Source organism: Watersipora subatra, chromosome 8 (assembly GCF_963576615.1).
Source record: "Watersipora subatra chromosome 8, tzWatSuba1.1, whole genome shotgun sequence".
Classification (NCBI taxonomy): Eukaryota; Metazoa; Bryozoa; class Gymnolaemata; order Cheilostomatida; family Watersiporidae; genus Watersipora; species Watersipora subatra.
In genome coordinates this window covers 34084110-34156198 of record NC_088715.1, presented here as the reverse complement: position 1 = coordinate 34156198, position 72089 = coordinate 34084110, and the positions used below count along the sequence as shown (strand labels likewise).

Sequence of the window (72089 nt, the reverse complement as noted above, 5' to 3'; positions counted from 1 at the left end):
AAAATAAAACAGTATTAGCAACAGGAAATAATATAAATATATATTTTGTTTTGTATGTCATATAATGTATAATGATTAATAAAACAGGAATAAATTGCTTGGGTTAAAGCAAAAGGAGATCAGAAGGGGACGGAGAAGTTACTTCTGTTCAAGAAGTAACAACAAAAATTGCAGGTCAAAGCCATGCAAAAAACCAAAAAATGTAAAATTTCTTAGTTGTGTAAAGAAACCTTTTTTCAAGATAGAAAAAACAGCGATTCAGATTACAATATTGAAAGAAACACAACATCGTATCAGGCAAACAAGAGATAGTAATGCACAATGTAGCCTAGGAGTGTTCATCTACATATTAGGAAGGATAGGGTGGTCATTGGGCAGTCTCAAAGAAAGTCTTGAGATTGTCCATGTTGTAATTGTCTAAGATTTCCAATAGCTGTGGTACGCGACTTTTTACGTTCACTCCTTTAAACTTGAATTTGTCTATGAACAAGTCTGTGATCATACCTGCAATCATTACGTCAATAGACATTGAAAAAATGGATATCTTTATGACTTTTAACTTCCTTAAAGGTTGACTTCCTACAAAATTCACATTACAGCTATTTGGTATCAAAAGATTCACCATGTCTTGCTCTGCTGTGTTTTAGGTGCAAAATATGTGTAAATGTGATTACAAGCTATTAAAAGCTCAGAAACGAACAATTAATCACAGCCATCACGAAACTGCCATAGATTAGACAAAACAATAACTAAATCGTTTGACCATGTCAGAGAAATAAATTGACTCCAATCTACAGCGGTTTTGTGATGGCTGCGATTAACTGTACGTTTTTGAGCTATTAAGAGCTTGTAATCACATTTCCACATATTTTGCACCTACAACGCAGCAGAGTAAGACATAGTGAATCTTTTGATACCAAATAACTTTAATGTGAATTTAGTTGCAAGTCAACATTTGAGGGTGTCGTGTATTGTTTCTAACTATCACCCGTCATAACGGTATTATACCGAATACACTGAATACACATTTTACATTAAACACACCCCTTAAACCATGCTGCAACCCACACCTGAGCCACAACTTGAACACAAAGATGATCACTATATAGCATGTGTCAATATGTGGCCTGACAAAGACCACCGACTGCAGTATCTCTCACACACATCCAACAGAGACCACCCACCGTAGAGCCTTTCAAGGTGACATGGCTGCTTTTTATATTCAGCTTGTAGCTTCTCAGCGTCCTCTAGTATTTGCCTGTATTCAGGAGAGAGAAACTCGACAGAGCTTTCATTCGCCTCCAGCTCCTAAAGGTATGAAATCACAAAATATATATAAGGGTGCGGCTATTCTGTGTTTTTTTCTTTCATCGCTAGGGCGCATCAACCGGAATCTCTGGTTAGTGCGCCTCTAGCAGTGAAAGAAAGAATGAAACAGTGCCTAACGGTAGTGTTCCGTTAGGCGCTGGGTTAAAAAAGCGTCGATTAATACGAAACTGGGTCATTAGGCACTGTTCCGTTTTAACTAGCAAAGTTGCTGCCGTGTTAAAAATCAACGTCCTGAGTTCTGCGGCCTATACAAAGTTGCGGCCTATGTATTTTTTTATTATCGTTTTTTTGAAAATAAAGCAGATGCGGCTTATATATGGGTGCAGTTAATAGTCCGAAAAATACGGTAAACACAATCAAATTTTGAGACTAAACCATGAGATGTTAGAAAGAATACAAATTGAGAAATAAAGCTTATTCCCACTTGGGTAGAATCATATAAGCAAATATAGCTTCAAGGTTTTTCTTACTCATCTAAGTATGCATTTAACTCTCAGTCTTTGTTTTAGTTCAAGTCTGAATGAGAAATGGTTAAATTACTACAGAGTAGTATATATAGATTGTCATTGAGTATTTAAACTTTGGTATTATGGTTATATTGATATTATTATCTAGATATTATAGATTATATCGTATTGATATATTATGATTCCAAGAGGGTAGAATAACTACTAACTAGCTTGTCACAGCATTGCATTAGCTTATAAGTCTATCATGATACATGTAGATTGTCATTCGTCCTCTCTTTTGTATCATTCCGCTGTTTTACAAAGGAACGACATCTTTCATATACAACCAATATAGACAAAAGAGAAATGGAATCCAAAATGGCTAAACTCTGTGTAAGAATCATCCTAGTAATTTACTAACCTACATGTATATAGCCTATTATCAAATAAGTAACAGAGCTACCACAGGAATTAGTGCCAATCATAAATTACTTTCATTTTTATGCTGCAAATAAATGAACTTTTTTGGGGTAGGTGATTGCCAGTTCACAAAGTTCACTAAGACTGCAGTGAATATCTACATAGGTTGCAATTGGTTGACCTCACATCAAACAATCTCCTACCTTGAGTGCTTCGATAAGTTGAACCTTCTTTGCTAGCAGCAGTTGGTACTCTAACTTGGGGTGGATGAGTCGTAGTGTGTGCTCGATTGAGTCATCATTCAAGTCACAGCTTACATCAAGTTTTATCTTCTTCTTGGTAGCCTCTTTGCTGAGGACATCTTTGAGTATAGAGATGGTCGATATGTTGTCTGAGAGGAACACCGCCTCCCCTTTTCTGAGACATAAACCCAGGCCAATGACCGAGTAGGTATGGTCTAGAGCAGCATTTCCAGAAGGCAACAATTTGGGCATTGTTTAAGTAAATGTTTTCTATCAATTTTCAGGATGCCATCACAATACTATAACACATTTAAGCATTTAAATTAATTGTTTGCTTTTGATAGAAGGATAAAAAGTAATCCGAACATTTCGCCTCACAGTTTTACAAGTCCATTTCACTATAGAACCTTCTAGAAAGTGAGTGCAGGGTCTAAAAAGAACCATTCTGACAGATAATATTTCAATATTAAAAATTTGCTTGTCTAGAAAGCAAAACAAACCTGGGCTATGCCACCTTTGCTACCGATTGAAATAACCACGCTTAGACAAACATAGCAAATATGTCAAATGTTGATCAGACCATGCAGTAGAGAGACTTACCTGTAAGTACAATTGAGCTGCGTGTCAAGAAAGGTTGAAGTGAAAATAAAGTTCACACTGTCTCCTGCAGGAACGCGCTCTGGCAGCTCTGGAAGGCAAAAAGTCACCCAACTGTGAACTTCCGCTGCAGAAAACTTTCCTGTCAACGTAAGTTTGTTGCAAGGTCTAAAATCAGCCAAAAGATAAAATAAAATTCAAGAGAAACAAATAATAATAATAATAACAGTGTTAATAAGAAAACAAAATAGCACAAAAAAAACGAAATAAAAACAAGAGCAGCTAAAGACAGCAGTGTTACTGTAACAAAATGGAGAAAGGTCAGAACTTACAGGAACTATAACCTTTATGACGAGGAGATTATTCCAAGCACGGCAAGGTTTACGTAACGGGAAATGCATAATCTACATATTTATAGAATAGTTGTACTTTAATTGTTTGGCAACCAGTTTTAAGAGTACTATGTAGATGCTGGAATTGCTGAACATTTGAACATGTTTATTTAAAAAGCATCAGTAAGCAGAAAAATCAATGTTAACAGCAAATTTGCTAAAAAATTGATAAACTGCATGATATGAACAGAAACGTTATAATTAAGGTTTACCGTTATAATTTATGTGCATGGTTTACTGTTACAATTAACAATACATTTGTTTGTTGTAGCTATTCCATTTTAGCAATGATATAAACCCCTCGCAAGGATAAGCGACGGCTATCATATGGAGGGGTTTAATGATCGAGCTCTATTTGGATGAACCCGAACATAGCACCAGAACAAAGAAATATGCTGAATAAAGCCCCTTGTAAATTTACAAATATTATGAACAATGGTAGTTATTTTACTGATCTGTTGATTTCAATTTGTTGTAAATAAATATAGTTGCTCAATATTTTCACCGTTAAGATCAGCCAGTTGCCATTCACAAGCATTCTTATATCAATAGTCGCCATTGTGAAATGGCCCCAATTAGGTTTTATATTTAGATTTTGACTACAAAAACTACACTGCACAACTTTGCCTGCTGTCCCATCTTATTGGCCAGGTAAAACATTGAGACAACAATGGAAGACTTTGTCATTTTACATTAGGGGTAGCAGAATATTAATCAAAAACTAAGGAAAAGAGGACGTTGTTCGGGTGACTTCGGGTAAAGTTATATTTAACTTTAGGCATACATTACGACTTCTACCATTCTCAAAATTGGTAAAAATAGGTAATTTGAAATGTTTTATTTTCCATAGATCCATTTTTTGGTCAAGTATTACCCCTACACTGTAGATATTCAAGGTTTGCTATTGTAAACCGCAGAGATCTACTGACTGAACGAGCTAATGAGACGATAACAGCGAGTCGTGTTTTCCAAACCTAACAGGCAACGCGACCCCCTCGAGAGAGTTGTGTTTGTCCAAAACCCAGGCTAACACAATCCTAACAGAGCTCCATCATTAAACCCCGCCTATATGATAGCCGTCGGCTATCTTTGTGGGGGTTTTTTATATTAATAAATTCAGCCTCAATTGGCTCACAAGATACTTTAATAAAAATATACAGCAGCCCTCGTCATAAAAACACTACACTGTAGATAAATCTTAACTATGATAAGATATATTCATGGTCGTCTGCACAAAGCTATGCCTAAAAGTTAGAAAAAAATTGCTTTCAATGGGATTATAAGTCACAACTTTCGGCTTCATAAACCAACTCAACAACTGCCCTAATCAACTATCCACCACATTTGTGGAATAATTGTACATATAGTTATTACATCTGACACGCATGGCACACTAGACTGCCATTGTACTAGTAATGATAAATAATGTTCATAAAGGTTGACTTGCAACAAAATTTGCATTACAGTTATTTGATATCAAAAGATTCCCCATGTCTTACTCTGTTGTGTTGTAGGTGTCAAATATGCAATTAACTGTTCGTTTTTAGCTTTTAAGAGCTTGTAATCACATACCAACATATTTGGCACCTACAATACAACATAGTAAGACATGGTGAATCTTTTGATATCAAATAACTGTAATGTGAATTTTGTTGCAAGTCAACCTTTAATTAGCCAGTCTTAGTTCAAAAGAAGAATGACCTTGTGTCATCGAAGGAGTGAGTCCGCTGGTGGAGAGACAGAGGTTTGATGCAGTATGTAGTTAGCAGACACGTCTTTGGCTGGATCCTCGGTGTGAGATATGCTCTCAGTTTTCCATATTGACCTTCTATAGTCCGGATCTTTACTTCAAGTCGGGTCGTGTTTGCCTGACATCTATAGGTTGCCAGGAGAAAGTTACCTTGCTATCAATAAAAAGACAAGACAAAAATATAAAACCGCAATGATTTATTAAATAACTACGCCCAAACTTGATGTCTAATAATTGCTTTGTAAGTCAAAACCATCGTATCTTGAAGCAAATATTATTATAAGTATACATTGTACTTCATTTAATTCATTCTACAGTAAAGTAAAAAACTTAATGATAAATACTGGAAGCAATTACGTGTAGCCTTCAAAGAATTGCACAAAACAAAATTACATCTACATGTAAAAACCAAATCATGTGCAAAAAACTATGTAAATCAAAAATAACTATCAATTTGATTATTAAAAATTTTTTTTTAATAGCCTTCGAGTTGAACATGGCCTAATTAAAGTGTAGCCTTGGTTTTCAAGGAAAGGTGGTTATAGCGATCGAAAGCCTATTTAACTTTAAAGAAAACAGGATGCTTTAGAAAAAGGCAACCAGTTCATTTGAGTAAAATCCGATTCTTTAGCATGCTCTTTAGCATGTATTCATGAGTCATTGGTTACAGTTTGGAATAACCCGATTGGCTAGGATATAATAGATCAACCAATAGGCACAACTGGTAACCAATAAATGAGTCAAACCAAGCAAGTCAAGACAAGCGCTTGTGAAAAATAAATGACTTTGTTTGAAAGGCTATCAGGGTTGACTCTAATTTAAGTCTTAAACCGCTGCAGTTGTTGAAAAAAACATGTGACACATTTTAAGTTCAAGGATGATACTCTGGTGAAAATGCTCTAACTCGTACAATGCAATTACTGCAAGCTATTGACACAAACAAACAGAATGCATGTGATGGTAGGCAAGTAGGTAAGTAAAAAAGGTAAGTATGTAGGTAGACAAGTAGGATTATAGGTATATCGGTAGGGAGGTAAGTAGGTAGGTATGCAGGTAGGGTAGTAAGAAAATATACACCAAGAGCCACAATACTGCAGATGATGTTTATTTATAGTGCTGTGGCCAACAATTACATCGGAGACCTGATTTGAATATAATATCTGACAACATGCATTATACTTGGTAACAACAAAATCATTCCAACACTTTTGACCAACCCTAGCTCATCACAAACCCATTCAACAGTAAGCACAACGCACATTAGCTCACTGTCTATGATAATGCATGGAGTACATCTATGGAACAACACATACCTCTGGCTCACACGAGCTGAAGCTTATGACAGCTGAGTTCTTGTCGATGTCTAGTAGGTCCACAGGCACATCACTCTAAAATAGGAAAAAATAATATCACTGAAGCACATAGAGCTCACACATAAAAACTGTAAAATAAACACTTTAAAATCACCAAAGACTCTCAGGAGGGTTGCTTCTGTTTCTTCGTATTGACAGCTTTGTTATTATGTTACACAGAGCCTTGCAAGTTCACTAGTGTCATGTATTCTCAATTAAACTGTTTTCAGGAAAACGTATATGTGAGAATACTGAAAACTCGCTAAAAGGCATTTGATCAAATAACAAACATAGTCTAAACTGGTTGGTTAGCCCCAAATCACGATAAGGCGCTATTATAGATGAATTCGCGCAAAATTTTAGTAGATTTTCTCTGAAAGTATCATTGTTTTTCTATCGTTCGTGATTGTTTTTGATGTATGAGGTGATCTGACTGCCAGGATGTCTCAAGATTAAAATCGATATAACTTGATCATGATTAAGACGCTCAGATCAATCGAAAAAGTGATTAGGATGTCTATAATTAAAAAGAGATAATAATAATAAAAAGAGAGAATAAAGACATATAACACTGCAACTTGAACACAATAGCCGATAACAACTAGTGATGCCATTTCCCACACATTTTTCTTGATTTTTTATTTTAACCATGATCAAGCTTTGTTGATTTTAATTTTGATACATCCTGGCAGTTAGATCACCTCAAACATAAAATATTATATAAACATAAATATATTTTCATAAATATATCAAATAATGATACTATCCGATGCAGTGTCCTAAAGTTTTGTGTAAGTTCTCTTCAAAGATGAGATTTTTACAGAGTGACCTTGTGGCCTCTCCCACTCAAGTGATTAGCATATTGGGTAGATCTCTAGCCCACCCTAGTGGCTAGTATACTGCATGCACGCATACATGGTGTCTTCTTCAAAAAACTTATTACATTCAAATGTCAAAAATGATAGATTGACGTGAAGACTGCAATAATTTTATCTATTTATAATCAACTACAAGTTGACAAATCTTAATCACTTTCTCAAACTATTGAAAATGGATCATGAAAATGGAATTAGACTGAGTTCCTCACATACCTGAATCAGAACGTGGTCGATAGACATTTGCACCTCCAAGCTAAGAGAATAGCTGGCGTCATCTCTATTCAACACAAACTTGTTGTTGATATGAAATCCTGGAACAGCTGAAATACTAGATGGATTCTGGGCCTGCACTTGGTAGTTGTCTCTCTCCGTCAGTACTTGCTTCTGAAGCATCTCTATTTCCTGTCTAAGAGAGGCAATCTTAGCCTGATTCTCCTCCGAGTACTTTACTTCTCCACCGGCACTGATCTCCTTAGTTTGAGGCTCTGTTGTTAGAGAGTTCACCCAGCCTGTAGCATACATAGATCTGCATGAGTCAATCGTCTCCACCTAATAGCTAGTACAAAATTGCCAAAGGTTAGCGGAGCAGCAAGGCAATACTAGTGAATGTGGTTGTACAAAAGTCTCTCTGCATTATATTATATATAATTGTTGTATGGCATAATTTGAAAAACATTTGAAATGAAACTAATGCCAATAAAATAATATATATAGTATTATAATATATTATTATTAATACTATATTATTAATTTTATATTAACATTATAAATGTTATATTATTTTATATACTAGAAATTCCCCTGTCATACAGCCCACAACCAAAGTGATATGGGAAAAAAGAAAAGGTACTGCTGGTTGTTGAGGAGTAGTAGTTATGTAGTTAGTTAGTAGTTGTTAAGTAGTTGTCAGCAGGAATTGACAGAGTATAGTGTAAATGGGAGTTCGAGATGATTTAAAATAAATTTGAGGGAGCATCATCATCATCTGGAAACAAAGGGGCTGCCAAGTCCATGTCATTTACATCGACTATAACATCTACTAAAGAATTCCCTGAATCAGATGAGTTGTTATTATTTTGAGTAGCGTGTTGCTGAACATTAGCATTTGATGTTGATGGTTGTTGTGAGGACCTTCCATTTATCCTCCTATTGAGCTGTAATAATTGAGAGACACGTGGGCGGCCACTGCGTCAGCCACGACGTGGTGTTCTGGGAAGTTGTATGTCCATAGTAGTTGTCAAGTTGTTTTGAAATTAAATTCAAAAGGTCAATTATGCAAAACAAAAGGTTGTATAAAAATCACACCTAATCTACTACTATCTCAAACCTATGTTTTACAACAATAAAATAAATACTAATTAAAGCTGTAGGCTTAACCTACTGTACTGTATGTAATTTAACAACATCAATAATGAAATATGTTTATTATATCTCTGAAATGCAATATTAGAAGTAAAATGGCAAGCTGCTGTGTAATATATACAGTTTGAAAGTTGGTTGTGTTGAATGTAGAATGGTTTTGATAGAATGGTTTTGATAGAATGGTTTTGGTTTTGATGTAACAGAAAGCGAGCATCAGAATTCACGTGTCTGGAAGTTTTATGCAAACTGGAGCAAAATAAAAAAATGTTCTCGTCATAAAGGGCATTGTAGTTCGGCCCAAGCTTGTACATAAGATGTGAAGAATTTTGGCTAACGTTCTAAATAATTTAATGAAACCTTCGGTAATTGGACAAAGAAAAAACATAGGCTGATAAACTGTCGTACCTGTAAATCGGTCTACGACTCAAACGGTCTACATTTATTACAGAAACCTTCGGATAAATAAATTCGAATAATTATTCTTATAATTGAATCTTAGAGTAATTTTATAAAATTGAATAATTATTCTTATAATTAAATATTTTCGCAAGATATTAAAAACGGAAAAATATTAGAAACCTTCGGCAATTGGACAATGCTATAGACTGGTGAACTGTGCACGTTTTTCTTGTGAAATACAAACGACTTACTGGTTCTACTCTCAGTTGCACGGCTTTATCGGCGTTTCGTTGGCTGGTCTTAATTTTGATTAAAAAAAGCTCGTCAGGTTTGATTAGCAATTTTAGGCCAAATTAATCTGTCTAGTTATGTATTATCCGATCAGATGGGTAAGGTTTAGGATTGTCTACAAATTTCAAAGACTTGGTAACATATTTAAATAGGTTTAAATGTGTTTTGTATCATTATTATACTTAAATGACTCCATTGAAAAATGGTTAAATTTGTTGATGAGATTTCGGTACAAGGGTTTGCGACGGTGTTGATGAATATTTTCGTGAGTTGTGTGCACATATGCATTTATCATAAATCTCCCAGACAATTGCTTCGCTCCTGTTTAGTCGTGGGATTGCAAAAGGAATTATATATATATATATTCTATTATTATAATATATTATCGTAATAGTATATATATAGGCCTATATTATATATTAAAAAAGATTAACTTCAGAGTTTCGCGCTCACATCTGCCTACTTCAAGTCGTGTTTTTTCACACAACCTCTGGCCATCCTGGTTTTCAAAATCAATTTCATAAAGCTGCTAAGATGAAATACTGATAAACATTTTGCTACGTGTTGGTAAAAACTGTGACAAACAAAAATTTCACAAAATAGTAAATTCATACATACACTAATCTATGCCATACCTAACTATTTCAAGAGTAACATCAATTTTGTCATGTATATGACAAAATGAAACTTCAGAGCCCTTAAAAAGGCAAAACTGCGTATTTAATAGGAAACATGCACCCTGGCAGTTCGCAGGGCTGAGAGAAATAGTCAAGTGTGCTGATAAAGTACAAAGAATATGTGTATGCACAATTATTCTAGCCGCGAGGAAGATGAATGATTAACTCAGGTGGTAGAGTGCTGGGTGGCCAAGCTGGATGCCAGGGTTCGAATCCCGTATGATGCAATATATTTCCCAACCTCCAATAGCGGAGGCTAAGATTCCAGCAGATTAAAGTACCGTGAGAGATTCTCAGGCGTTGCCAATAAAGGAGAGCGAATAAGCATATGCCAATAGAGTCATATCTTATAATCTTATAATTCTACTAACATGGACGGTGAATGGGTTAAACAGTTGGGAGTTGGTTCGAATTCCGTGTAAGGCAATATTTTACCCAAACACCAAAAGAGAGTTGGACAGACAGTTGGCTCTGATTATAGTACAGATTAACAGAAGGTTGTTGTCAATTGTGACCTCTCGCGTGAAAATCGACCAAAAGTCGGCATTCACTATTGTTAGTAATGGAGCTTCGAAGTTTGCATTAGGTTTATTGGGGAGCACATGGCTACTTTGTTTATTATTTTACCCTAGACCAATCAGGGTGTGAGGAATTCATTTCTGAAGTCAAAAAATGATTTTATTGGCTCCTTATGCCGAAATTTTGCGATCGTAGTCGTTGCTATGCGATCGTGACGTCATCAAAATGGCGACTCGTGAAGATTCTAAAACTTCGAAAAACTTTTTTAATCTAATGAATCTGAGGAACTTGGCACATTGCTCGATAAAATTGATGCTGAATATGGAGAAACAATGTGTATAGATCCAGATTTTTATGTTACTGATGACCTGCAAGCTCGGATGCCCGATTTTAATGACGATGAAGAAGACGATAATGAACCTACCGAAGGATTAACTGTTATTCACTCGTATAGTACTCCGGTTATTGACACAGAATCACCTGCTGCCAGCTTACCAACTCATCCTATGGTGTCTAATGAACCTATTAGACTCAGTTGCAAGTGTGACTGCATCAACAAATTTGATAGAACTCTGATTTTCATTCAGCTGACTTACAATAAAGGATATTCAAAGACAGAGTTAGATTTAGTTATTACGGGCCGAATTTCTACTTGTGTGGATGATGGGAACACCACATAACCTTTTGAGCATAAGGAGAAGATCAGAAAAAGGTCAAGATGCAACTTTAAATATCATGGTGAGTCTTATTGAACTTTTTCTGATCTACCCTGTTTATTTTTAGTAGTAATAGTATAGGTGTAGTAGCCTACTAGTTGCTGGCCCAGTGTATGCTTCCCTGAGTCACATAAAATTACATCATACAATACATGACTCAGTGATCAGTCGTACTCACTGGCTTGAGTTAGGTGTGTTTTCACTCATAATTGATTGCCAGTTGCTACATGACTTATTCAATGTGTCAATGCTTGTGTTTATTTTTTTGCCTGCTGACATTAACCCTATGGCATGAGCAATCCATCCCTTCGTCACATGATCATTAGGCCACTAAGTCTATTACTCGTAAAAGTGTCTCAGAGTCAGAATCCGTTGCCAATCACCTCATTAGCTCATTCTTTAGATTTTTTCTAAATTAATTAGGAATTAAAGGAAATTCTAAATTAAAGGAATTTAATTTTAATTCAAAAGATTTTAAGAATTTAATTCTAAGTTAAAGGAATTAAGAGCTTTCACAAGTTTTCATTCAGCCAGCCCTGGTACGACGACATGTTATTCTCATAGATTGTTGTGTGTACTGTTTGCTAACCATGCTACCAGGGTCACTTTGATGCACAGCCATGCTTTTTTTTGTTTAGGAAAAGTAAAAGTTCAGACGTATCTAGACTCCCCTGCCATGATGTATGAGGTAAGACTCGAAGGTATCAATGGACTGCCGAATGTGATAAAACCTGAAGGTTTAGACTATGACCGCCAAGAATACTTGCTTACTAACATTCAAGAATTTTGCCGTCTTGGCACTGAGGGTTTAGTTTGCCCGAAGCCTCATGGTAAAAGGCGTAAAACGTGACCATAGCATGAATTTTAGCCTTTTTCTGAGTCAGATGTGAGAAGGAATGTAATCGTGGTCTTGGGTCTGATACCCCTTGTGTTTTTTACACTCACTGTTTTGGCAAAATAAACCTCAGTATGGATTTCAGATGTGATGTTAAATCATACAGCCTATCAGTTAGTGGTGATATACCTAGGAGCTTTTCATCTTATTCCTAATGTGCGGTTAGTGTAAAGTACGGATGCGTAAAAATGTCCAATTTTTTTTCAATTTGAGAGCAGGGTTTACCAGTCTTCTGTTGTCCTGACCTTAAAATGGTGTACACCAGCTGTTTCAGCATGCTTACTTACCCTAGAGACCAAGTTTCACCTCAGTCAGTGAAATACAAATGGCCGTATCCAAGGAGAACCTAACGTAAACAACCTATTTCTGTGCGTCGCGTCTTTATTCGCGATTTTCTCCGTTTCAGATTTTGAGAGTTTTGGCTGACGTGCCTTCCAAAAATTCGCAATATCTCATGAACCACTTAAGCTAACTAAAAAATTCAAAATGCTTTAAACTCTCCACAAAATTCTGCATCTGGCTGTGTTACTAACTCAAAATCTGAAAATCCCTCATTTTGGTTGATTTTCACATGAGCGGTCACAATTATTAACTTACTTTAAAAGTCATGAAGTGGCTAGACTTGAGCGTACAGCTGCGGCCAAACCTCGGGATATAGCGACAGAACCTTTTTACAAAAACCTGACGAGCCGCTAGGTTGCGTACAATAGACCAAATAACTTTATGAGAATAATTGGCTAAAAGCCAGCAAATTGACTTAAAAAGTAAAAAAGAGAATAGCCTCTACCATTCCAGGCCTGTTAGCCATGTTGTCGCTAGTTAGAAAACAGCGCTGCCTTACTACTTAGAGGCATATCATGTAGCTATACAGAAATGAATAGCTTAATTTCAATAGCAATCACTGTCTATGCGGGTGTACCTACGTAAGTAATTACCTGCGTAGGTAGTTAGGACTATCTCATCATAGTCAATGTTGCTAACTTTCCCTGCTTTGATGGCCGTGACAGATTCATTAAAAGTCTACAATATCAAGGAAACATAGAATCATAAATACATCCCAAGTAGTGCATACTAGTAGTAGGACTTAGTAGATCTACTATATCACTGACATGTGCATGCTAGTAGTGCACTGTAGTAGCGCTTGGGTGGTCCAGTACGGGTGTCTGTTTTTCTTTTATGAATGAACCAGATCAAACCAGATTAAAGCTACATGTACTTAGCATTTTTATATATTTACTACGATATATCTGCATATATACTATATATTCATCAAATGATAGCAAGTCACAAAAAGCAGAATTTGTGATACATTTAGCGTTATTACATTACACTGTCAGTAATAGTAATCTGTACTGCTCAAACAAATACCTAAAAATCGTAAAAATTTCATAATAAAAAGCTGTTCCCGTAACTATGGTACTACTTTATGTGCAACAAAACTCGCAAATATTTAAACGACATAGCAAAACTTGTCAGGAGTCTTTACAGACTCATGTTGCTTAGCTGAGAGCCAAGCAGGTGCTTTCTAATTCTTTCTCATGAAAGTTTTCTCATAACAAACTATTTGTTATTGATTAGCTTCTTCGGGCATACTGCACTGTGAATTACCCTTATAAATTTAGGTCAAGTCCAGCCAAACCACACTCCCTTAGTACTAGAACTAGTATGATCTATGTATTTTTAAATCAAAGTGGCAACATTTTTTACATGAAACCTTCATATATTGGTTTTGACTCGGTTCTGTGTTATAACTGATGGACATACAGTAGTTACCTAAATCAATATGGGGTGAATATTAACCTCAGCAAGGCACAGAGATTGACTGACTCAGAGAGTGAAGCTTTGGTATAGAGTAGAAATGCTACTTCCATAAAAGGTCAAATCTTTGAAGGTGCCACTAGTAGAGATATTCAAATCCACAGCTATCCACACTCACCAGAAACATAGAGCTATCCACACTCACCAGAAACATAGAGTTATCACCAGAAACATAGTTATACAGAACTGTAAAATTAAAATAATATTTTCAACATGTTCACCTGCTTGAAGCGTCTGATTGGCTCATCCGTCTCATCAAAGCCATAGACCTCCACGGTGCCATCGTCTCTTCCGACAAGAAGATCCAGGCAACCATCTGCGGTGATGTCATAGTTATCGAGGCTGATAACACCTCCTAAAGAATCAGCATTCTCCACCTGCCATTTATGGATGGGCCCTGTTCTACAATCACCAACCTTACAGCTCAATATCTAAGCCTTAAGGGCTTGTGAATGACCCAATAAGACAAGAAATATCTCTGTTTTTAACCAAATCTGATAACAATCACACCTCAAATTCCCGGTGAAACCAAATACGCAATTTGAAGTTATGTTTTCAACAAAATTGTGATACTAAACAATTCACCAGTAACAAGGTTCAATAAGGTGATTCATTAAGTTACTTTTTGTCCTTCACAGTGTCACCATTCAATTTCCTCACTGACTACAAAGCATTATGGGTAATAGTAGAAAAAGCTTACTTTAGCCTTCTAAAATTAAGAACAAGGCATTTGCACCAAGATGTCGATGTAGCTTAGGTTCCAAAAGATCTGGAACAGTCTCACATATTTTTTAGAGTAATATGTGAAAAGCAGAGTTCAATGGTTAACATGCCAGAATTTCTACAAATTTTTGAAGGCCAATTTCCATTCAAAAGATAGCAGTTTTATGATTAAAGACCGGTACACGCCGTATAGCCATATATCAGCAATAATCCCATACTACATCAGTGATCATCTGTGGTAACAGGTTTACACTATCACAAACTAATCAACAATGCGGTCACAGAAATGATAAGACACTAGTCCCGCAGCAACTATCATGAAGGGAAATATAGATCAAGCAACCCGCGACAGCCAATGACCATCACCAAGGTGATGCACATTGCGCAGACTGTCGAGGATGTTCAGGGACATATCAGAAAGATTTGACGGCTGTGATATTTCCTGACATCTTTGCATTACTTTATTGATGTCATCAGTCTACGTTACAAATAGTCGTTGAATAAACGCTACAAGGACAACTCAAGACATACCGCGATGCAGTGTTTACTAGCCTTTACACGGAAACTCGGACATGTGCAGTCTCACTTCAAACGTGTCAATCAGGTGGTTATAGATAACAAGAATACCAGGGTCAATATTACAGAGAGATATGGTTTTGTTACTTCTATGAAAAACCTTCATCTAGTCTAATGCAATGAAACAGAGAAAATGAAAGCAACTATAGCACAGGGAGAAAGAAGTAGAGGGTATCACATGAATATCTTAAAAATTTTATATCATGACAATTTTTTTATAATTCAATCAATATTAAATATAATTTGAGACTATCTTATATCATTTTGGTCTAAGACTGCTGACCAGGCATTTTTACTGCTGCCTACGCAATACCTCATATGAAAAGCGGTAGTGTAAATTGAGCTGGTTTCATATTTTTGGAGAAGCTAAAAATGGAAGATTCCGTATTAAATTTGTTTCATAATCTTTAAATAAGTTTTATAGAAACAAACCAATAATATTCTTCAACTGCTGCAATATCAATATAATATTACTCACATTGAGAGACTACAGTATGCAATAGACCAAAACTCCTTACCAAATGCGCTCGAAAGAATCTAATTGCTACCACAACACGCCGATAACTGTTTCTGCAGTAAAATACGTTTCATGAAACGCACAAAACTGTCTTTAAAAAATTCTAAAAACATTTAGAAAATGCAGCAGTAATAGCCCTGTCAACAAGTTTGTTTAGTCAATCAAATAAGCATCAACTATAAGGACAATAGAACACGTCTACCATCGCTCTACTGCTCTTATGCAAGCATCACAAATGGATTAATACTAGTGTGCTTGCAGTCTTGTGCTGTGAGAGATCCTATGTAATAACTATGTGCATAATTACTCCGTGATATGGCAAGTTTGTGATTCAAGTTCAGTTCTTGTGCGACGCTACTGTTTTCCCAACGCTCTTAGCATGGCTTCGGACATACAGAAGGACAGACACGGTTCTTATTAGAGTAAACACTGCTCTATGAGAGAATAACTCCTAGTGTTAAGCTACCTGTCCACTCAATGCATAGACTATAAATGCTACAACTTTTTAAAAACTTATCTTTTAGTCAAGACAATCTTAGATATTTCACTCAAGAAATGAAAGCAGTAATATTATTTCGCAAAAACTCAAAATGCTCTTCATAAAATAACCTATTTATTTGAGTGGAAGAATTGTTTTTGAAGTAAGAAAGACAACTTGAGGCAGCAGTTGCAGCTTAAAGTTTGCAGCTTGGAGTAATCTGATTGGCTAGTGTGAAAGGGAGACAAAACCAATCAATAAATGCAACCGAGTAAACAATAGCCGAGCCAGGCCAGAGAAATATTAGTGTATGGAATATTGATTTATGATTGGCGGTGATATAAACCAATAACAGATCAATGCATCTGCAACTCTTACCTATCTCCGTATCTGAAATCAAAAGTTACAAGCAATCATAGCAGGAGATTTCATAGTGACAATTTTAAAAACACGAATGTCTTAAGCCTTAGCCATCTACAAGATATGTATATGATAATGGAGATCAATGCTGGTATATTTACTATCTGTATCTATTGCATCAACTAAGCTATAATAGAATATAGCATAACATGTTGTCTGTTTCGGTAACAACGATTAGAATGAAAGATTATTCTACTTTTGGTGTTTCATGACTAGTAATTTGAAGTTTTGTGATAAATTATGTTCGACGAACTATTGCCAAGTGGTCTTATAAATTGCTTGATTGCTTGTTTATCTATTAAGAAGAGATGCAGGAATCCAAGATAATAGACAACCAATACTCTTGGAGCTATTTAATGATTCAAATTTTACCATTTATAAAGATCTATAATTGCATGCTATCAATCATAATTTTTAGAGTTTATCAATGCGTTGCAGGGCTTGGTAGCAATCCAATCTCAAAATGAGCAGCACCTTGCAAAAGCATCTCTTCAAAAACATGTTTACCTTGGATGAGAAAAAATCATGAACAAACCTGGTGACTTGAACAAGACCTATCCTTCCATCTGAAGTTCCGTATACAATCTCATCTCCCTGTTCACCGCCGTCATTACAAAACAGTTCTATGACTGAGGGAGGTCCTGGTAGTTCTACCTCGTACTGCAGGTCTGAACCCTGAAAATGCAGAAGACTTTGTGGATGGTCTAAAACTGCTGATAATCGTGTGAGCTCAACTGAAATGCATGCAATCAATAAGCCCTCGTGTTCGAGTCTGACCATCGAAGTAAAAAAAACATGTTTAGGAGACTTTCTTGACAGTCACGAGCAGAATAAGGTCACGAGCAGAATTAGGTCATGAGCAGAATTAGGTCATGAGCAGAATTAGGTCATGAGCAGAATTAGGTTGTGAGCAGAATTAGGTCACAGCACAATAGAGCTCCCTTAGTAAAGTCTATTGAAAAGAGTTGATAAACGCCTAATATGAAAATAGGATAGAAGGGCTGGTACACATTTCCTTCTACAAGCATTTTAACGAACCAAATTTAAACATGAGCAACAGCCATACAGCAACATAAAATTAACTAGCCTCCTGCCAGGCAAACAGAGGGCTTGGAACCACAGTTAAAAGACAATTATTGTTCAGGTAAACAAATTTTGATTTTTCACCAATTTAATGCAAACGTACAGGTTTCCTCAGAACAAACAAATGAAAAATCTTGCACAACACAATTTATATAACTGCTTGTTTAACACCAGAAATGTGTGTTGATGGCACACAAGCAGCATTTGAAAAGTGATCTCTGATTGGCTGGCAGTCAAAGAGCTAGTTACTACCTTACTGAATAGTAAACTCAACCTGTAGATCTGCCTCATCCTTCACCAAGTAGTACTACTAAATATTATGAAAGGTTCTGAATGCGAGCGATGAATAAATAGATGAAGCGGAACAAATAATAATAACAATTCTATAAATATAGCCTTTGTACCAAAATAACACCTTCAACGAGGTGAATGTCGGAAACATAAGGCAATCCAAAGCTGGCTAACAAATCATAATGTTGGATTTACCTCCTCTTCCCCATAAACTCGTCTACGACCACTCTTTGGTTACACAAAAGACATCAAGTTAGCATTTCATTGGCGGGTATAGCATTAGAGAAAATGAAATATGGTGGGCAAATAACTCAAATAATTATTTAATAAAATCTATTTGAAGGACGATAAACATTTAAATACTGTGTAGAGACTTTCTTAACCACCTGTTGCAAAAAACACATTCCAGTTGCTAGGAAACACACTTCAGTTGCTAGGAAACACACTTCAGTTGCTAGGAAACACATCAAGACACTACTCATTTACAATTGCGATAGTCAGTTGTACATAAACCGTTTTTAGCAAGATAAAAAAAATTGGAATCAAACTTCATTACAGTTTTTTAGTGTTCAGCTTATTAAACATGAGAACATACTGGATTGGTTACGAGCAGACGACGTTGTGGTGAAGGATGGAGTTTGATCCTTTAAGCTTAGAAGCTTCCTTTCAATGCTAAAAAACTTACCGAAAAATGTTTTGCTTTGTTTTTTTATCTCACAAATCTAGTTTAACAACGCGAAAATAAGCAAAGTTTAAATAGAGCTACAAAAGGCAACAACAATAGAATTACTCAACACCTAAATAGGGTTAAACAGCGCTCAAATAGAACTAGTGAATGCATTGCAACAATAAAAGAGCTACTCGACACTTAAACAGAGTTACTCATCGTTTGAGGAGAGTTACTCCATACTTAAATAGAACTATGAAATACATTACAACAATAGAGTTACTAAAAACATAAATACAACTATGAAATACATTACAACAATAGAGTTACTAAAAACATAAATACAACTATGTACAACAATAGCCTCACTTGAAACTTAAATAGAATGATGTAAAACATTACAACAATAGAGTTACTCAGCACCTAAATAGAGTTACACAACACGTAAATATAATGATGTGAGAAATTACAACAATAGAGTTATGAAATACTCAAATATAATGATGTAAGAAATTACAACAATAGAGCTACGCATCACTTAAATGTAATGATGTAAGAAATTACAACAATAGAGTTACATAACACTTAAATAGAACCATGTAAAACAGAATAACAATAGAGTTACTCAACACCTAAATAAAATGATATAATGCATTACAACTAGAAATTCCGCTGTCACACAGCCCATGACCAAAGTGATATTGGAAAAAAGAAAGGGTACTGATGGTTGAGAAATGCAATATTAGCAGTCAAATGGCACTGCAGTGCAATAGGATAACTGCAATGGTAGCTGTAATGTACTGGGTGTGAGTGTTATTATATACAACAAACAGCAATAATGAAAGGAAAAGATTATATGTTTATATCTCTCCCCCTGCAATAGGAGAAATGCAATATTGGCCAATATTAGAAGTAAAATGCACTGATATTATTAGAATAACCAATATTATTAATATAGTAATAATAGAAAACCAATGCACAATTTTGTTTACATTTCAAAACGTCATAGCTAACAATATCAAGAGGTTGTGATATTTATATAGATTTTTGGAAAATCTATTTAAAACTATTCAGAAAAAATAATAACAGTAACATATTGCCCATCATCGATGTTGTTAGTGTGACTAACACTTCAATAGTCATCCAAACTTATAATTAAATATTGTAATAATCTCATAAGAATCGTTAGAAAAAAATATCATCGTCATTTCCTTTACATTCACTGCTTTGCACATCAGTTAGAATACCAAAGTACTCAAAAGTTTCCAAAATGTCAGTTACTTTGGAATCGGCAAAAAAGAAACGATTTCAGTACTTCTACGTTAATTACAGAAACATTCAGCAATTCGCCAATGCTATAGACTGGTGAAATGTGCACGTTATTCTTTCGTGAGATGCGCACGACTTAATGGTTCCATTCTCTGTCGCTCGGCGGTTCGTTTGCCGATCTTAATTTTGATAAAAGCAAGGCTTTGCAAGCTTTAATAACGATTTTCGGCCAAATTAATCTGTCATTTGTGTATAATCCGATCAGATGAGTATAGTTTAGGAATATGTCGACACTTTTCAAAGACTTGGTAATATATTTAAATAGGTTTATATGTGTTTTGTATCATTATTATACTTAACCGACTCCACAGAAAAATGGTTAAATTTGTTGATGAGATTTCAGTACATGGGTTTGCGACGTCGTTGATGAATAATTTTCGTGAGTTGTGTGCACATGCATTTATCATAAAACTCTCAAACATTACTCAACGCTTACATAGAACACCGTAAAAAATTCCAAAAACTGGTCCAAAAATTAAGCACTGCATACACGCTTTACTCAAGTTAACAAAACTCTTACAAGTTATTTTTAAAAGTTAAGGTAGCATATATCTATCAGATGACCCTAATATATCGCTGTGCTCCATGCTGACTCACAATATACTACGTTCAAACAGTTAGTTCATGTTATTAAACAGATGACAGTGTTAGAAACATCTACACACTATCTAGGTCAAGAAGTGATGGACAGAAAAGCACAGTAAAACCATTTTAATGAAAAACAGGAAACAGTACCGAGGTTAGTAAATGGGCGGTAAAATGTGGCTTTCTCAATTGAAAAACTAATGACAAAATCTATCAAATAACCAGCATAAAAAGCAGAGCCAAGATCAGTTTCCGCTTGCTTTACTATCGTAGTTAACGGTAAAAATTAACTATGTTGTACATATCTATCATATCAGGAAATACAAGTCCATAAAACACACCTTCATGATTTTAAGTGTTCTGTCATTGCAGGCGAGGATGGGGGTAACTTCATCTTGTGACTCAGATTTTTCCAGAGGCAGACATACGATGTCATTAATCTGTAATAAAGGAGATAACTTGAGTAGCTGTAGGACTGAGATGATGGGAGGATTCCATACTCTGTAGAAGAGATAACATTAAGTAGGGGAGCTTCAAATTTGTCCACGAACAAAAGTGTGAGAAACCTGATGGGTGATTTTAGAAACAAACCAAGAGGAACTGGTTACTGTCAGTTATCTATAAAATGTACCAGAGAGAACATTGCATATGATTCACATAATTTCACTTTACTAATATTTATTTTAATTTGTCTCACTGTTTAATTTGCTTTAATTGGCATTGATTAAAGTATCTATATATCTATCTAGGGTATCTATATATCTATCTAGGGTATCTATATATATATATATATATATATATATATATATATATATATATATATATATATACCTAGGGTATCTATATATCTATCCAGGGTATCTATATATCTATCTAGGGTATATATATGTATATCTAGGGTATCTATATATATCTATTTAGGGTATCTATATATCTATCTAGGTTATCTATATATCTATCCAGGGTATCTATATATCTATCTAGGGTATATATATGTATATCTAGGGTATCTATATATATCTATTTAGGGTATCTATATATATCTATCTAGGTTATCTATATATCTATCTAGGGTATCTATATATCTATCTAGGGTATCTATATATATATATATCTAGGGTATCTATATATATCTATTTAGGGTATCTATATATCTATCTAGGTTATCTATATATCTATCTTGGGTATCTATATATCTATCTAGGGTATCTATATATATCTATTTAGGGTATCTATATATCTATCTAGGGTATCTATATATCTATCTAGGGTATCTATATATCTATCTAGGGTATCTATATATCTATCCAGGGTATCTATATATATCTATTTAGGGTATCTATATATCTATCTAGGGTATCTATATATCTATCTAGGGTATCTATATATCTATCTAGGGTATCTATATATATCTATTTAGGGTATCTATATATCTATCTAGGGTATCTATATATCTATCTAAAGATCCAACTATTTCTACATCTATCTAGGGTATTTATATATCTATCTAAAGACCTAACTATTTCTACATAAATCTAGGGTATCTATATATCCATCTATAGATCTAACTATTTTTACATCTATCTAGAGTATTTATATATCTATCTATAGGTCTAACTATTTCTACATCTATCTAGGGCAGTGGTTCCCAACTACCTTGGAGCCATGGACCCCCTGAGCTCTACATCTGAAAGTCATGGACCCCTCTATAAACATCATAATATATGGTGTTTATAACAATGCATTTTAAATTGGCGAACATTATAAATTAGAATAATATAAGAGTCAATAGATTTGACATGTTTCTATTTATTTACTTACATAAAGCAATGCTATACTAAATTGCTTTGACTGTTAATTTTCAGTTTGTTAGTAGGATAGATTATACTTCTTGTTTTTCACCAAATCCTCAATCTTTGGGGAAATGGTTGACATGGAAATCGCATGGATCGCATCGACATCCGATGGAAAGCGCATCGGATGTCATTTTCAAGTCCTAGTCGGTTTTTTGTTGTTTCGATTTGAGAACAATCATGGAGGAGAAAGCGGACTCGCATAAGTATCTAGACACAAATGGGAGCAGAGTTCAAAGGGCGTGTTTGGCTGTCTGTGGATGAATCATGGAAGGCCAAAATTCTTCAATGGTTTTATCTTCATAAACATCTTTGGTTATTTGACCGATCTGCTGGTTTCATTTTGTTGTCAAATAAATATAGTTGCCAAATATTGTCACAATTATGATCAGTTAGCTGCCATTAACAAGCATTCATGATATTAATAGCCGTCATTGTGAAATGACCCAAATTTGGTTTTACATTTAGATTTTGAGTATGAAAACTAAACTGCACAGCTTTGCTGTTGTCCCATCTTATTGGCCAGGTCAAACAATGTGACAACGACAAAGGACTTTGCCATTTCATATTATAGGTGGAAAAATATTAATCAAACACTAGGGAAAAAAGGCCGTTGTTTGGGTGATTTCGGGTAAATTATATTCAAATTTAAGCATATGCTAAGACCCCTACCAATCTGAAAATTGGTAAAAATAAGTAAGTTGAAATGTTTTATTTTCCATGGATCTTAGTAAATCGCTGAAATTGAAGAGGGAAAAAGAGAATTACGTGTTTGCTGGTTACAGGTTGTGTTGTTTTGTACTACTAACCGGAAATCAGGTACTATCCAGCGATTCATGCACATAGGTGATAAAAGTCTAGACCCAAAAACCTAACAAGACAACGCGACCACCCCGCGGGAATTGCGTTAACCTGGAAACCCAGGCTAGCACAATCCCAACAGACTTCGATAATTACACCCCGCCCATATGATAGCCGTCGTCTATCCTTTTAGGGTTTTATATCAATGATCCAACCCCTATGACAGAAATGCTGTAAATATCTAGCTAGAAAAACCAATACTGGCACCAGCCTGTGGACCCCCTCAAAACCTCCTGTGGACCCCCTAGGGGTCCATGGACCACCAGTTGGGAACCACTGATCTAGGGTATCTATATATATCTAACTATAGATCTAACCATCTACCTAAGCAATTCACCGATATTCTAAACTTCAACGACTTACTTTGACGTCATACAATATTGATCGATAACCAATTGCTAAACAAATGAGACAGCCAGAGAAACATTAAACTGAATACATAACCCTAAACTTATCTACCTTTCACAAGTGTAACATATTAAAACACAGTTTAAAGAATGAATCAAAAAGATGAAAAGACCTCGTCTGTGGAATAGTAGTAGTTGATATCCTGTAAATCTCTGTAGTGGTTGAAGATATACTTTCCAGTAACCAACAAATCAGCAGCCTCCACATGCCTACAACAAACCAATCAACAATCTCGCATCTCTCTATTACAGCCAACAAATCAGCAGCCTCCACATGCCTATAACAAACCAATCAACAATCTCGCATCTCTCTATTACAGCCAACAAATCAGCAGCCTCCACATGCCTATAACAAACCAATCAACAATCTCGCATCTCTCTATTACAGCCAACAAATCAGCAGCCTCCACATGCCTATAACAAACCAATCAACAATCTCGCATCTTTCTATTACAGCCAACAAATCAGCAGCCTCCACATGCCTATAACAAACCAATCAACAATCTCGCATCTCTCTATTACAGCCAACAAATCAGCAGCCTCCACATGCCTATAACAAACCAATCAACAATCTCGCATCTCTCTATTACAGCCAACAAATCAGCAGCCTCCACATGCCTATAACAAACCAATCAACAATCTTGCATCTCTCTATTACAGCCCAAACTATTGCTTAATTATAATTATGACATACTTTAGACCAAAGAAAGAAAACCGCAATAAAAGGGCACATTTCAGGGAATAAGATAAATCGATAAATCAAAATGGAGCTAAGTGATAAATGGGTCGATCTAGGGTCAATGATCTATTTACATGTAATATTTAATATTTAAATGTAAATAAAGTTAAATGATCTATTTACATGCTCTGTACATCCTCGGAGAGATTCGTAGCAAAAGTTAAGAACTGTTTTCCTTTCTTTGTGTAACCTTTGACCTCTGATCCCGCAGCAGCAAAGATCTTTTCTTTGACACCACCAACTGGACCACCCAATGAGACTCTACATATCTTGGCAGACGGCATCGTTTTGAACACGTGCTGTGGGTAGAAATTAGCATTTAATGAGTTTGCTACTGAGCAGTGTAAAACATATTTGAACCTCTATTAACAATCACCTGAGGAACATATATAACAACTTTCAGTGTATTTTTATATGATTATTCACTATGAAATATAACAGACTAGGTGAATGCCCAGCATTGCTCGGGTAATAAACGTCTTTAGAGAGAAAATTTATTTTTATTTAACATATAACAATATTTACCATTCTAACTTTTAAACTTCCCATCATGGGAAAAGCGTTCCGTGACGTTCAAATTAATTAACAGAAAAACAAAACAACTGTAAAGATGTTTAAATGTGAAATATTTAGCAAAGAATTGCTGCATAGTCTGTGTTGGTACAATGATTATAATGAAAAATAATTTGAAACTGATACAATTATTTCGAACTGAAAAAAATCATGAATATGTTGAATTAACAATAACAATGATTACATAGAAGTGTGTGTATGAAGAGGTTACTGTGGTAGCCGAAACTACCCGTCCAACCTTTGAATATGATGATACTGGTACCTCTCAATACTGGTACAAGAGTAAAAATGAGATATCGGGCTGTTTTTGTCGGATGCCGAACAAAGAGAGAATGTAAGCACAATTCCATCTAGAGATAATACAACAGTCTAGGTGTAAAAGTTTTAAATTTAATAGTTCTTAGCGATAGTCATGGGGAAGAACCAAAAATTGAAGCTGGTAAATGACATTTGCAATTGAAACATCACATTTGAAAATTACAAAATAAAAAAAGTAGGTAATGAATTTTGAAGTGGTTTATAAAAATTTTTAACGAGCAAAACAAATGCAAGGTAATAAAAATAAAAAGTGCATCACATTTTAGCAAGAAAGATACCGTAGATAAATTAGCTAAGAATGACAAGACTGGCTTAGCCTTGTGGTTAGGCGCACATGTGAGCAAACTGATGGTTGCAATCTCTGCGAGTTCAAATTCAGCACCAAGCACATTTTTCGTTTCTAAAACTTTATCACTATAACTTGACAGACAACAAACTGCTAGATTTATATAGATTTGATAAGAAAAGAAGATCTTAGAGGGAATTATCTGAGGTTATAGAGGTATGACTGAATAGTGATTATTAAATATTGCTATACAACTAAAGCCACTATATAATGGTAAAAACAATTAAGTTTGAAATTTATTATTGGCTAACAGTAAGTCCGACAATGCCCGGGAGTCTTTATATTTTCAATCAGATGAGTTTTAGAGATACGAGTTCTAAAACCAAATACTTTTAGCGACCTGGCGGAAGGCATGAAGCATATGCATGTGAACTTTGGATTAACTTGGTCAAAACACGTAAAACCAAATAGGGTCGACATGAACTAACAGACATGGACACAATGAAAAAGTGAAAATTATTAATTTCTTTTGATAAATCAGGTCCAAAATGGCTATAATTTGATCAAAAAGGATTAACTATGATCTTTTCAAAGCAGCAAGACTACTATAATAAACATCACTATAAACCAATGATGGCAGCAAATGATGGCAGCAAAGAATCAGTGTTTTTTATAATGAACACAATAGTAGGCTTGCTAGGTTCTCCGCACCGTGAGAAAACTTGGCATGACATTAAATACTCATTTTCTTCAAATGAATGCGTAGGACGCATTTAAAATATACAATACATTTAAAGAACTATTATTATACTATATACAATACTATTAATGAATTAAGCGTTTTAAAATACAGTTAAATATTCACAAAAACCAGCAAATATTTTCAAAGTTTCAGTTCCAACACTATACTTGCACTAAGTTGACTAATAACTTTTTCTTGCACCAAAATCAACTAAATTTTTGTGTACTTTAGTTTTATGTCAGAAGGCATGTTGAAAACGAATGCACGGTTTTAATAGGCCACCTTACCGTGGGATCTCGCTTTTTCATTCCAAAGAGTTGCAGTACTCCAGCCTGATCACCAACTAGGACCTGCCAAATAGGAAGCTATTAATTTACAGACTGAATTGTATTTGCTTACTGTGAGAAACTTTGTAAACAGACGCATTTTACTGATACAATAGTAAGTTCACAGACTTATTTTTAGTCTCGGCACAACCATACTGCTGCATTGCATAAAATTTACTCCACTGAGCTTTCATATCTACTTAAGCACCTTTTCATAAAGTGCCAGAAACTACCAACCTTTTGAAGTGGATCTTTGCGGCCACTTGCTGGAAGAATGTGCATGCATTTTTGAGAGGTTGTAGACACCTGACAGAAGTCCACACGACTTAAATTCATCTCCATCATCTTGAAACTCGTAAGTGTTCAGTTAGACAAGTAGCTCTTTTGTATCTGTGATGCAAAACCATAGACCTATTAACTATACTAGACTGGGCAACCTAATGCATCACAGCTCATCATTGTGTCCTACTTAAATAGTCACATTCTTCGCGACGCAACGTCATTGCTTTGTTCACTTAACCTAGTCCAGGCCATAGTTTGAAATAGGAAGCCATGGGGAATGGAGCAACTACAGGCACTGGAAAGAATTCAAAGGTAAATTTTGTTTTAATTGTTTTCAAGTGTGGTTGTGAGAGGTATCTAGATATATAGAGCAAGGAATCGTGTGGATTTTTTCAAGATATGCATACAAATAATGGTTTTTTTCAAAACTTATCTAAAGTTCATTGCTGGCACTGCAATTTGAAAAGTAGACGAAGTGCTGCCCATTTCATGAAGTTTTTCATCACCATTGTAGGTGGACATACATGTAGGCTAGTAAATTAGTATGGTGATGGTTGTGCTATATTTAAGAGTGTGGCTAAACCCAACCAAAAAAGATTTTCACTGTTTGGTGGTCTCATAAAAATGCGATTATTTACTGATTATTTTGCAGGGCAAGAGTAGAAATTTTTGCTGTGCATTTGGGTGTTGTAATACTCCAGCAAAAACAGTAAACTCAGTTTCCACACCTTTCCATCGGAAGAAAAACTCCTAGACAGTCGTAACAAGTGGATAGATGCCATGAAACGCAAGGACTGGATGTCTTCCAAATACTCTGCTCTGCAGTGATCATTTCATCATAGACTCCCACCGTAGACCTCCTGGTATGAAAATGGCTGCCATACTAAAGACTACTGCTGTACAACGAATATTTGATTATTTGCCAAATAATTAAAACCGACTCAACGAAAGCATTGACAACTGCTATGACGACCAACACCATCTACATCAGACGGAGATGAGCCAGCCATGAAACCTTCACTTTGCTCTGAAGAACTGACAGCCGCCAAGCAAGCTAAAGAGGTGATTGCCGACCCTCTACATAAACGAGCATGAGGTAGACCAAAGATCGTACCAGAGACATGTATACCAAATCTTTGAAAGAAAGCCAACATGCTTAACCACAAGTTTCAAAGGCTTCAAACACCACACGTATTCAGAAGAATTTGCTTGCAATACTGCAAAAAGAAAATAAATTCCAAAGCACTAAGCTTGACTCGATAGATGGTTGCCTGAAAGAGCTAGTAGAAAACAAAGCCAAAAACCAAAATGGTCTACAGTCCAAAAAGCAAAAAATTTGCTATCACAATGTACTACTATTCTCCAAAAGCATACGCATATCTCAGAACGTTGTGCAAACTTCCTAATGCACGAACCCTAAGACGCTGACTCGAGCCTGTAGAATGTGATCCTGACTTTCTAACAGATGTCATTGAAATCATCAGTAAAATGACATGTGCATTCAATGTATACAGTCTCGTGATGCATAGTATGGCGATCCGAAAGCAGCTTAGTCTGGAGAAGTCAACCGACTCTGAGCAGGGCCATGTGACCATTGGGAACAAAACTAAATTAGATAGCGAGTCACTAGTATTTCTACTTGTTCCAGTGATGGGTGGTGTACAACATCCAATCGGCTACTTTTATGTAGACAGGATTGACGGTCTCAACTGATACAGCAGTGCCTACGCAGCATCGCCAAAGACACTGCTGTCTGCCTATTCATGGCAGACTGCAATCAGTGTACCATTTACCAGTGTGTATGCATTTGAAATCAGTTGTACACCTAGCTACCTAACATGTTAGCCTTTAGCATAGGGCAACATTGATAATTTCGCAATATTTTTGGAATAGAACAATATATACATTTTTACTCACACTTTACATATGAAATATTCAACTTTGTGTTTGCAAGTTCGCAGAGTAGAAAATGCGTCGTGTATAAGACTTGCATCTAAAATTTGAAACAAATATCTTGTGCACTTCAGTAGTTATGTCGAATTACATGTAGCAACAAAAATGTCTCTTCGTTTTTTCAATGTAAACAATGATGACTAACTTGCTAACAGTGAACAAAGCAATAAAATTGCGTCACAATAAATGTGATTATTTATGTAGGCTACCATGGCTCTGCATTGCCCAGTTTATTATAGTTAATAAGTCTATGCACAAAACATTGAGAACGGTTAATGGATTTTATCAGTTCGACGTCATCACAAACTGAGAAAATGTTTTAGCAATATATTTTTAATAACAATACATTCATCTGCAAGTTAAAAAATATCGTTGTTCTCCCAAACAGAGGCTTAAAATATTGTTATCGCTGTCAAATATTTCTGCAGCTCAATCGTTTGTTTACAAAATTCTGAAAATTATAACTTGTTGGGGCTCCAAAACCTGATATCACTGATTAAAAGTACGACGAGAAAAGAATTTCAAATCTCAGCAAACCGCCTCAACCTATAGCTAATTTGATGTATGCGTGTGAGAATGTAAACTGTCAATTTTTTTAAAAACTTACAAAGCACGCAAAACATGCGGCGAAATTTATTAAAATGAATTCGGTTACTCCTAAACATTTGAGCTCCGCAGCAAATGCTCAGATCAACGTTGACTGGTAAATCGCATTGATATCGCGAATCAATGGGTGTGTTATTACGGCGCATATACGAAATGTTTAATTGTCGAATAATGAATTGTGAATTTGGAGTAATCTTCTCGAACTTCCACAAATTAGTGGAAGTAACTCCTATTTTAACCCAGACTGGTAGATAATATCACAGCAATTCACACTATTCTCATTTGGTATCACAAAATAAGTTTATAAGTTGACAGATTCTTTAAGACAAGCTTCCAACTATGAAACCCAGTCACTTGTTGCAGAATGTATTCAATTGCCTTTATTAGGTAAAACAGTTTCATTTGCTGAGCAAATCACCATACATAGCTGTAATATAATTAAAGTTCCATTGCTAACAATATACAAGCCCAGCATTGCCATGAATAGAGTATTACAAAATACGGAAAAGGAAAGATGTGATACAACAAGAGCACCACATAATAGATGAAAAGTGTTCAAATCATTAAATATGCAGTTGAAATATAAATTTAGAAAACGCTGTGTCAAATATAATTGGTCAGTATAGCAATGCACCATACAAAGAATTGAACTTGGGTTCAAGAACTGCTTCAAACTAGCACAAAACTTTTGAGAGTATTAAACATTGACTATCAGAGCGATGCATTTGGGAAGGGAGATGAATCCTGAGAACTATGGTCGAAAACAACAAATAATAAAAATACAAAAATGCAAAATAAGTAATATACGTAATATAATACAAGAGATTAACAACCGTATTGAGTTATTTACATAAGTTCATCAGTCAATGGTAGAGAAATATAGACAGTTGTTACAGACATTTAGTTGTTAAGTTAACTCGGACATCAACAGTAAAAAACTTATTCCATTTTTTTTCAGCGGGTAATGCATAAAAATTTATAAATCATTCAAACGACTGATCAGACATTCATTAGGGAAGAACAAGCTCAATGAGAGATCATTAGTTGAAAATAAGTAGCTCGGCTACCAGTCAATAATTTTACATTATAAAACAACTCCCGACCTTCCGAGCTGGTGACTTCCTGCATTACTCATAATGATCAGTAATTCCTAGCTATTCAAATTTTATTATCTTATAAATCATCAACTGTTTTAAAAAGCGCATAAAAAAATATGAAGCAATATTTACATTTCAAATTGCGGTCTTCAACATACGCAGGTTGAAGACTGCCAGCGATTAAGTTACTTGCTTGAATTCCTCAGCCCGTCTATTGAGGAGCAGAACAGATGTTAACTCATCACAGTTCCAGTTCCAAGAACCTAAAGTTCCTCTCTATTTTTTATTAGGGTTTTAATGAGTGAATGTCGGCCATTTAATTAAACCCAACGGTGAAAGCAATGATCATTTAGTGAAAGAGATTACACTGGCTTCCTCCAGACGATCCATCGCTGCACGAGTCTGACCCAGATGACAAAAAAGGAGCAAAAATAGTAATAAAATCAGTGCGTTTAGTAGTTTCCTGTCCGACCATCTATCAACTGGTCTCGCCTGGGAACCGAGGCTCGCTGTAGCTCATAGACATCCTAGTTCTGGTGTCGACCTTTGGGCTGCCGAGTGAGTGTGTGTGGAGGGAGAGGGTACTTAGGGACCTGGCCATTGGAAAACTTTCGTATGAAACGTGAGCAATGCATGCACCTGCTCGGCCAATGGTGAGCGGAGAAACCTGCAGATACGAGAAAGCTTCCTAAGTCCAGTATCCTTATATGCATAGATAAAAGCAGCAGATTTATAGTAAAGGACGATATTATAATGCTGTGAGTACTGCAGCAAAATTATATCCAAAAATACTTTAGTTTCTAGACTGAGCTCTATATTTTGTTGATTGTAAAACAAGGAAGCTCAACCTTAAAGCTAAATGAAACCATAACTTATCTACCAGCTTCGGTTTTCCCAAAATGTCTAATGAAAACCCAATATAATGAGTTTCACCATGTATTATGACGATTTTATCAGTGTAGCGTTAGAGCCTCAGTAGACTTAGGAGATGTAAGGAGCTTAGAATATGAACTACCAGACATTACTTTCCTAAGTTGCAAGTTTGCGCTACACCCTAGTCCAACACCCACAAAATAAGCATTTCAGTAAATGTGAACATGATGGCATGACTGGTTCACAACAGTATTGTACAGAAATACCTCATTAACTTCACCTTTGAGAAACACAAAATCGGGAGGCTTACAGCTATATTTCCTGGTATGCTATCATTGAATGATATCACCTTACCATGGATTCAGAAAAAGCAAAGCTTTCCAATGCTTCACAAATATCAAAATTTCAATAAAAATCAATAAATAGAACGATGGAGCCCAATCCTAAATAAAAAACAAAATGCCATCTTACCATGAAATACAATTTTTCTGGCAGAAAATCAATGATAGTTTTCATTTTAACGACGATCTCTAGAAAGGTGAGTAGTTTTATAAGTTAGCAGATGTTAGAGTGCATCTGCGCTAAGTTATACTTCCTACCCTTACCAACTTGAGAGTAAACAGTAAAGCAAATGTCACGCTGACTGCATTTATGGTAACTTTAGCAACCAAATGAATTCAAATGAGTTGTCACTATTAAGTAAAAATAGCGTATCTCGTTCGATTTTAATGATAACACGTGTTTAATTTGTGAGCGATGACCCAAAAGGAGTTCCCTTTCTGAAAACAGACCAGTTATTTTGAGAATTGCTTCGGTATAAGAATTGGCACGTCTAAACCTAACTAACCAAGGCAAGGCTAACCATATCACCTTTACCAATCAATAGTGTACATCTGCCTCCATGATCTAAAGTCAGCCATCCAAATAGTCATACAGCAGCAATTGAAAGTTTCTGGTTATTCTTACAGCTGAACTATCTTATCCAAAAACCCAAAATATAACCAAACTCACAATCTCAATAGTCAACAAGTGGTAGCCCGAGAACTGACCTTAGTCCAGGTGTCCTTAGAAGGGTCATAACACTCGACTTCCCGCAGATGCTTCTGCCCATCATAACCTCCGACACAGTAGAGTCGGTCTCCGAGGACACACAGGCCCACAGCATCCTTCGGTCCGGAGAGAGATGCCACCATGGTCCACTGGTCTGTCAGGGGGTCATACCTGTAAGAAACAAGTAGACATGAGACATGACAAAATATAATACTGCGGTTAGCATCCTGAGACTATGAAGTCACCAACAAGTCTTGTTAAGTAGGTGAAAACTGACCGATAATGTATGTGAACACATAATTTACACACAGACATGTGCTATAAGCTGTCTGCAATCCTGGTGTGAAAGGAACTGCTAAATATTTTTTAGATAACCATAGATAAAAACCATTAAAACATGCATTACATGGAATATTATTAAAAAATTGGCAAAAAATATCCCCCAAAGTTTTTATACTGATGTAAGTTTGATATCGCGTGCTAAAACTAAAAAAATAATTGTCATCGAACAAAAATAACATCATAAAAGCAATTTCTTGGCATTATCCTGATACACCAGCACTCAGAGGTTACTCTAGCAACTGGTTCCATTCCACTATTATTCACATAATTGTTAGAGCAAAGTTGTAAAGTTGTCAAAGTACATAAAGAAGTAGTTTGTCTTCCAACATAAAACATGTCGGAAGCATTACCTCTTATGTACTAGTAGAACAAAACAAAATATTGTCACATTAAAAAGATGAACAATGTTGTTCTTTTGAATAATTTTAAAATGTTGTTTTCTTTGCAACAAATATAATAATAATTTTCATCCTAGAGACAAACCAAACTTATTGCTCCTACACAATCAGCATTGAAAATCCCACATATATTAGCCATGCATTAACTGTACACATTCCATAGATGTACACATATAATAACCATTCATCAACAAGACACAGATTTCATAGAGGTACACCATATTATAGCCATGCTTTAACAATACACATTCCGTAGATGTACCCACCTCTCACAGCAACTAAATCTGCTGCCATGCGATGTGCTGCTCTGCTTACTCTGAGCTGGACAGTCATGACCGCCGACAGCGTAGAGATATCCATTGAGAGTGCTAAGTCCAAGTCCTCCTACAAGTAAGAGAAAAAGTGGACTGTCACAATAAATACTAGGCTAAAAAGGATATGGCCTTTGTAACTCTTTCGCCACCAACTTAATTTCTTTATCGATATATGATTACCCTTTCGGCGAAACCTAATATTTGGCAGGGGTGGGTATAAATCATCATAACTTTTTAACTACACGATCTATAAAAAATATTTTGATACCAAATTAATCATCATCAAACTTTACATCAGCTGATGCCATGAAAAATACCACAAATGTGTTTGTGGTAAGTTTGTTGTGTAAGTTTAACACTGAAGGTGAGTGTGCGTGCGGTGCGCGTGCGGTGCGCGTGCGGTGCGCGTGCGGTGCGCGTGCGGTGCGCGTGCGGTGCGCGTGCGGTGCGCGTGCGGTGCGCGTGCGGTGCGCGTGCGTGCCAAACAGGCTATCTTTGTTTTATGATGGACTTTAGAAGGGTTATAAACTTTATAAACCAGTATCACATAGTTTTACTGAATTTCAATACATCATATTTTATGCGTCCTGAAGTTTTGGTGGGTGATTCCAGTAGCAACCGGGTTAACCACAATTGAAATTGGATAAAGAGAGCAGAGGCTATGCTGATTATACTGACCACGTCTCCTGTGCATCGGTGTGAGTAGAGTCCACTTGTTAGTGTGAGGGTCAAATGACTCCAGCGACCTAAGACAAGAGCTACCGTCCCTTCCTCCGCACACATATATCCTAAAGAAACGAGGCATGACATTCATTTGCGTCAGACAATGAGGATCACCTCTTGGTTGCGACTTTCAAGCTTAAATATTAAAACATTTGAAAGTATACTACAACATCACCTAGCGTAGGATCTGCAAGAGCTTTCCTTTTTTATTATGGTTGAAAAATTTTATCACAGTGATAAAGCATAGATTTTTGATTTAGCAAAATGCCAAAAAAAGGAAAAGAAGAAATTACATGCAATCTAGAGCAAATTAAAATCCAGCTACCCACACCCTCCTTTCCCAGAATGCTAAGCTATCAGCTGGAGGTCACAGACTCCCGTCACACGCAGGCTCGTGATTGGCGTGATCCGAGAGGTCGCCATAGATGTAGCCCTAAATCTCAGACAGCATGTAAATCAAGCTCTGAAACTAGCTATGATTGACAGGGTAGTGATAAATTGGCCACACGCAATAGATGTGATATCACTTTATCAGGTAACATAGTTTCACCAACAATAGTCTGTGGAAGATTATATGATGGGAAGACAAAACTCGTTTCAACCTCAAACATGATCCGAACTGTTTGAGAAGATATTTAATATTCCCAAAAGGACAAAATTACGGTACTGCGGTAAGAATGATAGGCCTATTACATGTTACAGCCAAAGCAGCCCTTACATATTAGTCTCGGTTAGTACTAGCCTGTCTTGACAAACTGTTGTTTTTGCAGAGTTGTCCCTCGTCGAGAGGAGCAAGCAAAACAACAGCTTGTCACGATACGCACTGCACCTGATGCATCAGCTGCACTGAAAGGGAGTTGTTCTCTTCCGTCTATGGGGCTTGGCTGCGATGTTATGTCGGTCACTCCATTGGTAATCATAACGGATTTAGTCCAAAAGTTTATGTAGAAAAAATAAGATAAAAACGTTAACATTAACATATCTTTAAACTGTGACTGAGGTTGCAAAAAGTCATACTGTAATGGCCTGAGCTGGCTAATGTTGAACTTCTGTAGCAGAGGCCATGGTAACTGAATTTCGGCTTCCATATAACTTATCTATTTATAATCTAATTAGCTGAAAACAATGAATGAGCCAGCAATGAAGCTGAATTTCCTTTAAAACAAATAAAACTGACTGATACAAAAATACAAATAAAACTGACTGAGAGCACAAATAACAACATGTTTAGTTGCTGTTGTTGCCTAAGTTTTTAAGTTCTAATGAAGTTTACTGCAGAGACTGGTCTTTGGTTAAACGTTTATATCTTATTTTTTCTACATAAATTTTTGGGCTAAATCAGTTATGATTATCAATGGAGCGACCGACATAACATCGCAGACAGGCCGCACAGACGGAAGAGAACAACTCTCTTTTAGTGCAGCTGATGCATCAGGCGTATTGAGTATTGTGACAAGCTGTTGTTTTGCTTGCTCCGCTCGACGGGGGACAACTCCGCAAAAACAACAGTTTGTCAATCAAGGCTAGGCTAGGTTAGTACAAGTTGGTCTGAAATTTGTAGTATGAATCAATATTAGAAATGAACACAAAAAACTAACTAACAAAAAGCCAAAGTAGTAAGTTATAATGATAAATAAAAAGGTACATTTTATTGCTATTTGACAGCAGAAATATGAAAATCTAAAAAATATAAAAAATTAAACAGCTTAGATTCAGAGGTGGAAGCGAAGATAGAGATACAAGACATATCCTGCCAACTTATGCTAACTTTGCTATATATTTTCAATTTTTTTATAATTAAAACTTTCACATTTCTTTTTTTCATCAGATCATTCCCTTTCACTTATAAAGCTGTGCTGAACCAAGAAACTTCAAACTTGTACACGTATATGGAAAATTACTTCCAATCTAGATTCAAATATTTATTGGAAAACTTGTAAGTTGAAGCGGTCATAAGCAGTGGTTTGAGAAGGTATGTTTAGAGAAATAAGAGGTAATACTATTGGTTGATAGGCACATGTGGATGAGTAAGAGGTAATACTATTGGTTGATAGGTACCTGTGGATGGGTAAGAGGTAATACTATTGGTTGATAGGCACATGTGGATGAGTAAAAAGTAATACTATTGGTTGATGGCACATGTGAATGAGTAAGAGGTAATACTATTGGTTGATAAGCACATGTGGATGAGTAAAAAGTAATACTATTGGTTGATGGCACATGTGGATGAGTAAGAGGTAATACTATTGGTTGATAAGCACATGTGGATGAGTAAAAAGTAATACTATTGGTTAATGGCACACGTGGATGAGTAAGAGGTAATACTATTGGTTGATAAGCACATGTGGATGAGTAAAAAGTAATACTATTGGTCAATGGCACACGTGGATGAGTAAGAGGTAATGCTATTGGTTGATAGGCACATGTGGATGAGTAGGAGTTAATACTATTGGTTGATAGGCACATGTGGATGAGTAAAAAAGTAATACTATTGGTTGATGGCACATGTGGATGAGTAAGAGGTAATACTATTGGTTGATAGGCACATGTGGATGAGTAAAAAGTAATACTATTGGTTAATGGCACATGTGGATGAGTAAGAGGTAATGCTATTGGTTGATAGGCACATGTGGATGAGTAGGAGTTAATACTATTGGTTGATAGGCACATGTGGATGAGTAAGGCACTGTCTAAGAAAGTTATTAAACACGGTTGTTAATGATACTTGGTCATGATACAGTGAGCATCATTTTAGGAAAACAAGTCAGCTAAATTTACAGTATAAGTTAAAATGAGTAAAGATATTATAATCCCGGTGTATTTAGGTGCAAAAAATAATTTAGAAAGACACGAAGGTGGGCACAATAAACTGAACCCATTTGTTGGAAAACTAAAACTCTCATTTACAACATTGTTACTCATAGTGAATTTAGTCAATAGAAATAAATTATATATTACATTAATCCTCTCTTTGTTGTGCTTTCAAATATTTAAACCAAACGGCTATAAAATTATGTTTTCGACTGTTTGTGTAAGCTAAATATCGAACAATTTTTAAGGTCTGAAGAAGACGATCCGTCATCCGTTGTATAGGCCAATTTTTCAAGTCATATATACAGTATGTCAGTAAGTCATATCTGTACAGATTGTTATCTTTAACTATTAACAAAAGTTCAATGTCAATATTAAACATTGAATAAATATTAAATGTTAAAAAAATTAATATATAATTTATGGCTATTGACCAAATTCGCAATGAATTTGTTAATAGTAACAATGTTGTAACTGAGTAATTTAAATTTTCCAGCATTGAGGTTCAATTTATTTCGCACAACAATGTATGAAGGAAAAGTTTATCAAGTTGGTATTATACAGTAATTTTATTGCTCTAAGATGGTACTAGTGTGGGCAGTTAACACCATATAAATCTGTTGATGCATTAAGTTACAGCAAGTCAAGCATGTAGGAAGAAAATTTTGCAGTGCCTCTGCAAATTCTAAGCATTTAGATTTGTAAAATGAGGATAAATTAATGCATTTTACTCTCATTTCAGGGTCTTGAAGATCTCTAAAGTCTGAAGTCCCACTAAAGCCAAACTGAGTAAAAAACAATTGTGCATAGCTTTGCCTGCAAGGAGACCTGCCAATTCGCAGGGTGTGCCAATGTTAACAAAATGGTATGATAACGTTAACAACTAAATAATATGGTACACGAGTATTAACAATCTGATATGATAGTGCTAGTGATTTTGTAACTGTATGTGTATGCTAATGTTAACAACATCATTCGTTAACATTAACAAAATGTTATACTAACACTAACTGCATGGTACACTAGAATTAACATTCTCACACGATAACATTTATGATATAATATCCTAATATTGCTAACTGGGCCCTTTGAATTAACTGTTAGCCTATTAACCAAACCTGTAAGCGCAGTTGCTCTTTGAATTTGTCCTTCACCAAAGAAAGCAAGGTCAAGGCCAGGAAGAAAAACAATTTGGAACGAAATGAATTAGTGTACTTATAAATAAAATGCCTTCCGAGCTTGTTCTACAAAACCACCTAGCTTCAAACATCTGACTACACAGTAGCACCCGCCTGTGCCAGTTGATCGCTTTTATGTACAGTGCGCCCGCGGTTACGATGTCCTGTTATACGATTCTTTCGTCTTACGAACTGGAACACGATGGCTTGTCGTCCTCACCATGTGAGTCCTATTTCGCCATTTGAATTCAACAAAAAATTCGCTCGAAATTTAAATTTGGCTGTCGCTGAGCTTATTACGCCGAAATAACAATAATGTCGATATGCTGTTCGCCGAAAACCTCACAACGCCTAAAAAAGATACGATGATCGATTTCTCTCAGTTCAGCAATCCTCATAAGAAAAGTCGTACATAATATTAACCTTCCAAATCAGTAGCAAAATTGGAGTTGCGACCCCTTGAAACAGAGGGTCAGGGATCGAACAGCTTCCGTTAATCTGCTAATAAAACTGTCGATTTATCGAATTAACAGAATTGTCGAATTAGGCTGAAAAAGGTTTTAGGAATAAGGTTGGCTAAAAGTTATAGCGGAAAGGCGCCGGAAACCAATAGGTAATAAAACTTTAGTGATGAAAAAGTTGAAGTTCCGTACAATAATTGAACATACCTACATGTACTAAAACTTAGTTTTAAGTGGGTGTGTTAAGTAAGCTAAATTCATTCTAGTTAAACTAAAAGTGATGTTAGACTTCTGCCTCGAAGGTAAGAACTCACTATGTTATGAATTGCACATAGTACATTGTAATGCTACCTTAACGCAAAAGTTACTATAGGTAACTATAGCTACTAAGGTTAACATATTACTTTGGGACTAATATTTAATTTTAGTATGTACAGTACTTATATAAAATTTTGATGATTTTAACACTGGGATGTTTGCATTATATAATTACTATGGGCTTCTATACCCCTCTATACGACATTTTCACTATATGATGCCAACCCTGGAACGGATTTAAATCATATGACGAGGGCGCACTAATTAATCCAAGCAGCAGAGGTCAAAGGTTAGAATGTTTAAAATAGAGTAAAGAATGTTCAGTCAAGGCTTTAGTTATTGTTTCGGGATAAGGAATCTTCTGATTGGGGAAGGAAGGAATGCTGTAAGTTTCATATGAGTGATATTTACTAGTCTAAGGGATAGCACAGTGATGGCCTTTCACCCTCATCGATGACCTTTCACCCTTATCATTACACTAATCACTGACAATATCTAACTTGATGCAATGAATACGGGGTAGCACTGTAATTACTCCAAGCAGCAGAGGTCAAAGTTCAGTCATGGTAGTGAGGTTGTGCTGGGCACGAGTACTTCGTGGCCAACGGGTTTAGACTCGCCCCCTTCTGTTCGGGTTTTTCGAGTATCGGGTTGCTAGTAGTGCTAGGCTCGGGTATTTCTTTGCCTATGGGTTTTTCGGGTATTGGGTTTGTTGATATGGATTTTATGTTTAAATTTTCTAAACAGATATATCTTCAAATTTACAAAGCAATTATATTTCTTTTCAATTTATTTATCATTTTTCAGTTTTTATCGACTGACATTCGTACTCGCAGCGTTAACAGGCGGATTGTTAAACAGTCAAGATAGTCTGGGGCCACAGGGCATTTTCGTGTCAACAGAAGATAGGGTCTATGGTAGCTTAATACTTAAGCATGTTCTATGGACCGCTCTGACTTTTTGTAGATGGTGCTCCAAATCTCATAAAAAACTTTACATTATCGGCTTTTTCCGTTAATAAGGCTTGTTGGCTTAGTAAAACTTGGTCATAATGAATTATGTAATCCATAATAGCTAGCTGTGGTAATCAATTTAAACAGAGTTATTAAATTTTCACTGCCACTACCAACGCTGATGACAGTTTCTAACAAGGTGATAGCGGAAACAGACTAAGGACCTATGTGTTATCAGTGAAAGCGAACACGCGCCATATTAAAAAAGCATAGATTTGTTTACGAAGCGGGTTTGGCTAATTGCATAAATAAAATTTGATTTAAGTATGTCTACTCACCTTTTAATGACAAGTAATCACTACTTGACTAAAATATCTCTGGTAGGTATGGTAAATAAGGTATGAGATGCTTTATTCTATCTATTAAATTAAAGACTCATTATACCCCATTGTCGTGCCTCCTTAGCAAAAATGACACAGGAATGCCCTGTGGCCCCCAGACTAAGAGCGCAGTGCGCAATAGACCGAGTTTTTGTTCACAGTACCCGACGGATCCGTGTACCAAAACCCGAACAAGAAAGTCCAAACCCGAAAGACCGGAATACCCGAAGTATCTATTACCCAATACTCGAGAGTAGATAAACCCGCGAGTTCAACGAGTATTACTACCCGTGCCCAGCACTATAGTGAGGTAAAGGTAAAGGGATATTCCATCTATTGCCGAGTGACCTTGAGCAGTTAAAAAGTCAAGAACAAATCATCAATCGGTCGAATCACATACTCATGGTCAGTATAGACTAGAACAGTAAATATATAAGCGAAGAGCTGGTCTTGAAAGCGAGAAAACTTTTCAGTAGCGCTTGCAGCCAGAAGACAAGACGGGCTGAAATGAGTATACTGTCTACATATACCAACCTGCTGAAGTCATTGCTGTCGTGAGAAAAACAAGGAAGGATAACTGTGTAGTGCAACAGACAATGAAATAATTTTAGAATTATAAAGTGGTCATACTTGAATCACAAGTATTATAGGCATGAATGAGTATTATATGCATGCTTGCAAAAACAGGACTGTTTACATCAATTGTTCCGGGCCGAAGCACAAAATAGTCTCCGAAATCTATCAGTAAAATCAAGCTGAAACAGTTAATTGTTACTTTTGAAGTCTATGTGATATTTTGAGTGCATTTACATTATCTACGCATGCACCTCTATCATGTAAAAAAAACTTTGTTAATGTCATTTATGACTGCATATCCACAAATTTGGAGTTATCCGCTCTATTAGGTTTTCAGCAATACACGATTGACACCGTAATCATTCAAATGATCAGAAAATGGCTTGCAGGTGAATCGGGAAAGAGGTTTTCCAATCATGAAAATTGATTATCTACAAAGATATCAGATCATGACTTTGAATGATGCATGGACAATCAGACACCAGTTCAGTCAATGATTCATTGAGTGTGGAACCGAGTCAGTGAAAGCCCTAGAACTGGGTTATCCATTGTCATTTGTCTGCAAAGCACTCCGACTTCTCGAGCAATAACCAATATGTACGAAGCTCTGAAATTCAACTCACCGAGTTCCAAGCACAACGGCCGCGGCTGTCCCCCTTGCATGATTCATGGGAGACACGTAACTCCATTTCTTGCTCTGCACATCCCATCTCTCGACCGAATTTAAATATTGCCAACCTGAGTAAACAAGTATTTGGGAGAATAGAAACCGTCACAGACTATGGACCAATATATGTATATAGAATATAGACTACTAACAGATAAGCTATTCATTATCAGTACCTTGGGCTAACATGGGCCATGATCTAGCTCATGCAAGCCTAGCACTACGTTACTAACATTTACATTGTAGTTTTATCTATTTCTAACATAGAAAATTTTAGATAGATTCTACACATTGAAGCTTTGAGCTACAATGTGTAAAATCTATACCGTAAGTCCTCATGCTCAAGCCGCGCGGCTTGTGCTCAAAACCGGATGACTCACGAAAGAAAAAATAATCCTCTAACAAGCCGCGTATGCCCACAGACCACGGCTAATGACTGAGGTTTTGTTGTCCTTGACCCCTTCAGGAGCGAGAGTGTTGAGAAGAGTTTCGCTATACCCCCATCTTCTTGAATATGAAAACAGGCTACATCAGTATGCGTAAAAAGAATTTTCTTTTACTTCCAAGTTCGAATTAAAATTCCTAAACCCTTGCATCAAGAACTTACTTGCCATGTCTCAGCTAGATTTTTATTGCACTGTTAGAGGGCTTCATGTTTATGGAAAGATGCGGTCAGGAAAGAAACGGTTTTAATGACCTATGACTGTGGTGAGTTGAACATTATCAATAAATTCTTCCTTAGTCTTAAAGTATTCCATAAACATGACCTTGAAAATAAACGAGTAGCTTGCTAAAATCCCGTACATAAGTGTATCATGGCTGCGATCCTATGGTTATTGCGCGGAACTGAGCAGAGACCGCATTTATCGAGAAGCCGCCCTAAGCCTCACGTAAGTTTTAAAAACTTGGCTTTAGCCGCGGCCTTTGACTTTGAACCAGAAGCCGCGCCCAACGACAAGCCGTGTGGCTTGAGCATAAGGACTTACGGTATATATATTTCTCAAAGTTTGTCTGTGTGTCTGGGTTTTTGTGCCTGTGTATGTCCAGCTATAGCTATTACAATGTGTACAATCCATGGTAATATAAAACCCATATTGTCATCGCGCGTGTCTGTCTGTGTAAACGCTGCCCGTTTCCACATTTTAGCAAACTTTGTAAAAACTTCACTGCGACCTTCCGTCAGTTCGCCAAAAATATTTTATTATAAAACTTCATCTGTATCCCGAGAACCGGCCTCTTAAACACACCGTCTCATTAGAAACTCAACGATGCACCAAAAACGATTCCCGTCGATGAATGCGCTTATGGATTGACGTTGTGAAAGTATTGTAGCAATTTGCTTTAGAATTCTACACACGTGTTGTGGGCTATTTGACTGAAAATACAGAAAGTCTCAGGCCCTACTTAATGCTAGTTTAGAGATAAAATATGGACGACATCGCGACTTCAAAGTCTGATTCGATTGTGTAATGTTTTTTAAGAATCATATGATTCGAAGAATCATACCAATAATATTTTGATCACATTTTTATTATTTTACCAAAAGCTGCGGTGTTGACATAATTTTACTCCCAAGAAAATGGATCACACAACAAAAGAACATTATAAAGACCAGCATAATCCCACCAGAAAACTAACTGCAATAGTCAGAGCTTCCATTGAAATGGAGTTAGCGAGAACCTTCCATAAACAAATAAACTCAAGTCTCTCCAGTACAGGTTTAAATGATGCATGAAGGCGGCCATTACCCATTCTGTCTGGCGCAGTTACAGTAAACAGCCGAGGCATATAGCTTTACATGGTAAAAGGCAGCTCACCATCATGGCCGCCGATTGCATATATCGGTCCCTCCAATGTGGTTACACAGAGTCCATGTCTGTGATTGGCCATTGAAGACACCTGTGTCCAGGTCTTGTTCTACATGTTAAATCAATATGTAAAACTGTAACCATGGTAACAACCAGATAAAATTGGTAGTTTTAAAAATCTGCTATACCATACTTTGTTTTCTATTAATATTAAAATTAATAATAATTCATCATCAATTTAAACACTGATGGCGAACTGATCAATGGATGGCTAGAGCAAAAACACAAGTCTCTCTGGTTCTCATCAATTATTGTTGCGATATTGTTAAAGACAGGTTGTTTTAGAGTCATTCTCTATGATGGAGAACCTGAGGAGAATTACATGCATTCAAATAGGGTGCTAGAAAAATGGTCAAACATGCTGGACCAATTCACACTAAAGTCATAAAACAAAAAAGTAATTTAGTAATGAAATCATGACACTGACATGCATATCCCAGAAGTCAACAGTGTTGAGAGTTTTCAGACCATCTCTGCCTCCAACCACAAAGAGTCTGCTTCCAATAACGGCCACCCCAAACTGCAACCTACAGAACATAATGAATAAACTATGAAGCTGAATATTGACAAATATAAACGACAGCAGTTGGTATCAATGACAGCATTAGTGGTCATAGCAGCAGACGTCTGGTCTCTGGTGAGTAGTCATTCTGAGAACGTCGAATAGCTTAGCGTGACATATTACAAAGCCCAAGAACTATTTGTTATCAACACGTCTATTGAGTGCGTGGCTATCATGGCTGCTATACAGACTATGAAGAGCTTTACTATAATAATAATTGTGTCCATCCATCCTGTTAACCTGTTGGTCCAAAGCAACGGTTAAAGGTTAGAAAAATAAAAGGTTTCTATAAACAGGATTTGAACTCACGATGTTCAGCTGGTAGACCAACACTCAAACAAGTGTACTAATTGATCGCTTTGAAGTGCTTATGAATAATTATGCACATGCTTATTCTCTCTGCTTTATCAGCGCATCTTATGATCTCTCACACCATACTAGACTGTCAGGGTACAAGCCAATCTATACCATAATAAGTACAATGTATGTCTGTTGTTCCAAAGTCACTCTAAGAGCAATAGGAAAAAATTCCCTCGCATGAGAATCGAACCCTGGGCGGCATACTCATAGGCAATCACACTACCACTCCACCACTCCATTACCTTGCAATCACATGCATTAACTCTTTGGCTTTATCAGTCACATAGTACGGCTCGGCGACGCGCTTCTATATGGCTAAGAGTGGCGGCTTTAGCAGGTTTCGTACAAATCGTTTCTGATTACCGACTTAATAAATTACCATGTAGCATCCGCACTTAAGCGAAAGAAACAACTATCTGTATGCTTCAACCCGATAAAAATATGTGAACAAATTATCCTAAGAGTAGTTTTATTTTGTGTAAAAGAACCCTAGCAACATTTGCTGTCTATTATTAACTCACCAATTTTATTGTCCTTTGTTAATTAAAACATTGTTGTGTTCGGGTCTAAGGCGCCACGAGAGTTGTTTCGACGTGTTGTGTGTTCGGCCAACTGTGCTGGTGGTTTGACAGTGGAATCGGATTGTCTTCAGTGGCCGGCCTTGTGTCTCGACACGTTTTCACTTCCGGTAATTATCCTCCATCCAAGCTTGGCATTATGATTTTTGAATTTCAATGAGTAACACGCAACTGATGAGTTAATAGACAATTTTTTCTGTTCAGAACATTTTTGGCATTTATTGTTAATTTGTTTCGTTGGACTACTTGATTTAGCTCTGAGAGTTTTTAAAAACGGCAAAAGGTTTGTGTTGATAAATTTTTATTTTTTATAACATCGTTATTTTTTGTATTGCCATGGAAGAACTTGTAAATATGCTGTTCAATTGTAGATTTCATGGTTTCAGTGTTGACTGATTAAAACAGCAACGAGTCATTTCCAAATCAGTGAGTCAATTCCAGCTTAATACACTTGCAAGCTACGACCCTAGCGTAAACCGCTATACTTTGCAAAAAAATTCGCGCTTTCATCGCAATTTTTTGTTAGCAATGATCAGTTGTGCTAGACGCATAACAGCTCTAAATTTTTACTAATTTTAGATTTATAGACTTCGAGTGATTGTTTATTGAACAACAGTACTATGCCTACTGATAGTTACTATTCATGTTTTATTAGTAATAATAATAATGCCGTAAACTGTAATAATATTAATAAATCATCCTTGATAAATCATAAGCATTAAATTGGAAGCAAAAGAGTGAATTAGTAAGGCTATACCGATTACTCATGACAATCTCTCACGGTGCACAGGACTGCCGAGTACTAGTAATACATAAAGCTGAAAGATTAGCTAAATTGTGAACTTGGCATTGATTGGTAGACTACCGCAAGTGACTGTCGTTGTAACCAATCATTGCGGCGTTCTTGAGGATTGTCAGCAATGTTGTTGAATTTCTCGCGTTATATTATTAACACCAAGTGATTTTTTCATCTAGGCGTTGCTTTCAACGATTTTTGCATAGAATTTTTTCCTAGGAAGTTGTGTTGGTGTGAACATATATTAAGTTAATTTGTTTTAATCTACAATTTCAATTTTAATAAGAAACTTGTATCCTCTCAACACAATCCTACCTTCTAAATCTAAAAGCTTATATCACACCGTTAGCTCCGATGCCTAAAAGTAAACTCAGAACTCTACCTTCTACAACCGAGAGTTAACAATCATATTCACGAATAGTAGAACAAAATTGAGAGCCGTACCTCCGAGAGTTCAGAGTAAATATCTGCTGCCATCGGTCAGTTCTGAGATCATATTTTTCAATGCTCGGCATTCTATCACTGCTGCTCGTTTCGCTACCTCCAACAGCCAAGAGCACTCCAACTGTTGACTTACGAGGTTTGGTCCTGCATCCGCAAACATCAATGATAAATGACTTATAGTAAGGGCAACAACTACCTGCTCAGGAAAATTAGACACTGGAGTAAATCATTAAATAAAAGAAACACAATTTAATCTTGAAACAAGCTGGAAAAATGCTGAAATCTATTTCAGAGAAAACATTTCCAATTTGTGAGTCAGTTGAGTTGAGCTAATAGTTGTTTCTGACATCATACACTTAATCTAGAAACTTACAGAGGATTTACCTTCACCCTATACGCACTTACCTCCACCCTATACACGCTTACCTCCACCCTATACACGCTTACATCCACCCTATACACGCTTACCTCCACCCTATACACGCTTACCTCTACCCTATACACGCTTACCTCTACCCTATACACGCTTACCTCTACCCTATACACGCTTACCTCTACCCTATACACGCTTACCTCTACCCTATACACGCTTACCTCCACCCTATACACGCTTACCTCCACCCTATACACGCTTACCTCCACCCTATACACGCTTACCTCTACCATATACACGCTTACCTCTACCATATACACGCTTACCTCTAGCATATACACGCTTACCTCTACCCTACACGCGCTTACCTCTACCCTACACGCGCTTACCTCTATCCTATACGCGCTTACCTCTACCCTATACACGCTTACCTCTACCCTATACACGCTTACCTCCACCCTATACACGCTTACCTCCACCCTATAAACGCTTACCTCCACCCTATACACGCTTACCTCCACCCTATACACGCTTACCTCCACCCTATACACGCTTACCTCTACCCTATACACGCTTACCTCCACCCTATACACGCTTACCTCCACCCTATACACGCTTACCTCCACCCTATACATGCTTACCTCCACCCTACACGCGCTTACCTCCACCCTATACGCGCTTATCTCCACCCTATACGCGCTTACCTCCACCCTACACACGCTTACCTCTACCCTATACACGCTTACCTCCCCCTATACACGCTTACCTCCACCCTATACACGCTTACCTCCACCCTATACACGCTTACCTCTACCCTATACACGCTTACCTCCACCCTATACGCGCTTACCTCCCCCTATACACGCTTACCTCTACCCTAAATGCGCTTACAACACTTACATGTACCCTTCTTATTGTATCGCAAGAACTGCTCTCAATTGTCTAGTACTAACTATACTCGCAGGGAATATCTAGTCCTAGTAGTTAAAATTCTTCAGCTGCAGTTACTAGCCACTGTCTGTAAGAAATTAATAATTTTGTGGCGTGGGAAACATGCTAATCCATAACCGGAGTTATCAACCCACACACGAATCAAAAGATTTTCCATCTTTATGTTTGGAATAGCTAACAGGCTGTTGCAGTAGTAAGATTCAGAGTCTGCTTGTCTGTCACACAAAAAACTATTTTTAATCACAGCGCCACATAATCTGCCCAATAGCAAGCCATATTACAGAGAGCCATTTAGCCATCTAGAAGATTTTTTTTAACATTTCCGGAGCTTTTCATGCAAGAAAAGTAGTGGTTTGTGGCAAAGCTCTTAATTTATAAGGCAGTTTTGTCACCATCTCCAACTAAAGTGTACGTACTCAATATTTCTGGCAATAATCAATACTAACTTATAAACCTCGCAAACAGGCTGAGAGACATCAACCTTCAATCACTCTCCTTTATACCAAGGAATGTTCTATACTGTTCAGGCTGCTAGCTGAAAATTTAATAGTGGCCCATGTTTTGTAGAACTTATATAACAAGTGACACAGCCTGGAATACTTTAGTTGGTGCATCAAATGTATTACATTCTATGATGAAATTAAACCGTAGTTGAAGTAAAACATTCAATTGTCTGCAACTGTTAGTAAGGGGTGTCAGAATGTTGTTTAACAAACCGGACACTCTGCAGGGTGTGTCGCCTGTCAGCTAGTAGATGGTACTTGAGGGCCTCCATAAGTAAGCATTGACACTTTGGGCACTTCCTCACCATCGGGTTAGGCTCTACCTTGTCCGCCAGAAACTACAAACGTTCTACAGAGCTGTGAGAATGATTAAGCTGTTTACACGTTACAAGTAAATATACTACAAAGTGTCAGAAAACACTAGATAAGGTACTGGAATATACTAAAATATGGTAGAAGATTCTAGAATATGGTAGAATATACTTGAAGGCACTAGAATCGTTATTATAATAAGCGCTGTGTTCGTACAGCCAAAGGTTCGAAGCAACCCTAAGAGAGTTAGGACAAAACATCGCCTTGCACTGGAATTGAACTCGAAAACACCAGTTTTGCAGACAGGCGCACTAACCACTACAAGTGGTAGGCGCAGTTATGAAATAACTAGGTGAATGCTAGTTATGCTGAATTCAACCTCTTCCATTGATGCTGTAAGCTGTCTCACCCAAAAATAAAAAGAATAGAACATTTCTATTATTTAATAGTATAATGTTTTTTATTTACAAATTGATTCTATCAACATTAGCTGACAAGAGAGCCTTAGCATTACATAAAGAAGCAGTACAAAGACTGCAGTTTCACCTGGCATATAACGGGATAAACACTGACAAGTTCAGCTGTCACTCAATTTGCCAACAGTCGTCATAATTTGTCTCATATCTTATCAAATAAGATATATTACAGGTTTTCAGTAAACCGCACTGACATTATGGGAAATACAAACATTCAAGACATAGAGCTAAAGATTACACAAACCAACAGATATAAAATAAGTTTAAAAATGAACATGGTTGGTTACAATGCAGAAGATAAGGGACATCAGAGTTATCAAGAAGTTGTCAATCGTCCGGAATGTTTACAACAAACTTTCTTAGTATAAAAAGGTTAGGTAATTTTATACTTTCTTTGCCAGAGAGTATAAAAAACTGGAAGCCGTTTGGAGGCATAAATACTATGACTACACACAGGTATCCAATGACAGCCATGGAGCAGCCTCAAAAATACTTTCAGGGTATAAAGTACGACTTCCCTGGACACATTGATATAACTTGGAAATATCTTCGTACAAGTACTACAGTACGAGGATCTAATGAGATACGGTGTTTAAAGCACCTCCACTGACTCATAAGTGAAAATTAAGGAGTTTTCCGCTCATGAGTGATTTTATACAAAAAAACTTGCAGAAGGCTGTAATAGAGTAACGAAATAAGAGGAAAGTCACTTGGCTAATCTGGAGACAAAATTGCTACAGTTGTGCAATCTGATTGGTTAACAGTTAAATCTATACCTGATGGATACCAACTGGCAGCGCACCAAAGTTGAAATTCAATTCAGTGACTAGAGAATGAATCTACAGTCGGGTTCAGAGGCAGGCGATATGTAACTGAGGAAATGGCATTCAATAATCAACTGCACCATCAGCAAAAACGTCCATAGTTTTTGGTGTCATCAGCAATACGACTTGTTGAACAAAAGAATGAGAGAAGACAGTTCTGGTGAAAACCATACGGGCATGAAAAGTAACACCTTACCATCGTATTGGCCCACCTCGACAATAGCACGAAACTCCCCCTTCGATAATACGCATTTAACCAAAAAGCTATGCTGCAAGACAGGTTCCTGCCTGGAAACATGATTCATGTACTAGAAAAAAGATGGATGAATGATAGTGGCTGTATCAAATGGATTATCAAAGTGTGTGTTAGTGGGAGGATACTAAGAGCATTAGCGTTATTTGACAAAAACATTATGCCAGAAGAGGATCATTGCAATGACAAATTGAATAGTGAAGAATGGGACGTTCTGTTTCATTTTGAAAGGAATACTAGTTAACTAGTATTTTATTATTTGAAAAATAAATCCCTATAAGTCGTGTCATGGAATGTTGATTCGCGAAGGCTTTTCTCGAATCTGAAATTACCAGAACTGGTATCATAAAAAACTTCACCATCATGTATGTCGAAGGTGGCTTTTTAAGCTTGAAATTTTCTGTCAATTTTTTAACTTAAGAGGACCTCATGCCTCATGGTATATAAGGATCCCATCTAGGAAATGTCTGGCAGATTGTTTCTGTACAAAAAACCACAAAGGTTAAAACAACAATTTTTAAGCAGGAAAACACACAAAGCAAGCAAAAAGACTATTAGTTGAGCACACAATGTAGTTACTTGTCTCTTTAAACTGCAGCAATAAAAAGGTCATCTTACATCTGGTGACATGAGTGGTAACTTGAGCAAAGAGAGGAGGGCTGGCAGCGCTTCCTCCCTACTAGCTGAGTCAAAGGACACCCAGTCTATAACAGCTGTGAAGAGCATCTCCTCATTTGGTACATTCACATCATCTGAAGGAAACAATAAAATGGAGATATTTTTAAAGTTTTAAAAACAGAGAAAGAGATGAAATGATAAAAAGAAAGTGCTATCAAACACTCTGAACAAAATCGGCAAGCTGGATCCAAGGCTCGTGAGAAGTACTAAACACGTTACGAAACCTCCGTCGTTGTGGCTATATAGGTGGACTGACAGGCTGTCTTACAAATACCATCTAACAAGCTGTCATCTACAAATGTGGAAAAAAGAATTATCAGCATACGATAATACTTCCATACCTGATGCCAGAAGTTTCATGAGCTCCTCTTGTGAAAGCTGGAGGAACTCGGAACCAGTATCCTTAGTGATGTCAAGAAAATTCTCCATTACATAATTGTGTGCCACTTTGAATAGATCAACACAGCCCTGCAAAGTGTAATACACAGGCGAGGTGATGGAATCGTCTTTGCTTCTGCATACAATTGACATGAATCACATTTTCACTTGTATGAACTGGAGGCTATCTTAATTTGACCTAATTTCAAATGAGCCAATAAGGTTTGAGAGATTAATTGCAATGCTAGCAGCCAATGTTCATCAACTGCTAAGACTAAATTTCATTTAGTACATAAACAATCCATTAAAATAAATCCTTCACACAAAAGCTGCGCTTGATTACAATTCCTTTAGCAATTAATATTTATTTTAATTACTTTACAGAAGGCAGCATTACGACTTGTGTGTAATTATCAAGTGGTACTACCTTGTTTTCTACCATCTACATTTTTGTTTATAACAGTAAATGTTTCCCCCTGCCAGACATGCTAACTTATACTAACATTGTTGAATTCAAAGACCCGAATGGTTTAACTCCTTTATACATCACTGATATGTTTTTATTCTTAAGTACCAGATATCCACAACGTGATGATTCCATTTTGTACTGTTTGTATGTACCAAAAAGTGCACTCAGCAATTGTAAGTATAGCTAAGTATTTAATCTTTTGCCAAAGGGATAAATGTATACATAGGCTTAGTAGTTTCAAGTTTTCCTTGTATAAATATTGGTTTTTGCGATTATGGCATCCAAGGCAACACTTTTTTATTTATTGATTTATCTTAATTTTTGTGGCACCTTATGTCAAACATTTTTTCTATACAATTTACATTGTAAAAATGTACATTTGTACAAACGTACATTTTACATACATATACATTGTATCTAATAATCATCAGTCCATAATCATTTTATAAAAAAATGTATTACATACGGAATTTACATAAATATTATATAATATCTTCTTTGAGTCCGAACTTAAAATAAAAAAAGCTATGAACTTAGACCCAGTTTGTTCTCCAGTACTAGCTAGGCTACAAAATGAAACCAGCGTATTTTCTACAACGCTACAAGGTGTCCACTACAACATGCTTCAGTAGCCTCCGCGTGATTTGTAAATAAAATGCCACTAACAACAAACATCCATTGTGTATGACTATAACAACATTTAGCCTACCCTAGGACACTTAAGTATTCGCGGCATCTAACTTTCGCGTTTTCGCGGAGTCATCATCACGCGAAAAATTCATGCGCGAAACTAAACTATCATAACGAACTAGCGAAAATTCGAAATTAAATAGCTATGTTCTACACAGGCCTGTATTCACTAGTTGCAAGTTGGGGGGCTAATGTTAGACGACTAGTTATGAACATCTGGGGTGTGGAGAAGGAGGGGGGGGGGGTGCTGTAAGCTCCCAACAGGTTTCTCTTATGTAGGGCCTCAGCCGGGCCTCTCACGTGAAGTTTTAAAAAATTTTATTGGCAAGTATCAACATTTTTCTATTTTTTGAGATTTGCTTTGTTTTAGCTGATGTGACTGACAAAACGTTTTAAAATTAAAACAGGCAAAACTTGTATGCAGTTAAAAAGCTCAGAAAGAAGACATCTTTTTTCTTTTAAGCGTTTTAACAAAGAGCATTTTTGCCGATTTTATTTCAAGTTCATTAAGTAGGATATGGGCAAGCAGATGTTTGCTAAAACTTGATATTTTGCAAACCTTTATAAAAGTCGTTAACAAGAATATTTTGCCGCTGATGAAGATAATAATGACGCCTAAGAACTACTAAAAGTTGATGTTTGTATCTATGGCTTCGAATAAAGTGATATTCTACAGCGATAAAAACCTTTCTATAGCCGTTGGACTATGAAATTCCTAAAAAGTTGGGGCGTCTTAGCCGGCCAGCTGTCCAAGGGAATACGGCCCTGTAGTTCATTGATATCCACAACAAAATCGTGATATTAGAAATGCAGATAATTTTGTGTGTGATGGAGCTCATTGGGAAATTTCTAGTAAATTCGTTATTTTTTTATGAGCAATATTTATTCGTTAATACACCGAATGAGCAGCATGGCAAAGCAAATTAAGATAACAAGTTTTTTTGGAAAAGCCAAGGCAAACGAAGAAGATGATGATATCAGTTTAGTCACCGAATTTGTAACTGATGAGGATGAAAGTCTGGTAGGTGAAGTCATACAATTAAATAATACTTATTGTAGTGATGAATTTACTGCCAACCAAAAACGATAACAACCCTCACCAGGTCCAACCATGTTATACAATTCTGGTTGTGATGTTGGTTGTTATCTATTTTCTTTTTTATGAGACATGTACTGTATTTGATTTTTGTTTAATTTGAAATATTGTGAACTCAAAACGTGCCATGGCCATCGCTTGCTATAAATACTTGAGATCTGATATTGGTACCATATCGGTCACGACGGAAAGGACCGAGACGTCATTGATAGTCCAAGAAACAAATGGCAGCAAGCGATCACGTTGAATTATCGATTTCTGCCATACATTTATACCTGCGGGTTACAAATACAAACTAGTCGCAAATATAAAAACTTTTTTTACTAGAGGACCGGACCTGAGGAATCTAATTTGTTTGTTCCACTGTATTTATTTTCACATCACTATATTTTCGCACTCATCAGAGCTGCGAAATTAAGTTGCAGCGAAATTTTACTCTGTGTGCTACTCACGAAACTAAATACTAGCGAAATATAAGTGTCCTAGGGTACTATAACTTTACCTGCTGTACCCGCGACCAGTCTATGCTCTGCACATATCAACAAGATAAAAATAAGGTATGGAGTTGTATTAAGGTGATAGCCTTAACAACTTGGAAGTAGTACCAGGGCAACTTAGGACATAAAATTATGTTGCATTTGATAATGGTTAGTGATTAATTTAAACAAAAATCTTTGTTTACTCCATCAAAAAGTATCATATTTTTCTATCATTTGTGATTGTTTTTCATGTCTGAGATGAACCGATTGCCAGGATGTTTCAAGATTAAAATCGATAAAGGTTGATTGCGATTAAAACGCTCAGATCAAACTAAAGAACGATTATGGTGTCTAAAGTTGCAGAGACTGACAAAATAGCCAATATCAACTATAGTAACTGGTAACATTATTTCAAACGTATTTTTCTTCTCAGCATTTTAACTGCAATCAAGTCTTGCCAATTTTTAATCTTGAGACATCCTGGCAACCAAATCACCTCAAACATCAAAACCAATCGTAAATAATAGAAAAATACTAATACCTTCTGATAAAATCTACAAGCAAGAGAATGGCGGCATCACGTAAAAACTGAGCAGCATTGTTTGCCACAAGAAAAAGAAATTTGAAAAGAGGACTAGCCCAGTAGTAACCCTAGTAGCTTGGCAGTACTAACTTAGACTAGAGCGGGAGTGCAAAGACTACTACACACTGTATCACAGTACATCAGTAGTAATCTCACAATACATCATTGATCATCAGTGATAACATTGTTCGCACTATCAACTTTTACATAAACCAGTAGTCAGGGACATAGCTTTCTCATTATGCAATGCTGAAATGCTAGTCAGGCAGCAACTATAATGAAGGAAAATAAAGGTCAGGCAATTTGCGACAGCTAATCACCATTGCTAAAGTAGTAAAATTTTCCAGCCTGCTGCGGGTTTACGGCGAAATATAGGAAACGTTTGACAGCCATCATATCTGCGTTGAGTATTAACATCCTTTCGGAATAATCGCAGAGAAGATAATCACAATATACAGCAATACTGTGTCTACCAATCTTTATACACACTCACGACAGCATCAATCCAGTGCAGTTAGTTAAACCACTGCGTAATTACCTCATCAGATAAGAAAAGAATGAGCAGCGATGTAACCTTTAAAAAATGAACAACAAGTATGCGAAGATGAAACTGTACAGTAGAATTTTAGGAAATGTTGGCCTTGTGATATGGTTTTTTCAGATTACAATGCGGAATACGACGTTTTTTGACCCCTGTCGATAATATTTTCCCTGCATTTTGGTGTGGTCAAATAATTACTAAAATGTCAATGCGTTATTGGCCAAAATCCTCTCACAAAGCATGAGACCCCTGAGTGTTATTAGCTATAAGTTGCTTACGACTAGATAAGTGAAGAATCACCTTGCATCACGATTATCTCATGCAAATGTTTTCGGTGTCGTAATACTATGAGCTCCAAAAAAGCGCGACAACAACGCTAGCTTGTGATAAAATAGCGCTTTTTGAGCTCATGTTTCTCGCTGTTCAGCCTATTAAACATCTTGTAACAAGCTACAAGCAATGTTGAATAGCTTACCTACCTTTCAGAAAAGACTGAGATTATTTTGAAGGCTAAATTTGGAGAATAATGGGTTTTAAGACACTCATCTCTATAATTCTAGACCGGACTAAACATCCCAACTTCCGTTCCTAAAAGGCTAGGCTACGTCACATATTTATGGGCGGGGCTTGTTGTGTCGATTGTGTCGCTTTCGAAACCGATATTGGATCACTGCAAAAAAGTCTTCAAAAACAAAAATTACTTTGAAAGTTAGTGGACCCATCTTTATTTTGAGCACAAAATCGGGAATCAGCGTGTCTGATTTACCATTCACGAACAATGAAAGCTGTTAGTATCAGTTATTCTTTAAGTCTTCTACCCTCTCATTTTCATGCGGAAACAATTGACACTTGGTTATTTTTCATAACAACTCTTTTCATATTGAACAACCAATCACAATCAGCTAGTGCAGTCTTACCTTGAGTTACGCAACCAACGCAACGTATACACTTAAAAAGTATGTCAACCTCTTCGCTGCGTATCTAACCAGTTACCCTAATAAAAGTAACCTCAACCCTTACTGCACAGGTTGCCTGCATCTCATGTATCACACAAAACCAATAATTGTATACCAATGTGATATGATAGCAAGTCTCATGGGAGGAATAATAAACCTTACATATCCACAATCCACACTTCCACTATAGCAATCCAGAGTAATAATTTCTATCAATCAACCTTTCACATATTACCAAATCAATGAAAAGTTATTTGTCTGACACCTATTAGGCGAGAATGTGCTATGGAGCTGCGATGATGGGTCTATTCAGCTGCATCGGCTCAGTATCACTAAAGGCATAGCAGCCACCTGTCAGCTCCCGGCACAACAGCTGTTGTCTAGCTGCGCTTGATACCTACGGGTCTTTATGAGTGATTGAATGACATTCTCCCTAATCTGTGTCATGCATCATTTGTATTCTAAGCAAAGTTGGACTGCCCAAAAGGACACTGTTTCCATTGTGCGGGTTTGAACTTGTGAGCACATAGAGTTGTCATTGGATAAGTGTTTCAATGGAAGTTTGCATGTTGCGGATTGAAACGGGCGCTTAGTTAGAAAGATAGGGAAGTCTACACCAGGGGTCATAGCGACGCGCTGCTGTCTCTTCAAATCAAATAACAAAAACTGAAATGTGAAAAAAGTTTTAAATGGAGTAGCTTTTTATCTGCATCATTCGCAAGTGCCGTTTCCATTTTTTGTAACAAATTGCAAGCACGAAACATTCGATAAAGATTTGCGACTAACAATATTTACTTGACTTTAGGGTTCTTACCCATCTTGAGGGTGACGCAAAATTTCGGATTAGCCGTGTCATAAAAACATAGTGGGAGAGTTTTCCAATTATAAAGCTGGTAAGAAGGAAATTAGGAAAATCTACTGTAATTTCCAACAGTTAGTGAGAATAGAACATTGCACGCCAGCCAATGTACATGTAGAACAAGAGAATTCTACCGAGTTAACATTCATTACCCCATATTGATCCTACCAAGGCAGCGCCTGACAATAATAAAATCTCTTATAAGAAAAAATAGGCCTAAAAACAGACATCCCATGCACAGAACCAGACAACTTTTTTAACAAAACATTGGAGTTGTTTTCCTTACGCAGGTACTTTTGAATGAGGTAGTTATATTCCATGGCCTGTAGCTCACTTTGATCAGTCAGTAAAACCTTGTTGATGTACGATAAGTTAAAAGCTTGGCTACGATACTTACCCTTCACCTACTAGCAGCAGTATGATAGATATATGGTAGATAAACAGCCGTGATGTGAGATGCATGCCAACACTTTACCACAACAACTCATCAACATCTGTCTTAAGCCACAGAGTGATACTAATAAATTCTGGCCTTGATTGCCCTATCTTTCCATGATGCACAAATTTGATACAATCCGCAAGATAACCGCATCATGGAAACGGCATAAATCGTCAAGCTAAGCGAGTTTTCCGATTCATTCGCAAAACCATATTGAATTAATCATGCTGGTGAATGATGTGCATTAAAATACCATTCGATTTTAAACGTTTGCAATAATTTCGTCATCCTTTTTCGATCGAGTTTCACGCGTTTGCGTCGCTTACACGTGCTTCGCTAATAGTTAACTTCTAGCGTACAATTCCTTACCTTTTTTTAACAAGGCGCTGGAGTCAATCCGCATCATGTGAATGTCTATAGAAACACTTAATCCACAAGGTAACACAACTTGCGCACAACTCCTAATCTGCATGATGCAAGTCATGGAAACATAGTGAGGGTAATGGTGATTGCAAACACTTTAAAGTTACTCAACTTGAAGGGCCTCATAAAAGGACCATGGATATATTAGCAAATATCTTCCATTACTATCTTTGTGATTACATAATGTTTCATCTTCCGTTGCAAGCAAATGTAGTTTAACAGAAACCTCCAGCTGTCTCTGATATGCATTGGTGTTAGCATGAAATCATACCCATCATCAACTACACATAAAAAGAGAAGACAACTGCCCTTACGACAATTCGAGCATTCTGGGAACAAGACAGCATTTCCGGATTGCTGATTATTTGACACTACCAACATGAAGTCAGTGATTTGAGAAAACTAATAATCTAGCCTTGGATCTTAACAAACACAATGACTAATCTAAATATTTCTGGCTAACCAATTTATCTAGCACCCTTTCGAGCATTTAAGCAGAAATGATTTCTTCAGAGTTTACTGTGAGTCTGTCTTTTAGCTCTAGACATTTTATCTCCTTCGCCAGTGGCCCAATCAATTGCCAACAACTTTAACCGCATAGCATAAGTTTTCATATGACTAACTTTCCGATAAGTAAAAAGATTCAAACATGGATTGTTGTGATCCACCTTGGCTGTAATTGTCCATATCCGTGCCTAACTAGTACCAGCTACAATGGCATTCTGTATCACACTGATTAACAACATGGGAAATGTTTCCTTATTACCAGTCAAGCGATGACATATACTATAAGCATTTCGCTTACCTATTCCTTACTATAATAAGAGGTCCACCCATCTAGAGACACGCTTAGAGGTCAGAAAGAAGATTACATCATACGAAATTTGAACCTGTAACAATGGGATTCCATGCGAACCACCCTACCCTCCTCAGGCTATCATTTGTCTTCCATGATATGGAATTGTTGTGCGTAGACTTATTCTCTGTGCTTTATTGGCACCCCAGTCTATATCTCCCAGCATACCTTACTGTCAGATTACTAACTAGAGTATTAACTTTACCTATTATAGTTTTACTATAATAGGTAATACTATAATAATAATAGTTACTATAATAATAATAGTTACTATAATAAGAGCCGTTTCCGTCCATAGCCAGGCTAAAAGGTTAGGAAAAATATTACATCTTACGGGATTTGAACTCGCGACTTTCAGAATGGCGGGCCACCACTCTAACAACCGCGCCACTCGCCTACATACCGATTACTATCAAATAACTGTACATAGAGTTATTACATCTGATAATCTCTCATAGCACACTAGACTGTCAGGGTAGGCTACTAGTCTCTCCTGTAGTAATGTACAATACCGTACAAACATCCAAAGCCACCATTGGCGGTCGGGACGATAAAATACCGTTTCACACGAGATTTGAAGTCATAATATTCAGCTTAGCCGCTCTATACTGTACAACTTAGCTATACATGCATTTTATAATACTTGTGCGTATACTTATTCTCTGCTCTCCCATCTCTTTCATAACACAGCAACCTTAGACAGCAAGGTCTACTATAATACTATAGTAAGAACGGTGTCTGTTTGTCCCATATACATATAAGGTTTATATATCTATGGTTTGTCTATTTGTTTGCCCAAAGCCAGGATTAACGGTTAGGATACAATATTGCTTTCATTGAAACTCCAACACAACACATTCAGCTTTGTAGACTGACACTCAAACACCTGTACCAATCATTTAGATATTTCTGAATACTTGTGCGTATACTTATTCTATGCTTTATCGGCACACCTGATCTCTAACATAACACTATGCTACCAGGGCACTACTAGCGCATATAATAACAGACTCGAGTAAAGGAATGAATACCGATTCATTCACACCGATAATTCACATTACAGTTATTTGGTATGAAAAGATTCACCATGTCTTACTATGTTGTGTTGTAGGTGCAAAATATGTGAAAATGTGATCAGAAGCTCTTAAAATCTCAAAAAACCAAAAGTTAATCGGCGACATCACGAAAACGCCAAAGATCGGAATTTGATGTCAAATAGATTTGTTTTTTTTCACATAATTATTTGCTAGACAGCAAGGTCCAAGCTGTAAAGAAAAAATATTGTTTTTCTAAAATAAAGTAAAATTCTGGTATATACTATAGTAAGAGCGGTGTCTGTTTGTCCATTCATTTGGCCAAAGCCAGGGTTAACGGTTAGGATAAATGATTGCGTTCATTGAGACTCCAACACAACACCTGATCTCTAACATAACACTATGCTACCAGGGTACTACTAGCGCTAATAATAACAGACTCAAGTGAAGAAATGAATACCGATATAGCAATGTCATGCACAACGAGTCAAGAGCCCCCGAGAAGCTGCAAAAGGTAAACAAATTCAGCGAAAAATAAGCAAAGATGTTTTCCACATTAAACATACGAGTATCAAGTGTATATATATATCGAATTTCAAATAGCCATGTAAGGCTAGTCCTCCTAGTCATACAGGTTCAACTAAAGCACTAAATATTCCAATACAGTTACACAGCCTACCTTCACTATGTCAAGTCACTTCAGCAACTCGCCTTCAATGTGAAATCAAAGTCATTAGAAGAAATAAATGACCTGTCTTACATAGTCACATTCCTGTGGCTAAATCCTACATACCATGCACATAACTACTCTCTCTCTCATAAGCTATCATTTGTCACCTGACCTTGTCAACTATAGCCTTAGGTCATGACTTGAGTAGTTACACCATTTATAGCTTGTCATGTAGCTGATACTAATAACACTAATTATATCCTTGCAGCTTGCTACAAATCAGATTAATTTAGTACAAATGATCAGGGATCAGAGCGGTCACAAACTAGCTTAAGGACCAGACTTCATGAAAGGATCAAAATGTCAACTGGGAACCAACAAAATAGCTAAGATCTCAAGCAGAGCAATGTGCCAAAGATTAACGGAGAATCATGAGTCTACTCATTACAGACTACAGGTTTGGCTACACACAGACTGAACGTGCCGTTTGCTTTGAAAATGAGTTTGAAACTTATCAGCAATGCGTTGTCAACGTGCCCTTTCAAAACATAAATTTTGGGCTACAACGGTGGAGGTGAACCAACGCATCTGTTATTGGATGAAATACAGTAGTTTGTTATTACGTTATCAATTTAATTTTATTTATTTCCAACGCGTCCAAGCTTGGCTGTTTAACGACTATGACAACAGGGTTTCGCGCAACCAACTCTTTAACTCTTTCGCTGCCGTAAGCCGATATATCGGCTTTTCAAGATGGTTTCACTTTTCTTTTAAGCCTGGTTTCCATGGCAATGATCACTGGACAGCGCAATGATCGCGCGCTGCCCAGTGATCGTGCGCAATGCATTTCTTGGGCTGCGAGGCAGTGTTTCCATATCGCGCGTAAGCTCCATGCTTGCATTGGACAGGGTGGATACTTTCCTTACTTTTTCGTAGGAGAGATATATTTCTTCGGAAAAACAGACTTCCGTTGCGAAATTACGCTGTCATATAAAAATCAGGCTTACTCTTTCGTACGGGAGACCGATTTCTTCGGAACAAAGCCCTTCGCTGGAATTGTGGGATAGGTTGAAAAGGTCTAGCGGTGTATTGTGGGATACATAATCGCACGCACCCATCGTAAGGATCCATTCTGTTGGATACTTGCGATCAGCGTACACACATCGCGCGACCGTCGTGCGTTGACTGTTCCATATCACAACTGGCCTACGCACGATTTCGTGAGCCTTGTTGAGCGCCTTGCGCTGTCATATGGAAACCAGGCTTTAGTTACAAAGCCTATACCAAAGCTAGACCAATCAAATTTTGTCTCCAGTAAAAAACCTCGTTGCCAATCACTTGCCATCAATAAAAATTTGTTTGGCTAAATATTTTCAACAATTCGTGGTGATAAAAGTACCAACTGTAAGACGATATATCACCTTATAAATAGGGTTTCACTTTTCTTCTAATTACAAGGCCTACACATTAGCTAGACCAATCAAAGTTTGTCTCCCGTGAAACAACTTTGTTAACAATCACGTGCACTTAAAAGTAATTGTTTTGGTTCAACGATTCCATTTCAAATTATTTTTCAAAATGAAAAAACCTGATCGTTATCGTCACGGCAAGGAAAAACACACCGCGTTTGTTCAACGCAAATTAAACGTTGGATATTTTACAAGAATGGAATTTATTTTGTACTTATCTTGTAGAGAATTTTGTTTTGAATAAGACGCATTTTACAGTAAAACGATATCTGTTTTTATTTTCGGGATATTGCAAAAAACTAGCGGTTTATCGGCTTTTCAAAAAGATCGTTTTATTAATTTGGGCAGTTTATTCATTCGGTAAGATTTTAATGCGGTAGTGAAAGAGTTAAAAACGGGCAAAAATATTTTATCAGGGTAAGTAACTAAGATATATATGCGATAAATTGGAACTGGTTAAAAACCATATTAAACAGTTTTTGAGATAACTAGATAAGTTAACATCATTTTTTATAGTTTAAATTTGTCAAACTTCAAATATTTCAGACATGGTTGTTTTCATTATTAACTTTTACTGTTTACTAGCTGCACAAACGCTATTGCAAATCGTTGATGATACTTGCTACAATACAAATATTTTGACGATACTTTGGTAGCGATGCTGACAAATCCAGCAAGCGTATTATTGTCCTCACCCGAATGAGACCAACTCGCATCGGTCAATATATTTGTCAACATGATGTACCATTTGGCAGCGTTGGTGTGTGTAGCCACTTACAATATCGAAACTACACGTCGACGAAGTATTTCATTTATACATGGCCGGCCCAGCCTTAAGCCTGGTTACCATATACGCCGCAAGCACCGGCGACAGCACCACAGGCTATCAACGGTGAAATGTAAATCTACGCGCCGAGTACCGCCGGTAGTTGCCGGTGGCAACTAAATGGAAAACTAAACGGCATGCTCGAAACGGCATAGCGAGCGAACACTTTTAAGCGATTATTAGCGATGCAGCTGCTTTATGTGAACAGAAGCCACCAAGCCTAGCATCGCAGGTGTTTTGCTGGACAAAACACCTGCGATGCTACCGCCTGGGTCTCGCAGGTGCTACCACCTTACCGCCGGAGTCTCGCAATTGATATAGGAACCAGGCTTTACGTTAAAATACAAGAACTAGCAGAGATACAATATGCTAACAATCACATGATACATGAAGAACCAGCTAAGCTAAGCCTACAGGCTATAAAACGAATTCAACATTCCTATTAAATAAGCTCAGAATGGAAAATATAAAAACTTTGGATTTGAAGCGCTTCGGATTATGGTTACTAAAATAATTAATGCTCACTTGACATTTTATAAAAAAACATCAGTAGCAAATGTGCACAGCAATGTGTCCTTGACACACTTTTAATCAATCAAAACGTCAATACATCGGAAGATTGGTAAAATATATGTGTGTGTACTGATATTGAGCCAGCAAATATTGACAGAGATTGTGCTGATGCAATCGTTGCTCTACAATTTGAAAGATCGATACTGTTGGTCTTGAAATATCGATCAGCGTCGGTACAGAGCCACAAACGTGTGATTATGAAATTTCAATGGCAAAACTTGTAATAAAGCATAAAATATTAAACCAAACAACTTAATCGACTGGTACGTGTCGGTAAATCTATAGCTTCTGATCCTATAAAGCTATTACTTCATCACTCGGTAACCTCGGCAGCGAGACATCGGTGAGTCAATTAAAAGGGTAGATATGACAAACAATACAATTTAACATTACAGCGAGGCCACTTCCAATAACGACATGACTTACCTGTCTGTCAGCGAATTGGAGGATGCCGAGGCAGTTGGAAGGGTGAAGGTGATCGACGAGGAACTTACTACATGCATCGATGACTTCACTGAGTTGGAGAATGCAAGCAGCTGTTAAAATATCCTCTATGTTCTCTGCTTGCATGGAGAGAGATCCTGCAACGAATAGTAGCATTCAGTTATCTAGACTTACAGCCAAAGTTTTTGGTGAACAGCAAAAGAATTATGATGTGAAACCTAACATCAAAAGTTTGCACGGCCGAAAATGTTACCAGAAAAATATAGTGTAAAATATGATGCCAGTGTACAATAAGTAGTAATACTAAAAAACATGTTCAAAAATATGCCGACACAGCCGAGTCGCTACTTCAGGCAGCTTTTACATAAAAACTTGACACAATGTTTCTCCAAGGGTCAAAGTTTTTAGGTGAAAATGAAGAAACAGAAGTTAAGAATGGAAAAAACTCCAAATAGAAACTGCATCAGCTAACTTGCTAGGCCAATTAAAAATTAACATGTTGGAAGTTGTATTTATACAACTTATAAGTTACACTGTGTACCGCATTCACTCATCTACCTACATACCGTACCATCCACCTTATGTATCACCCAGGCTACACGTCTGGTTACTTGTCTTTAAGGTAACAATAATGCAACAATAAAAACCTTTGCATGGATTATGTTTTTATTTCAATCGGTAATCTTTAAAAAAATTATGTTTTTCATTACACGCCAAAAGAAAATCGACAAGACAGTTATGGAGTTGAACACAAGTGTTTTAAAAGTTGGTTATCTAAGTTGGTTGTGGAGAAGTTATGATAGTGAATTGTAGGTTGTAGTAACAGAAAGTTCATAAACTGAAACATATGAAGGTGGATTTAGTACGTTGGTGTCACGAAATATAAAATGATGTTTGTCAATCGACCTTCACCTGTGTACATATTAAGTATCAATAAACAGATACTCACTTTGTGAACAAGCTAGGTATCAATATACCGACACTCACCTGTGTACATGTAGGTTATGATCGCTGAGAGAGCGTTGCCGTCAATTCCCTGCAGTGTTATCTCATTTTCTTCGGCCTCTAGAAGGTCATTAGTAAACATGGCAGAAAAATAGTCTGAGCATGCAGACAGTACTAATCTAAAATAAGAACATTCGGAAAGGCTCAGCGTATGTCTAATACAATCTATGCAAACAGATAATAGAAAAATGCTTTTTACTAGATGATGTTACCGAAAATCTACCAACAAACCAACACAGAAAGTCAAAGTGCCGACCATATACCTATTAACTATACAGTATAATTAATAGGTATATGTTGGTTATATAGGTTAATAGGTTATATAGGTATATGGTGCCGACAATGAAATCAACATATATTCAGAAAAACTTGATATGAGAGAAGCTAATAAAGTTCAAAAACTAGGCTACTTTTCTCCAATGCTCAGCAATGAACCAAAACACAATCTTTTGTTGTCAATTAGCTATTTTTCATGACGCATTTTGATGAACAAAATAGAGGTACACTAGGAGAGGTAAACTACAACAAATGACACAATTGTTGTGATATAATTTTAAGATCAAACCCAGCAAGAAAATATTGCTCCTCAAATCTTGTCGACTATAACATAACAAAATATTGCTCAAAAGTGGCCACATCCATCGCAAGGCAGTAAAACTGTTAATTAGACATTTACGACAGAAAAGAGTTTTTATAAAACATATAATAAAAGTACAGAATTTTAAAATTCTCTCAGCTATAAATAGTTAATAAAGTTAAATAGCTCAACTGAGTACTTCAGCATTTACCAACATTTAGGATGACACGTTAAAACAGTTTGAGACAATCCATCATTTTTTGTTGACGTCATCAAGCCGTTTGCACATGCACTCGTTCACGAAAAAGCCGCCATATTTGTAAAAAGCGATCGTTTTTCGTTAATTTAATAATACTTTTTGGTGTTGTTTTGATACCATAATAAAAAAATTGCAAACAAAAGCATCGTTTTCAAACATTAATTGCAAAAGCTTTGTGTTTTTAACGATAAAATTGTCTATAAAGATGGCCGACAATGATAAAATTACATCACGAAAAAACGAAAGATAGGCAGATATCACTATTTATCTTTAGCAGGATTTATTTTACAGAAAACCGATCTAATTTTATTCAAGGACAACATGCATCGTACAACTTCATACTAAAACTAAGGATCTCTATCATGCACGTAGACACTACTAGCAACGATTGGACGTATTGGACGATTGGATCTAAGCGTATTGCAAACAACACTGACATCAAGTGTCAGCTTAGGATGGGGTTATAGAGAGCAAGACAAGCACCAACCTGTGGGCAGGTATGGTACAACCCTCAGCTACCAGAGTCACATCAGTGAGTGTGTGCGCATTAAAACAGTCAGTGAGCCTGCTGAGGATCTTGTCGGCGTGATTCTTAGGTTGAAAAAATGTTTGCTGTTCCTCCATTCTCAAATCTGAAAAAGACGTATGCAACAAAATAGTCCCTAAACCGTTGAAGGAAATGACTAGTGTCATCAGAATAGACAAAGATCGGATATAAAGTTGAAGGATCTCAGATCTACTGTGTTTGACTTTTTTCGAGTCATACGAATTGTTGGGAAGTACATCACCGGAAGTCATACATAACTTTAGAGCAAGGTTTATACATCTATGTAAAATGTCCATTATAGAAATTTCCTTCATAGCGTTATATATATAGTGCTTGTCTATAGTACTTTTTTGGCAATAATTTCATCTCAAAAATACAAATGTTTTTCAATTTAGGCTATAAAACATTTGTAAAACAATGAAGGGCAACAGTTAGCCCTCGAAATCGAATAAATTGACAAACAGTGTTTAAAATGCGTTCTCTGCGAAGAGAACGGAAATTAGGTGAAAGATTGTTAAAGCAGCAGGCAATGATATTTTCAAAATAATTGTTAGCGGTTGTATGTAATTAAATAATAATAAAGTTGAAATTAGTTGAGAACTTGTAACTGTCATGTAAAAAACGAGGACAAAACCATGAAAAACTCTTGAAACATAGAATTGAAGGAAAATAAACATTTAGCATATTTTGCTTCAATTCAAGGTTTCAAGATTTTTCATGGTTTGTGTCCTCTTTTTTACATGACAGTTACAGATTCTGCCATGTAACAGCATTATGACATTAGCGTTTTCTAGATTCGATATAGTAATAATGTTTTATTATGTTTTTAGTTATTTCAAAACACATTGATTTGCCTATCGTAGTTATTTTCTCGATGCTATGATATGTTTCAGATGCTACTAAATAAACACCTGTCTGCTGCTTATGCAGGACTTCAAATGCAGTTAACCCATTCCAAGATTTACTTCATGTATAAAAACTTTTGTGTATTGGAGTGAATATTCTCAAAGAATACAATTCTGGCTTTGTAATTTGATTTCACACCTAAATGACTAATAATTGAAAAAAGTATAGCATTTAAACAAATCATTATATTAAATAATGTAAAAACAATAACCATAAACAGCTAGAATATCTGTAAGAAACTAAATTACAAAAGTAGCAATAAATGAAAAGGGTCGATTATGGAGGTGTAGCCTTGGGGCCATAGGAGACAGATGACGAGGCATAGGTAGAAGTTTGATAGATATGCAAATCTAGTCTCAACTAAGACTGTGTTATAGTAACATATGTTTATTGATTTGTAGCAATTGTTTAATAGATATTTATTGTTTTAATATTTGGTAATTTTTACAATTCATCTTTAATTATAATGTCTAGTCCTTGCATTTTCACTTGGCTTAATCATTCTTGTTTAGTTTGTCTTTAAAATAATTACTAAACAACTTGTAGACTTAAAGCAAGGGTTTCCAATTAGGTTCGCTGGTTCCCCCCTTCCAGACTACGAAAACTATATTCCACTCTATTTTATCAGGCTTCGTTTTGCTTTCAATCTGCATACTTCTTCATATTTTATCATTTCTGCATTCCACAGCACCAAATATTAAGTATCACAGCATTTAGTAGTTTAACTATCTTTAAAAAGATCTGGTCAGCATCTTATTAGTGAAAAGAAAGTGGAAAATCCCCAAAGTTATAGAAAGTATGATGAAACTATGAATCCCAAGATAGCACACAATGTAATAAACACCCAGTTTATTAACAACTAACAACAATATGCAGCATGTAACTATTATGCGCAGCTTTGCAAATACAATGTATCAGCAAAAATTTATAAATAAAGGCCGGAATTCCCCCCTGATAATGAAAATCTTCCCCTTTGGGAACGTCTGACTTGAATTAATCAGAAATTGCAAAAAATGTTTGCTACAACTTTTGCCATAACTGGACAGAAAACATTGTCTTCCTAATTTCACATGTTCAATACAAAGCATGTTCAATACTCATAATTTGAAGCGGTCGTAAAAAAAAGTTTGATTGATTATAACTTGAATAGAAAATATAGCTAGTTTAAATTTTTAACCTAGCCAAAAATTGAAGAATCTACAAGCGTTGCTTTTGTAATACTTAATTAAACGTGATTAAATTAAATCGAATAAAAAAAACTTAATTAAAAAGAAAAGTAAAAGAAAAAGAAAAGCCTGAGAAATAATAAACTCTCTTCACCTTTGTACTGTTGCCATGGAGACATAATAATGCTAACATCGATAAACAGTAGATAAAAGTGGCATACAATAGACATAACTTCCTTAGCAGGGCATTTCCAAATGGTTAGGTGTGATCCAGAATTACGTTGGTAATAATCAAATGTGCTTTGATGGCCAGTATTAGACTATCTAAAACAAAGGTCTTAGAAAACCTCAGACAAAATATAAAACGTTTGCCAGTACATTAAATATTTATCTTCAGTCGACTAGATAGTTGGCTACAACTAAAACATCAATACCGCACCTTTGTAAACAGCCAGAGCTACAGCTTATAGGCTGCATGTATACTATACATTGCATATTAGATTATATAGCTTGAAGCTTGCCAAATGTTTCATGGAACGATTACTGATTAAAAAATTTGTTTGTCTGGTAATCATTTTTACAAAAAAATATTTATATATTTATTTAGTATGTTTTTACAGACACCTAAATGAATGCCCTAAACGTAGTCTAGATCTGTTTACAACTGAAGTACTGTTAAGTCAAATCGTACAACTCACGACAGAAAAGGGTGACGTTTCTGAATTGCAGACGTCAATTACATTCAGCATTTCTAGGTATTATATCGATGTGAAATGTGAGATGGGAGGAAGGCAGAAGATTAAGTGGATAAGATAAATATACTATATATAAAATAACTATATAATAGAGGATATTAAACTGCAGCCATTGGCAGTAACTTAGTAATTATAGTGAACATAGCACAGTTGACTTCAGATTTCAAATAGAACCATAACATCAATTAACAAATTCAAACTAATCAATCATTACCCTTACTTACATGTATAATCATTACACCTTACTTTATGAACACTCCAATCTAGTAGGCGGAAGTTGGTATAAAAGTTTTTACTGTACTACCATATAAAATTATAATGAGTTAGCGTATCAAGTTGAAGAGAATCTTGAATCAATTTAATAATGTTATGTTTGACACCATAACAAAATGTAAGATCGTAACAAATGTCCACAAACTGGTAAGCTCCGCGCAGCACAGAAATACAATGTTTTACATGATTACATAAGCATGAAAACTATAAAAATCTTATGTAACGGGCACAAGTGTTGTTTGTAAAATAAGTGTAACAAAATATTTGACATCAAGAAATCACTAGGCCAACTACCATATTTAAATAAAGAAAACAGTATAGTTTATGGGTCATGTGTGTATAGGTATATGTGAAATGAGTATTTAATTGGTATATTTTATAGTAATAACAATTGTGGAACATTGTATACTTGCAGACAATTCAAACATCTTGATTTATTGAGAATACTAAATATAATTGCTTTTTTATAGCTCCTATGAGGTTGCTGATACTTCAATTACTAAGCGAGTTTGCTCAAGTTGAAATGCACTCCATGTACACAGACACGTGGTGTGACTAACTTGAACCTAGTATCAAATATAAAACTGGACGTTGAAAAAGCTTTCACCATGGTTAATATGTGTAACTAATATACTAGGTTCAAATTTTCCCAAAATCATTACTTTGGCTTTAAACCATGAAATAATACGGTTCTGGCTTCTTACTAGTACGCGAAAAACACTTTTGGTCAACCTAATAGGATAACCTAGTAATAGGTGTTAAGTATGTGTAAATAACAGATTTTTATGACCAAATGCATCAAATACGCTTCCCACAACAGCCAGCTTGAATAGGTGAAAATTTTATTTTAAAGATTATTCCAAAGTTACAAAATACTTTGACCTGAGCCATGTGCTGCTTTTTTAGGTATTTGGTTTCAACTTTCAAAATTTATTAGGCAATTCAGAGTAAAAATCAGATTGTAATAATATTCTATATTTAAAAATCCATAATTTGAAAGAATTACTGTCTGTAATAATTTTCAAACCGCTTAAATTCGTCAAGGAATCTTTAACTGAACGCACCATTTATGTGCTCACCATCAATTTGCTGAGGGTGACAGTTACTGTAGCACTATTACAAGTTATAATTAACCAAGGAAAAAATATAAAAGCGAACAAAAGCCTAAATATCTTTACCGAATGTCACTGAAAGACAGTAGGCCTACATGCCTGAAAAAAAATCCCCTTATTTCAATTGATAATCGATGAGTTGGTGTGGTTGAGTGGTTGGCAATGACAGCTGGATATGCCCACTGATACAGTCTATGTGTATTAAAATGATATAATCTTACAAGCTATGGCTTATGGTAATTCAACACATAAATCAATAATTATTGAGAATATTTAAAAGTTCATGAAATAGCTTATGCCAAAACAAGTACACTAAATAGATAAATTGTTCATTCATTTGTTATGCGTATTATGTTGTATAGAAATATCCCAAAAACAACATACCAACAGGGAACGCAGCTAGATTACAAGATAAGCATATAATACCTACAAGCAGCAAGACGCCCAAAGACATCAAATGACTAAATAATCAGAAAACATCAAAAGCAAACTAGAAACTTCAAAATTAGAGGAATTAATCATGGAAATCGCGTAAACACCAGCTGGAGAAACTACCAAAGGGATGCAGAAGCAATTTAATCTACTGACCACCACCAGAAAACCACCAAAGAAGCATTGGAATGGAATCAAAAGATTTTGTGTATACAGATTTGCCATCCTCTGTCAGATGCGACCATGATGGTATCATGACATAGATGGTATCATGACATAGATACCAGGAATAAGTCACGAGCTCCACCCTATATGTCTACATCACGACACCAGCTTAAGACTTACGCAAACAAGATATCTTCGCAAACCTTACATAAATCATTGAACCAGAACACTCCATCTACTCCCACAGGCTAGACTTCCCACATGCTAGACATCTATAAAAAAGAACAGCTCCAATGACTCAGTCTCTTTCCTGAGGGCCTACTTAGGCGCTCTCCATTTTACCTGCTGAGTAGCCATTCTCTCCTACTTGTCGAGTCTCTTTCTCCCACCAAAACTCTCCACTGACTGTTATGACTGTTATGACTTTCGTTTGACTGTTGAGACTCACAGTCGTACAAGATTGAGCAAGCAAACATGACGACCGTTCGAGTGAGGATGGAACTTTCGTTAGCTATTCTAACCTTTTGTCATTAGTATTGCTCGTTTAGAACTTTGTTAGTAGTGCAGTCTAATTGTTTGACTTATAGAACTAAAAATTATTTTCTACTGGCAAATATCAGTATTGCTTACAATAGCTTAACACCTTCACTGATACCTGAACCAGTAATAATCAATTCCGTTCCCACAAGCCAAGCAGAAGTGCACCACCTGAACATAGTCAAAGTATAATAAAATTACTAGAGCAAGTTTAACACCGATGTTGTGTGTGGGTTCGAATTAGTTGTACATAACATAATTTCTCCATATCCAGCCATAACAACAACACACTTACGAGTAACTAGACTGTACGATCGAGTGTCAATTACGAGCAAAAAGGCTAAATGCAAAAAGATTTGCTTAATATTTATTAAGCGTCGTAATACTCCGTAATGACATCACAACCAAAATTCGTTTCTATCTCTCGATAGTTAACAGTCTTCAATATATGAAACAAACAGCTGGTAAACAGATCACAAGTCTTTGTTGATTCACTTTTACAAAATTCATAAACAGGAAACAGTCCGTCGGTAGTCTCATCGGTGATACGGTTTAAAATTCGCCGATTTCGGCTATAGGAATGGCTCCGCCCATTCAATTGAAAAACGGTAATATTGGAGCAAGACTATCGCAGAAGACACGCGTGGTGTTCGATATTCACGAGAGGACAACTCTTCATCTTGTCATCATAACTTTTTAGATGCGCAGTGTTTTCCATAATATTTAATTGACCTTTCTACAACTTGTATC

The 72089-nt window shown here is 36.3% G+C and overlaps 2 protein-coding genes across 3 annotated transcripts; both read right to left on the bottom strand.

Annotated features, from left to right (window-relative positions):
- Positions 1-60: 60 nt before the first annotated feature.
- LOC137401399 (Bardet-Biedl syndrome 7 protein homolog) lies at positions 61-27205 on the bottom strand. 2 transcript variants are annotated; one of them, XM_068087730.1, is made up of 16 exons: positions 27098-27205; positions 26822-26884; positions 24739-24914; positions 23990-24086; positions 21097-21195; positions 17336-17475; positions 16759-16770; positions 14308-14488; positions 13204-13288; positions 7623-7918; positions 6493-6567; positions 5131-5333; positions 3041-3205; positions 2402-2615; positions 1185-1308; positions 61-504 (listed from the first exon to the last, which is right to left on the bottom strand). In XM_068087730.1, exons 1-16 carry the CDS (start codon positions 27203-27205, stop codon positions 368-370), a joined length of 2175 nt encoding a protein of 724 aa, XP_067943831.1. In that variant the 3' UTR covers positions 61-367. The 2 variants fall into 2 exon arrangements, with proteins under 2 accessions (XP_067943831.1, XP_067943832.1); XM_068087731.1 differs by lacking the exon at positions 16759-16770.
- A 2860-nt stretch (positions 27206-30065) lies between these two features.
- Positions 30066-71779, bottom strand: LOC137401996 (kelch-like protein 5). Its single transcript, XM_068088466.1, has 15 exons — positions 71635-71779; positions 65934-66078; positions 64593-64729; positions 63588-63742; positions 51162-51288; positions 50761-50894; positions 48491-48615; positions 46451-46594; positions 44138-44237; positions 43660-43759; positions 41799-41913; positions 34454-34563; positions 33728-33845; positions 32721-32892; positions 30066-31465 (listed from the first exon to the last, which is right to left on the bottom strand). Exons 2-15 carry the CDS (start codon positions 66068-66070, stop codon positions 31277-31279), a joined length of 1863 nt encoding a protein of 620 aa, XP_067944567.1. The 5' UTR covers positions 66071-66078; positions 71635-71779; the 3' UTR covers positions 30066-31276.
- Between the last annotated feature and the right edge of the window lie 310 nt (positions 71780-72089).

What these genes read in the sequence shown, in the direction of transcription:
- LOC137401996 (XM_068088466.1), bottom strand. Translation starts at nt 66,070, where the DNA reads ATGGAGGAACAGCAAACATTTTTTCAACCTAAGAATCACGCCGACAAG. An exon ending in TTTACTCTGAACTCTCGGAG is followed by an intron (nt 44,238 to 46,450) that starts GTACGGCTCTCA and finishes TATGTTCTGTAG; the next exon opens with GTTGCAGTTTGGGGTGGCCG. An exon ending in ACCGATGCACAGGAGACGTG is followed by an intron (nt 33,846 to 34,453) that starts GTCAGTATAATC and finishes TCTTACTTGTAG; the next exon opens with GAGGACTTGGACTTAGCACT.
- LOC137401399 (XM_068087730.1), bottom strand. Translation starts at nt 27,205, where the DNA reads ATGATGGAGATGAATTTAAGTCGTGTGGACTTCTGTCAGGTGTCTACA. An exon ending in CACTCCTTCGATGACACAAG is followed by an intron (nt 3,206 to 5,130) that starts GTCATTCTTCTT and finishes GGCTGATTTTAG; the next exon opens with ACCTTGCAACAAACTTACGT. An exon ending in TCACCTTGAAAGGCTCTACG is followed by an intron (nt 505 to 1,184) that starts GTGGGTGGTCTC and finishes TAATGATTGCAG; the next exon opens with GTATGATCACAGACTTGTTC.